The sequence below is a fragment of the Ornithorhynchus anatinus genome, chromosome X1, assembly GCF_004115215.2.
Source record: "Ornithorhynchus anatinus isolate Pmale09 chromosome X1, mOrnAna1.pri.v4, whole genome shotgun sequence".
Classification (NCBI taxonomy): Eukaryota; Metazoa; Chordata; class Mammalia; order Monotremata; family Ornithorhynchidae; genus Ornithorhynchus; species Ornithorhynchus anatinus.
The window spans coordinates 27098300-27162120 of NC_041749.1; the positions used below are offsets into that span (position 1 = coordinate 27098300).

Consider the following 63821-nt stretch of genomic DNA (forward strand, 5'->3'; position numbering starts at 1 on the left):
CATCCCTGCCGGCAGGAGAAGCTGTGTCAGGAGGAGCGTGGACTGGCTTCCCCCAGCCCAGAGAAGCCCCCCAAGCTCCCTACAGTCCACCCGGAGCCGACAGCCCAGCTGGTGACCTACTGGTGACTCACTATTATTCTACGCCCTAGAAACTGCCCTCTCCAAATCATTAATCTCCTACTAAAACCCAGCCCACTCACTTGGCTACTCTAACGCCAACCTACTCACTGCATCTCGACAACACTGACCCCTCACCCACATCCTCCCTCTGGCCTGGAACTCCCTTCCCCTTCTTATCCGATAGACCACTACTGTCCCGATTTTCGGAGCTTTACTAAAATCATATCTCCTGAAAGAGGCCTTCCTGACTAACTCCTATTTTCCCACACTATTTGCCCTTCCCTCTGCATCACCTATGATCTTGGGTATATAGCCCTTAAATCTTCGCTACTCATCCCACCACCAACCCCACAGCACTTATCTACATATCCTTATATTCTGCCATTTCCCCTCTCCGTAATTTATTTTAACATCTGTCCCCCTGCCTAGGTTATAAACTCCTTGTGGATAGAGATCCAGCATAAGAAATAGCATGGCCTAGTGAAGAGAGCCCGGGCCTCGGAGTCAGAAGGACCTGAGTTCTAATCCCAGTTCTGCCAATTTCTTGCTGTGACCTTGAGCAAATCACTTGACTCTTCTGTGCCTCAGTTTTCTCAACTGTAAAATATGGATTCAATACCTGTTCGCCCTCCTATTTAGACTGTGAGCCCTATGCAGGAGAGGGACTGCATCTGACCTAAGTAACTGGTACCCACCCCAGTGTTTAGAACAGTGTTTGACACATACTAAGTACTTAACAAACTCCCAATTAAAGATCAATTGAGGGTGTATTTCAGATAGGCCATGTTTACTAGTAAATGCTGTCAGCATTTAATGGTCAATTTTTCAAAGAACAAAATTTCTCCATTTCAAATATATTTTTCCCAAAAGTGTGGTGAATCCTCAACAAGCTGCCTTATTAATGACTGTTTATGATTCCATGAACAACAAGGAAGAGACTTTGCTAAATTACTGATGGGCTCTACCTGAGACAGGTGATTGCTGGTCTGTTAGAGTGGAGCACGGAGGGAGGCGTGGCTTTCTCTCCCTGCTCTACCCAGTAACGGGCCTGGACCAATTAAAGACTATGTAGAGCACCAGCTGCAATGCCTAAGGCAGATAAAAAGCAGTTACTTTGACTTGTGAGAGGGGGTATTTAGAAGTAGTAGGGAGTTTCTTGCAGGTGGTGTAGAAGGAAACATTTGCAGCAGAAGAGCAGCATTTGTGAAGCAGAAAGAAGAAGCATTGGCAGAGTGGGCTACTTTGACCAGAGATTGGTATTGGACCCTTGGTTGAGTGAGTGAGTGTATGTATGTGTGTGTCATTCTCTTGCATGTTGGTAAAACTAAGGGAAAGAAAAAAACTTTCCACAGTAACTTTGTTGATCAGAGATGTGGTTTGACTTTTATTATGTGTCACTGAAGCTTCCCTGGTCTGGGAAGGTCCTGGTTGGTATGAATTGGGGGCTTGTGACAAAAAGGCTGTAAAATACTTTTTTCCCCGTGTCACTTTGAGTGTACTTTAATGGACTAGATCCATTTTAACAAAAAAACTCATAGTTAAAAACAAAAGGTTTTGTGGCAATTTGACAGTGCTTGCTGAAGGTCTGAATTCTAGTTGAGCTATAGTAGAAAGTTGATCTTGGGTTATTTACTTGACCAGTTATTCATACTGAAGCCAGATAGAAGAAAGGGTGAAGAATGGGAAAAGAAAGTCTCCTTTTACTAGTCTCTAGGTTGTGAATAATTATTTGGAGTCTAGGGACCACCAGTATTCACCTGTGAATTTTTTTCCCCAGCACTAATACAGTACCCAGTAAATACTTAAATCATAGTACTGCTACTGTTGGAGTGTGGCTTAGTGGAAAGAAGTGGCTTTGATATCAGAGGGCATGGTTTCTACTCCTGGCTCTGCCACTTATTGCTGTGTGACCTTGGTAAGCTGCTTAATTTCTCTGTGCCTGTTACCTCATCTATAAAATGAGGATTTAAATTGTGAGCCCCCTGTGGGACAACCTGATAATCTTGTATCTACCCCAGTGCTTATTACTATTATTATTTTTAAATCACATCTACCAAGTCGTGTATTCTTCCAAATGCTTAGTCAGTGCTCTACACCCAGTAAGTACTCAATACCATTGATTGATGGATTGACTGATTGAGAACTGGTTAAGACTCAACCCACAATGTTGTTTTAAGCAAAATGCTGGGCCTCACTGTTATCAACTTTCATTACCATTGCAAAGGGAACCAAATCAACTGCTTTTAAATAGTTGCAAAATGGTCCCTCCAGACTGCAAATTTCTTGTGGGCAGGGAATGTCAACCAACTCTGCATTGTACTTTCACAAGCACTTAATACAGTACTCTGTACACAGCAATTTTTCAATAAATACCATTGATCCCTAGTGAGATAATGATTTTCCAATACTATCAGAAACAACAGAAAGGTTCAGGCAATCAGTTTAGACTGCTTGCTTAAAGGTTTTTTGTTTTTGTTGTTGTTGTTGTTTTTGTAATCTTACACAACCCTCTTAAATTTCACCTGTAATGACTGAAGCCATTTACTAATTGAATAGTTTTCAAATTGCCTCCTGCCGCATCCCTTATTTCACTGAAATGATGGCTGATGCAGCATGATTTTTTGCTACCGTTGGGGCTTGCAGGAGGGATACGAATTACTAGCTTACTTTCAGGAAGCACTGGTGCCAGAAAATCTAGGGCAGTATTTAAGTCCAGTCACATCAATTATCAATCACTGATATTTATTGGGAGCTTACTGTGTGTAAAGCACTGTACTAAGAGCTTGGGAAAGTTGAACACAACATTGTTGGTAGACACGATCCCTACCCATGAGGAACTTCTAATCAAGTGCATGCACCAAGCTGAATGCTACCCAGATGTGGCCCCTGCCTCAGCAAAACTTAGTCTAGAGTAGGCATTTGCTTCTTCAATGTATTTACTGATTACAGTATTCTATTTTCCAGACTTCCTTCTCCGGAGTACCAGTTTACCCGAACTTGATCGGGGTGTCTGTGACAGATCAACAATCGACAGGTTTTAGATTAAGATTTGCCCTAGGGGGACTGGATACTTAGCTGTGATCCAGAGATAGCAGCAACTATACAAAGGGAAGATTGAAAATTGTTTGCAAAATCATTTGCTTTTGTACAACTGTGCGGACTTCCCTTGTGTGAAAGGACCTTTTTAAAAATGCATTTCATTTGCTTTCTTTTCCTGCAATTTCCCCTGACCTTGAATATAACCAGCTGGGTTAGTAATTGGTACGGTTTCAGATCCATTTGTATGGACTCCGTGTAATAGGAAGGAAAGAAGAAAATCCACACAGTAGCAGGGCGCTTGTATTTGGTGAATTTATATTTTATGCTTTTTGGTCAGATTGATTTTTGTGAGAAGCCCCAGGGTATTAGCAAATATAAAAGTTCTTATAGCACAGGTTATTTGTTTGCATTTACAGGAAGAAGAAATTGAGATTTTTGTCGGGTTTTTTTTCTTCTTCTTCTTCTTCTTCTTCTTCAAACTCCTTCCCTTCCCTAGTTGCCTGTAAGAGAGGGAATGCAGAGGCTGGGGTTGCAATAGGGAAGGAAATGCATAGAAAGCAGGGGCAGAGGGGCAGGGAGACGGAGATGAGACACCATTCTGCAGAGAATTGCTTGCCCTGAGGTTGATTGGCATGCGTGTCAAGCAAGCCAAGTGAGAGCTTCTCCAACTGAGCCGTGGCGGACCAATGGGTTGCTGAGTTCCAGGGAGGCTGGTCAAGATGCCCAGAATGGAATTATTAAAAGCTCCTTATTTCACCCCGGGATGGCCCCTCAGGTTCTTGAAATGGAGTCCAACCTGGGTCAGCACTTCCACTCTGAACCCTATTTTCAGGATTTAAAAAGCAGAGTGAAAAAGCCTTGCCTTGAGCAGTCTTGGGTCTTTGGCTCAGGAAGGAAAACTTGATTTCAGAAAATTAAAAAGGGAAGAATTTGACAGTGGTGAAATTGCAGAACTGCAAAACCAGAAAAGTGGGTTGAAGCATGAAAAGTAGTTTTCATTCTTCACATGGCCTTTTAGCTAACTATCAGTGCCCTTTGGATTCTAGGCATTTGGAAGGGGAAAAAAAATCTAAAAACTTAGATTAAAACTTCTTCTATTTTCTTCCCAGAGGAAGAAGTCCACAGGATACAACAGCTTCTACTTAACCATTCATTCCAACCTCTTCCTCCTCCACAGAAAGACAGATCTATCTATTAACGACCAATCTATCAACCTTATTTTTTGCTTCTCTCTTTCTCTCCTGATCTGCCTTGCACCACACAGGCAGGAAGGACAGAAGCAGCCCCAGAGGGTTCTCAGCACATCCCTTTCCCCCCACCTGACAGCCACACTGTCTCCCCATGAACTGTTGCCAGATCCCCTCTCTCCCACCCAGTATGGTACCCCAATCCCAACCTGCCTTGAAACAGCATGGCAGGAAGAAGTAGCTACATCACGTGCTTTCTGTGAAACTCTGAACCTTGGGAACGCAGAAGCAGTCCCAGTGGCCACACTGATAACTGCTTGGGTTTTGAGCCGTGAGGAGTTAAAATTCTGATCCACTTTATTTTCTGTTTTATCCGTGACTTTCATTTTAGTGTGGTGGTGTTTCATCTTCCACTTTGTGTCTGTCACTAGTCTCCTCTAGTAGTAGTTTTGTAGTTTTAGCTCGTAGTTTTTAGACTGAGCCCCTTGAGTTAACATATTTTTCACCTTTGTATCTTTCCCAGCACAGTGTTTGGCACACACTAAGTGCTTAACAAATTCTATTATTCAGTCGAATTTATTGAGCACTTAGTGTGCACAGCACTGTACTAAGTGCTTGGAATGTACAATTTGGCAAGAGATAGACAATCCCTGCCCAACAACTTGCTCACAGTCTAAAAGGGGGAGACGGACAGCAAAACAAATTCCAACTTTCTCTTCCCTTTCTTTCTTCTTTCCTTCTCTCTCTCTCTCTCTCTCTCTCTCTATCTATCTATCTATCTCTCTCTCTCTCTATCTCTCTCTCTCTCTCTCTCTCTATTTTTTCCACTCTCTTTTGAATTAAAAAGCCAACAGCATAGATTGGGGTGGTGGGGGGCAGGGATGCAAAAGAGAAATGAGTAAATGGGATAATCAGCTTTAACCAAATATGATTTGTACTTGTTTAGAAATATATCCAATCATACAGATTGGCTTTAGTCGATAGTCCTATGCAGTTCTGGACTAAACCAGCAGACCAGCTGAAAGACTTATGCTCACTGGTCTACTTGAAGAGCACTGGAATGGACCTCTACCTGTTGTAGAGTAGGGATTGTCTCTATCTCTTGCAGAATTGTACATTCCAAGTGCTTAGTACAGTGCTCTGCACATAGTAAGTGCTCAGTAAATACTAATGAATGAATGAACCTCAAAGGAGCCAATCTGGTACTTCATGGTCTCCCCAGGTTTTGTGGCGAAAGGCAAGTTTAGACATACTAGCAGTGTAGAGAGTTGTGCCAGCCCAGCTCCTTGCTGAGGTTACAGTTGTGATGTCTGCCAGAGAAGGGAGCAGACACTGCAATCAGTGAAGCAAGGGTTTATTCATTCTCACAACAGCCTCCATTTAAAAAACCCATCTTTCACAGGAGAACCCCAGCAGAAGTGAAATCTATACATTCTGGAAGTAACAGACCTGTGTAATATTAGCATATAATCCTACCTATCTCTGAATCAGAGGACTGATTTGGCCTGCTGGAATAGACCCTGGAATCCTTAGAGGATGTAGGAGTAGAGTGACTTGATTTAGAAAGGAGAGGAAAGTGGAAAAATTTGAAAAACAAAGAAAATGAAAGGAAGACAGGAGGAGGCATCTGGGAAGCACGTGAAAGCACTGTGGCCTAGTGGAAAGAGCATGGGTCTGGAAGTCAGGACTTGTCATTTGCCTGCTGTGTCACCTTGAGAAAGTCACTTAACTTCTCTGTACCTCAGTTACCTCATCCGTAATATGGGGATTCAACACCTGTCTTACCTCCTACTAAGACGGTGAGCCCCATGTGGGACAAAGACTGTGTTCAACCTTTATCTTGTATCTAGTCCAGTGCTTAGTACAGTGCTTGGCACATAGTAAGTGCTTTAACAAATACCACAATTACTAATTATCATTCCTATGTGTCAAATACTGTTCTAAGCACTGGGATAGATACAAATTAATCAGGTCAGACACAGTTCCTGTCCTACATGGGGTTTACAATCTAAGTAAAAAGGAGAATAGGTACTGAATCCACATTTTACAGTTGAAGAAACTGAGGCACAGAGAAGTTGTCTTGACCATCAGAGAAGCAGTGTGGTCTAGCAGAAAGAGCATGGGCCTGAGAGTCAAAGGACCTGGGTTCTAATCTCAGGTCTGTCAATTGCTTGTTGTGTGACCTTGGACAAATTCTCTGTGCCTCAGTTTCCTCAACTGTAAAATGGGAATTAAGTACTCCCTCCTACTTAAACTGTGAGCCCCACGTTGAACAGGGCTTGTTTGACCCAATAATCTTGTATCTACTCCAGGGTTTAGAATACTGCTTGACACATAATAAGCCTTTAATGAATACTACTAAAAAAACAGAGCTAGAATTTCCTCTGACTCCCAGACCCATGCTTTTTCCACTACTCTCCTCAGCATTGATCTTTGTGAGCAATGGTATTTATTGAAGGCTTATTCTGTGCAGAAAACTGTACTAAGCACTTAGAGTACAATATAATAGAGCTGGAAATCATGATTCTTGCACACAAGAAGCTTATAGTCTTAGCTCTCTTTTTTTGTTATCATTCTAACATTTAGTTTCCTTTTTGTGCCCATTATTTATAAATCCACAAGATTGATATTTATCAATCAGTGGCACTTAGTGAGCATTCATTAGCATTATCCAGTTGCCTCAGGTGTTGGAAGACCAGCCCTCTGGTGACAAATGAACTCAGAAGATTCCACCCAACCCTGGACTGGGGGAAACTGTAGACAAGTCTAGTGAAGGTCTAGTGGGAAAGCATCTAGTCATGCTCTGTGTCCGGAAACATGTCCTGGTGTGCATGTACTGGAGAGGCAAAGACCCACAAGAAACTACAGATGAATCAAAGGAAGGGGAAATCAGTTGTAGGGAGGGAGGAAGGAAGAAGGAAACAGGGCAGCCTCCAAAAGCAGAGTAAAAAGAAGCCCAAATGGTGAACAGCCGGGGGGACCAGAGAAAAAAATTCAAGGAAGTTCATTAAGGTGGGTCTTTTTGAGGAGAACTTAGAACCCAGAGTTGCTAAGAAAAAAGCACATTAACTGGGCCCATCAGCACACCTGCAGAGACAAAAGTGGAAAATCAGAGGTAGAGTAAGAAAAAGACAGAAAATGTCAGGAGAAAGGAGAATCAGAGATAAAACAACACAATCAGAAAAGCAAACAGGAAAGGCAGAGAACAGAGACAAAAGGACAAAGGTATAGAAAACCAGGGATAGAGACAGTGATATAATCAGGTAGAGACAAAAAAAAAAGGCAGACTCACAGTGACAGACATGAATGATAGCTGCTCTTCCTATACAGAGACATCAATACTGAGGGTAAGATTATTTTTTATGGTACTTAAGTTCTAGGCACTATAAGCACTATGGTAGATACAAGTTAATCAGATTGGACACAGTTCATGACCCTGTAGGGCTCAGAGTCTTAATTCCCATTTTACAGATAAGTGAGGCCCATAGAAGTTGTCACTTGACTGAAATCACACAGCAGAGAAATGGTGGAGCCAGGATTAGTAGCCAGGTCCTCTGACTCCCAGGCCCATGCTCTATTCCACTGGGGAACACTGCTTCTCATTCTGCCTTTGCATATGGCTGTGAATAAAAAGACCCAAGCACAACCAGCAATACTTTGTGCATATAAAAACTACTCTGCCTCACAAATGGTCTCTTGCAAAATCTACATTGGCTTCTTGGAATACCCACTGATAATTATCTAGGTTTTACAGGACTGCTACATGGCCCAGATCCCCTCTCAGGATCACACCTGGGGAGTTTCCAATACTCTACCAGTCTTGGCTGTGGGAGGGAGACTCAAGCAGAGGCCTACCCATTCCATTCCTAGTCCGGGCAGTGGATTGCACGTATAAGTCAATCTGCTATAAGTCAAAAGTCACCTGTGCTGGGTAGCAGCAGCCTGGGAGAGAGTTAAGGGCAAAGACTTAACTTTACTGCATGGAAGAAGGCAGTGGTAAACCACTTCCATATTTTTACCAAGAAAACTTTCTGAATATACTACCAGCACAATTGCAGGTGGAGGTGGGACATTCTGGGAGAGATGTATCTATGGAGTCAATATGGCTCAAACAACTTGACAGCATAAGACAAGACATGGCCCAGATGTGTTGGCAGACTTGAGAATGGAAGTGCCCAGGGTCCTACTGGAAGAGGGACTGAGGGGGAACACAGGAAGCAATGCCCAGGGTCCTACTGGAAGAGAGACTGAGGGGGAACACAGGAAGCTTATTTTTGTAGCATTTGGTGCCTGGAAGCTATAGTTCTGAGACCTGCATTTCCAAAATTATCTCCAATCAGGGAGTAAGCCAGAGCTTTTAAATTGCTGGGGGGGGAGGGAAGACATGCATTGGCAGTGGCTCTGAAGAGTTTACTTTGTCTTTCTCTATATGGTGGTGCCATAGGGTGAAGAGTGAGTATGGATATTTAGCCTCAAGAGAGCTTGTGTGTCTCTACTCTTCTTGTGTATTATAGAAGTTGAGATGGGTATTACTAGAAGTTTGTTATATGAAGCTTGTGTAATTAAGGAAGCATCAGAGTTTGGATCTGGCCAGGCTTTGTCCTCATCCATGTGTATTTAAACTTCTGAGTCTGAGTTTTGTGGAGGTTTAAGAATATCGGGGGCATGACACTGAACTTTTCCCTGCTTCCTCCATCATTTGCCTTGATAGGCCAGCAGCTTTCAATGAATGCTATTTGGAGAGTACCTGTAGCCAAAATGGATAATCTTGGCCCAAGATACTTCAAAGAGCTCAGTATTCAACAAGGAGCTTTATCTCTTCTATTGGTTTTAACTGATAGTGATGCGTTCATGCCTTTGCATCTTAGCTGTTTCCAACAGTGTTTAGAAGACCTCATTTTGGATGATGGCAAGTGTGTTCAAACAATCACTGTAGCTGCTATTTATATTTATTTGTGATGAGGGTGGAGTCATCTGCTCTCTTCAGCAATGCTTTGGGAGTCTGGGGACATTTAGTTCCTTTAGTGAAGAGTAAAAGTCTTGTGTGTGTGGTCATATCTCTTTTCATCTGGTTTCATCCAAGCCAAGTCCTTCTCTTGACTTACCCAAAATCAAAGAGACAGATACAGAACCAAAGACTGAAACAAGAGCTTGAGAGGAGATGAGAGAAAGAAATGATGAGAGAGGGACACATAGGACAGAAACAAATGCTGAATAGCTGGTTGGCTGAATAATAATGATGGTATTTGTTAAGCGCTTACTATGTGTCAAGCACTGTTCTAAGCATTGGATGAGTAGGCAGCATGGCCTACTGGATAGGGCACGGGGGTCAAAGCTTGAATTGAAGTCCCAGATACACTACCAGTTTATGATATTAAACAATAGTTGAGACAGTGAAATATGGCAGTTAATCTGCTCATTTGGAGGACTTCACCAAATAAGAAGCTTTAATTTAAAATGGTGGTAATCCTTGCAAGAACCCTCCCACCCAACCAGTCTCTATCCCTATACTTTTTTTTAAATTGTATTTAAGCACTTACTATGTGTGAGGCACTGTTCTAAGTGTTGAGATAGATACAAGATCATCAGGTTGGACACAGTCCCTAAATAATAATAATAATGTAATGTTGGTATTTGGTAAGCGCTTACTATGTGCCAAGCACTGTTCTAAGCGCTGGGGGAGATAGAAGGTAATCAGGTTGTTCCAGATGGGGCTCCCAGTCTTAATCCCCATTTTACAGATGAGGTAACTGAGGCACAGAGAAGTTAAGTGGCTTGCCCAAGGTCACACAGCAGGTAAGTGGCAGAGCCAGGATTAAAACCCAGGTTCTTCTGACTCCCAGACCATGCTCTAACCCCTAGACCACAGCCCCACAGCTTTGTCCAGGACAGGAAAGTAGAACTGAAAGGTGGAAAAATTGGGTAGCAGAGGGGATAACTGCAGCAATAAGGCCACTAAGGACAAAATTAAAACTGTAGAGAACAGTAAAAACATTGGGGAGTACGAAGAAAGCCTGGCCAAAGAAAAGCCACCCCTCAGCCTACTGATTTGGAATTTCTCCTCCTCTTGTCATAAAGTATGAACAGGCTGTGTTGGAGATAGAAAGGGATGTGGTCGATTTTTGCCATTTGGCAGGGGTCACCCTTATCTGTTGCTGGTCCAGACATGACTCAAGCTCCATCAATCTGGGTTGACTTTTATTCTTGGCTCCCAGGACAAATTCCTCTCCCTTGTTTTCTCCATTTAGAAAACAGAGATGATAAATGATGCTCAAGTAAGGCTTAGGAAGAGAGAGAGAGTTTCCTGATTTCTAATCCAGCTCAAGAATGCAAGCTGCTTTCTGTATTGTTATAGTTGCTATCATAGCTAACTACCATACTTCTCAACAGGGATTAAAAAAAAATAATTCTGCAATATTCCAATTCAGAGGACCAAAAATAATCATTTCATATCACCTGAGTGAACAATATGAAGCCAAAACTACTAATAGAACCTTAAACTGATTTCAGCCCTTTGGCTCCAGGACATCATTACTGTCGTTATCATTCTCAACCCATTTGTTTAAGCAAACCAGCAGTTTACCAGGGTGCCAGGCCAAAACATCTTCTGAAAGCTGCTGCTTAAAAATAGTGACATTTGTTAAATGCTTACTATGAGCCAAGTACTGTATTAAGTTCTGGGATAGTCTAAAAGAACTGGGTCATACACAGTCCCTGTCCCAAATGAGGCTCGCAGCATATGTAGGAGGAATAATGGGTCTTTTATCTCCATTTTATAGATGACAAAACCGAGGTACAGAGATGTTAAGTGACTTGTCCATGGTCACACAGCAGGCAAGCGATAGAACCGGGATTAGAACCCAGATCTCCTCATTCCCAGTCCAGTTCAATGTTCACAAAGCCATACTTCTTTCATCATCACTCCTTGATGGCCTGTGCCTTGGGGAGGGAAAAGGCTAGGGTTGCTGTGGTGGGGTGAGCTCTTCACTTTGGTCAGCTCCTCTGCCTCTCAAGAGTCAAAGTTGGCCCAGACTTTATTTCTAAGAGGGGACTGGCTTACTCCAGTTCTGTAGGTCAAGATCTCATGGCCCTGGTGACTGAGCCAACCAGATGCACTAAAAGTGACTGATGCGGCAGTGGTAGAAATGGTGGGAACTATGATGTTGCTCAGATATCCACATCTGAAACCTTCTATTGATTCAGAAACCCATTCTCACTCCTCTCTCGTAACTAGGCTTATTATCCTGGATGCACAGCACTCAGAAAATCTATCCATTAATGGGTCACACTTTCTATTATGTGCCACTAATTACCTAGTAGAGCAATAAAAATTAATAAGAAACTACATTTTAATTGTTCCATAATGGCAGGGAATTCCAGAGTACCCCTCTTGTGTAATAAAATGAACATTTAAACTAGTTCACTCGAAGAACCTACCTTTAAGAATGACTGTTTTTGTTCTTGTTCTAAAATGTCCCTGGTTTATTCTTAAACTCTCTGAGCCTGTTTGACTTTCATTGGGGAGTGACATATTCCAATGAAAGTACTTTAGCCCTAAGCAATTTTAAGGTTGAAGGCTTTTCTTGTAATTTACTGAGATCAGACTTAAGTGTAGTTTATCAACTTGAGATGTTTACTTTCCCTAAACGTCTGAGGACTAGATGGTGAAAATGTCATCGAGGGAGGCTTTGAGGGATTCTCATAGTGTACTGGTGGTTTTTACAGACACTCAGGGTACCTTGCAAGGTGCTGACGGCCTTTTGCCTGACCCATCTGGCCCACCCCTAAAGAACTCCACACCGATGGATCCCAGCTTGTGGGTTCACAGCCCAGTCAATTGATCGGTCAATGGAATTTATTGAGTGCTCACTGTGTGCAGAGAACTGTGCTAAGCTTTTTTTTTTTTTTGGAAATTTACTAAGCACTTACTATGTGCCAGACACTGTACTAAAAGCTGGGGGTAGAAACAAGATAATCAGATTAGATAGTCCATGTTTCCACATGGGGCTCACAGTCTTAATCACCATTTTATAGATGAGGTAACTGCGGCATAAAAGTGAGCTTTATGTGGGAAAGGGACTCTATGGGACCTGATTATCTTTTATTTCTACCCCAGGGCTCAGTTCAGTCTGTGAGCCCATTTTTGGGTAGGGATTGACTCTATCTGTTGCCACATTGTATTTTCCAAGCATTTAGTACAGTGCTCTGTACACAGTAAGCACTCAATAAATACAACTGAATGAAAGAATTGAATGTTTAGATGTCTAACAAATACTGTCGTCATCAAAAATTCACCACTTTGCAAAGATAGCAAGGTTTTTATAAAATTATCAGTCCTAGATTGTTTCTAAATGTTCAACTGTCCGGTGGAGGGAAGCACCAGATGACTTCTTCCCCCTTACATGGCCAGGATTCTCTGATTTTATGTCCTCAGATAATCTTTGAGCTATAATACTCTATTTCAAGGCAGAGAGCCACCTTGAAAGACTTTGTCTAAGGAAAAAGACATTTCTGAGACCTGAAGAAACTAGCATAAACAACATTTGGGAAATTGTGATGAAACACATGAATTCTTCACATCTATCTGCCCTACAGTTCTCCATTCTCACAACATCTTTAGTTTTATTTTCGTTTGTCACAGGATGCATTTCACATGCTGCTATTTTCACTTTTTACTATCCTTTTTGTCACAAGAGAAAGAGTTTTAATTCCTCATATAGTCATTGTTCTCCCAACTAAGATTAAAATGCCACAACCCTTCTCTGGCAAGGCATCATACTGTCATGCTGTACTCCATGAAAAAATCAGAACAAGGGGGCCAAGATGAGAGGTAGTCTGACTGAAGACTCTCACCGACTTCTACTGTACTCTCCCAAGCACTTAGAAAGGTGCTCTGCACACAGTAAGCACTCAATAAATGCCAGCGATGATGAGCTGATGCGTGATGTGGGAAATCAACCCACTTTGACAGTAGATCCAGATAGCTCCCTTCACTTATTATTATTGTTTATAATTATTATTAACAATAATAATTATATCTGTTCAGTGCTTACTATGTGTCAAGCACTGCTTCAAACTCTGAGGTAGATATAAGATAATGAGGTCCCACATGGAGCTTACAGTCTGAGGGAGAACAGGAATTGAATGTCCATCTTTCAGATGAGGAAACCAAACCACAGAGAAATTGCCCAAGGTCACACAGCAGGTAAGTGGTAGATCCAGGATTAGAGCCTACATCCTCTAACTCCCAGGCCCATGCTCTGGATATGCTGCTTCTCTATTTTGATACATAATTCTATCTAATTAGGGATAATCTGTCCCAAATTGAGTTAATTGGACCAAAAGCCAGAATTCAGACACTATGGCCTGGCAGGAGGGGGCCCCCTGATGGACATCTGACCTCTGGAAAAAGGCCAAGAATTCTGGGAGTCCTGGAAAATATGATGGTTAGAACTTGAATAACTTGCATCTATCCCAGCACTTAGAATAGTGCCTGGCATGTAATAAGCACTTAACAAATAACATTTTTAAAAAAACCAAGAGCCTTGGTCTTAAGAGCAAAGAGCTTGTCTAACACTGCTCACGTAGCAAAGCGTTCCTGCTGGAACACAGAGTGTAATGAGCTAGCAGGCAAGCACGTGTACAGTAAAGTACATGTCGGGTCTTTGCCTTATATTAGACAGTAACAGAACCGGGACTAGGATCCCCAGCTCCTGACTCCTCAAACAGTGTTCTTTCCCCTACGTTAGCAGTAGAATTGCAAGCCCAGATGATTCAGGAAACTCCTAAGTAATGCCTGTGCGTAAATGCTTTGGGTGGCTCTTGACTAAACTCAAACTCCCTTTGGGCCCAGGGCTGATCAGAACATTCACCCTCTTGGAATGGGATTGAAGAGGGGAAAACATATATGTTTCTCCCCCTCAGCCCTTTGGTCCAAATGGCCAGCCTTTCCACCCCTCAGAAACCAAATGTGGGACCGCCACTCAAGCCCTCCCCGTCACCTTCAGTCTGAAGAAGAAAAAAAGCTTATCAGACTTTAAGACCTTCTTCCCGTTGTGAAATGGTCATTCCACCTCAGCTTCTCCCAGGCCACTATGATGCTTTCTCAGCTGCTTCCTTGTCTGCCTCAGAGAGAGAGGGAAATCCCCATGGAAAATAAATTTAGGACTAGACCCAAGAGGTAGACAGGATGAAGAGACCATTTCCGGTAGAGAGAGAGGTTTATGTCTGGAAATTTGAGGGTCACTCGAGTTGGGAAAACCCTGAATAAGGGAAATCCAGCTGGGACTCTCCAGGGATTAACTCCAGAGATGAGTTGGGCTGGGTGGCCTTTGGCCCTACAGGAGGCTGGGTCTAATTCAAGAGACCCGGCTACCTCATTGCTCCTAGTGGTCCTTTCTACTCCCCTACACTTACCTAATCTGCTCTTCCCTATCCTTTCTGGGAAGTTCTCCCAGGGAGGGGCAGATTTCCATCATAATGCTGAGGTAACTTTGGCCATGGGTGGATTTTCTATGTAAAATTTGCACACCCACAACAGCTTGGGCCTCTGCTACACTAATTATTTGTAGCACACACTGGTCTAGTGAGAACGCAACTGGCAGGGAATGGAGATTGAAGGGATGCTACATAATCCACGTGGACTATAATCAATTTCTTCCCCCCAGCTGTCAGGCCAAAGAAGCAGAGTGGCCTAACAGATCATGGGCCTGGAAGTCTGAAGGAACTAGCTTCTAATCCCAACTCCACTATGTTTCTGCTGTGTGACCTTGGACAAGTCACTTAACTTCTCTGTGCCTCAGTTACCTCATCTGAAAAATGGGGATAAAGACTGTGAGCCCCATGTGGGACATGGACAGTGTCTGACCTAATTATCTTGTATCCGTACCATAGTACACAGAAGGTGCTTAATAAATGCCATAAAAAAAGTCTTCATACCTGGACCAAGGCTCGACCTGTGTTTACAATGGGTGACTCCATCATTAGAGGGAGGTTGTGTTCCTCCAGCTGTCTGAAGAATTATGATCCAAAACCAAGTTGAGCTTAATTCACCTCAGCATGGGACTCTCCCACCACCCCCACCTCTAGACTGTAAGCTTGTTGTTGACAGGGAGTGTGTCTATTGACTCTGCTGCATTCTACTCTCCCAAGCACTTAATACAGCACTCTCCACACAGTAAGTGCTCAATAAATACCATTGATTGATTGAGCACATGATGGATGGATTTCTAAATAGAGTGGAACTAGGTCATCAAGACAGGAAAGAAATAGAAATGGAATGGATATTGCAATGTTGCCTAAGACCTGGACTGGCTTCCTATGCCTTATAAAGGACTAAAAGTGGGGCCTGTAGCTGATGTCACTCTTTCCTTTTTTTTTTAATGGTGTTTGTTAAGCAATTATTATGTGCTAGGCATTATACTAAGCACTGGGTAGATAATAATGTTGGTATTTAAGCACTTACTATGTGCAGAGTACACAGATAGTACACACATAGTACACAGAGCACACAGATACAAGCTAATCATGTTGGACAAATTCCATGACTAACATGGGACTGAGTATTGATCCCCAGTTTACAGATAAGTTAACTGAAGCACAGAGAAGTTAAATGACTTCCCCAAGGTCATACAGCAGACAAAGAGCGGAGTAGGATTAGAACCCAGATTCAAAACCCTTCCCTCTAAACTGTAAGTTTCTTTTGGGCAGAGAATGTTTCTACCAACTCTTTTGTAGGGTACTTTACTAAGCACTTAATACAATGGTAAGAACTCAACCATTATTAATTGGGTCTTAAGGCATTTATTCTGACCTGAACTATGAGGAAGTTATTCTCCAGGGCTCAAGTTAGATCCCTTGAAAGGTGCCTTCACTCTTTTGGTCCACATAAATTGTTTCTCCAGGACACTAAAGGACTCCCTCATGGCCTGAAACAGAGACCGAAGCTGTGGGGAATAGATTAGTAGGATTTGGCTGGTTGAGTCTGTAGGGATCAGCAGACCAAATCAAACAGACTATCTTGGTGTGCCACAGGGCCTTTCTACTGATTTGCCAAGAGTCACCTGTACTGTCAGGCTGAGAAGGTGGACATGTAATTCCTTGGAAGTAAACTGGCTTACAGGTCCCTCTAAATTGTAAGCTCATTGTGGGTAGGGAATGTGACTGCTTACTGTTATACTATACTCTCCCAAGTGCTTAGTACAGTGCTCTCCACACAATTGGTGTTCAATAAATACGACTGAATGAATGAAGTGGCTGGTAAAATGATTGAGTTCAGAAAAGGGACAGGAATGAGGAAAGGGGGACAAAAAAAGTCTGTCTACAAAGAAAAATGAAAGCATCAAAATGTCAACCAAAGCTCGCAGTAGGAAGGAATAATAGGAATTCCAATGAGGATGTGGAAAGAACTGCCTCCAACATCCTGGATCCTAAGGAACTTCCCACTCCAGCTGGAGACTTGGCAGGGAGAAGGGTTGTTTTACGACCTTGGATTGGAGTTGGTGCGTCAATAGAACCGGGACTAGGATCCCGGATCCTGGTTCCCCGAACAGTGCTCTTTCCCCTTAGGTCATCGGTAGAACTGCAAGCCCAGATGATTCAGGAAACTCCAAAGTAATGCCTGTGCATAAATGCTATGGGTGGCTCTTGACTAAACTCAAACTCCCTTTGGGTCCGGGGCTGATCAGAACATTCACCCTCCTGGAACAGGATTGAAGAGGGAAAGGCATGTGCTTCTCCCCCTCAGCCCTTTGGTGTGTATCACATTTTTGTCTGTTATTCATTGAAACCTATCTGCATTTTTCAAAACCCCTTAACTCCTGCCCAGCAGAGGGAACCTGCTGATGAGACAGGCCACCTCACAGTCTGGATTCTGGACCCACTTGTCATTCAGGACACCAGAGACAAAATGGATAAAGTATCTGGAACACAAGGCAATCTGTGTGCATGCTGGAAATAGGTCTAAACACCCCCTCCAGAGAGAAAGTGAGGGAGAATCTGACAATCCAGTGTTTGACTTCCTCCAGCTCTGGATCCAAAGGCCAGTTTACTGTGGGACCCCCAACGTGCCAGTCTGTGGTATCCACTCATTACAGTGATCAGTGATTTCAATTAATTATCTCATATTTATTTCCACTTACTGTGTGCAAAGCACTGTACTAAGCACTTGGGAGAGTACTATATAACAGATATGTTATATAGATACATTCCTTGCCCACAACAAGTTTACAGTCTGGAGTGGCTTGATTTGGAAGCCACTGAGGGGAAAGTACCAGTTTTATCCAAAGGGCTTACTGTGTGCCTGATGCAGCACAGGGGAGAATTTAACTCACGGGAAAAAATTTGTTTGTTTTCCCGGCTGTCTAAAAAATCCCTCTGGGATCCAATCAGTCAAAATGGCAACTTGAACATTCTCTCAAACGTTTTGTTTAATTTCCAATAATAACCTGAATAAAGAAGCAGCTGATATCTTGTGATCATTCTCAGGAAGAGGAGAGAGAGAGAGTGTGTGTGTGTGTATTTAGCAGTCTTGTGACTGGGGATGCTACTTGCATGTGGAAAGCTCGATAATCACTCCTGTATTTGTCTGGGGCTGGATATGAAACACTTTGAATGTTTCAAAGTAGTGCAGAGGGTCAAAGGAGGGAAGCCGAGAGGAAGTTAATTGAAAGGGCAGTGCTGGGTAAGAGGGTGAGGTGGGCAGAGTCATAAGCCAGGATAAACTTGACCAAGGCCCTGTTCATTTCTTTGCCTTTAGCATAGCCCCAATACCACATCCCTCCTCCCCCTGGCTTTAGTGCCTCTCTGATCAGCTGGACAGAGAAGTGTTGAACACAGAGTGAGAAAGGGGTGGAAAGCATCTGGGCTGGCACACACCCATCGTATATGGATGCCCACCCTCCCTTCTACACACTGTTGGCCACCTGAGTGGAGGAAGCATAGGGAGGCATTGTCTGCTTCTGACTAAAGCAATAGTCCCCTTTCCCCCATACAAAACAGCAGAGTAGTAGTCCAGTGCTCTCTTATAGCCCAGGCATTGTAGCAAATGTGGGGGTGGGGAGGTAGAGGGGTGGGCTTCCACTCCTGTTTACATCCAATCCCAAAGCAGAAATAGGTGAAGCTTGGCCCTGGCTCCATCAGAACCCAATTAGGGGAACCAGGGTGGGACAGGGTTAGACTGTGCACTACCATTTTAATCCCCACTGTTTTCCCTCAAAACTTCAGTTATTAACACTGTGGCTACATGGAAAATCTGTGCCTCTGGAGGGTAGAGGCCTCAGTAACAAGGTCTCAACAGTGATGGATGGAAAATGAATGCTAGGAAAGGGAGGGAGGGTGGGAACTGATGTTAGTGTGAGGAGAGACTATCCCACCACACCTTCCCGTTTGGTAGGACATTACTGGGCTAAATGTGTCTCCCCCTCCTTTTTCTTCTCCTTCTCCTCTTCCTCTCCTGTGTTCTTCTTGGGAAGCAGCGTGGCCTAGTGAAAAGAGCAGGGGCCTGGGAGCCAAAGACCTGGGTTCTAATCCCAGCTTCCCCAATGACCCACTGTGTGACCTTAGGCAAGTCACTTAACTTCTCTGTGCCTCACTTCCCTCCACTGCAAAATGGAGATTCATTGCCCGTTCTCCCTCCAACTTAGAATGTGAGCTCCAAGTAGGACCTGATTATCTTGTACCCCAGCCCTCAGTACAGTGGTCGGTACATAATGAAGGGCTTAACAACTACAGCAGTTAGTGTTATTCCTGTTGCATCAATTTCAGGTGTGAACTCTTATTTTGGCCTTATTGCTAGTCGTGGATCTGGGTGGGGACTGGTAGAGTTTGGGTTTTTGGAACTCCTGTTTCTGACGGCTGGAAACTGGCCTGTCACGGTGTCCCGTCCTGCCTTAATTACTTGAGTTTGGCATTTGCGTTCCGGTAACCATCCATCGGGTTGTTGTCCAGTGTTTCCCCGTTGCGTTTCTGCCCTCTTGTGGCACAACGGATCGGTTCGCAGCACCATCTGTCCCGAAATGACAGAGAAGGGGGCCAAAAGACAAGAGGATCGGACCCCAGTGGAAAGCCCTCACTCACTGGGACAAAAACCCCATGCCTTCCAAATACACTGGGTCAGTAAAACACCTAAGACTGGCTTCTGTTGGCCATGAGGGTCTGAAGGGGTAAGAATTTGTGGATTTCACAAAATGAGGATTTTGGCGATTCCTTCGCTGAGAACAGACAGGAGGGAGGGAAGGATAGTAAGCGAGGACGGAGGACGTCTGGTAAAAACAGGAGATCCGACAGGACGTCCGTCACCATAGTGATTCCCTCAGCCCGGACAGCAGGCCATTAGGCCTTCAGGTAACATGGCTTTGGTTTTTATTCTCTGGACTTCCTGGAGTCCAGCCTGCCGTCCTTCAGGTCAGTCTTTTGTGGGACACAAAATAGGCAGGCCCCAGATTCGCTACTATTGTTGGTAGCCATGGGAACAACGGACTGGCCTAGAGAAGAGAGAAACCTCTCCTGTTCTCTAATGAAAATCCCAGCCCCTCGGAGGCTCTCTGCGTGTCTGTCAACAGCATCCCCTAGGCAGCCCGTCCTCATGGCCCGGCCTTGAGCCAGGACTCTGGTGCTACGAGGCCTGGTCCTGACCCCCAGTGCTTTTCGTGCCACCTCAGAGAACCTCCCTTTTGGGGCTTAATCTCCTCAGAGGTCAGAACGATGATCTCCATTTTACCTCTCTCAGCAGGAGCCTGGATGTGTAGGGGAGAGCAATTATAGAAATACCCAGCATGAGAGCGTTCAGCACCTACATTTCGAAGGGGAAAAGTTGCAGAGGTTAATTATTTACCTGAAGGCACTTAACAAATCTGTTCTTCTTGACCTCCGTGTGGGGCTGGATTGGCTCATAAAGCATTACAGGAAGTCCCTCTCCCAGCATTAGTGCTGAAGAGCAGGGATGGGGCCGGGGCCAGGCAGACAAAGAGCTTCTAACTCTGTTTGCAGACTTTAGGCTCCTGCTCGAGTGGCTAATGGCAACCCCACTCTCTGACTTGTCCCTTGTAGATGAATCCCAGATCAGCCTGAGAGGCAATCAGTCAATCAGTGGTATTTGTTGAGCACTTACTATGTGCAGAGCACTGTACTAAGCGCTTGGGCGAGTACAGTACAAGAGAATTAGCATTCACGTTCCCTGCCCATACTGCGCTTACAAGTGCAGCATGTCCTGGTGGAAAGAGCACCAGGCTGGAAATCAGGAGACCTGGGTTCTAATTCCAGCTCTGCCAATTGCTTACCATGTTACTTTGGGTAAGTCATTTAACTTCTCTGGGCCTCAGTTTCCTCATCTGTAAATGGGGATTAAATACCTGTTATCATTAATGACATTTGCTAAGTGCTTACTATGTACCAGGTACTATACTAAGCTCCGCAGTAGATATAGCTAATCAGGATGAACACAGTCCATGTCCCATGAGGGACTCACAGTCTTAATCCCCATTTTACAGATGAGGTAATTGAGGCACAGAGTTAAATAGCCCAAGGTCGCAAAACAGACATGTGGTGGAGCTGGGTTTAGAATCCAGGTCCTCTGACACCCTGGCCTGTGCTCTTTCCACAAGACCATCCCGCTTCTCCCGTCCTCTTAGACTGTGAGCTCTACGTAGGACAGGAACCGTATGTGATCTGATCGTCAGGATTTAGCAGAGTACTCGGGCATGTACTGAGCACTAAGCAAATATCACAGTTGTTATTATTAGCCCTCCGGGATTTTCCCAGTATCCCTTCCCCCATCCCAGGGTACTTTCCACCAGATTGCTCTGCCTAGTGGTATTCAGACAATCAGGATCATTCTGTCTCAACTTGCCCTGTAGGTTGGCGCCTGTAGTTCACACATTCGGAAGGGACCCACCTTCCCAGATAGCTTGGAGGCCAAGCCTCGAGGCTGCAGGGAGAGAAAGAAGGGTGGCCGGGAGGCCGAGGGGAATGCCAAGGTGGCTCGAAGGCCCCTCCAGCATGGAGACCAGAACCATAAGAGATGAGAAGAGAAATATCATCTCCCTTAGAGGAGGAATCTGGAGGCAGTGATGCCATCAGCAACCCAGTAAAGAGATGTCAACTTCAGCCGCCCAAACTGAGGCATAAAACTAATGACATTTAGTTAATGCTGTTTAAATGGGACATTTCTTCCTCTTTTTTTTCCAGACACCACTCGCGATAGTCATAAATATTTTATTAAACTTCCTCTTTTACTGCTGTTTTCCTATCTCCCCTTGAAATACAGCACTGTCAGGTTACCAAGGTTACAGCCGAAATTTAAATAACAGTGCTCTAGCATCCCAGCAGAGGACTGCACTGGCCCCAGGCTGAGGGGAAGAGGTCTCGGCGAAATGTTTGGAGCTTTAGGACAGAACTCCAAGAGGGAGAGAGGAAGGCACGAGCAGGCTGTGGATTTACCCGACCCACTCAAATCCTTCTTGCAATATTTCCTTCCAAAGAACAGTCTCTATTTCTAGGGCCAGATCCCAGAGCTGCTCTCATAAGCAGCCAAATCCATCTGAATACCCAAATCATGAACGGGGTGGAAGAGAACACATTGTCTCTCTCCCTTTCTCTCTCTCTCTCTCTCTCTCTCTCTCTGACACCTGACAGGGTAAAATTAGGACAGGGTCTCACCAAGGTTTCTAATGTGGGAGGAGTTGAAGTGAAAGAGAATTCATTCCAAATAGATCAGAGACCATTTTATTATGAATTATCACTACTGTTGAGCCATTTTCTGGCCTCCTTCCCTCCATACAAGGGGAGAACAGGCTGTCTTTAGTCTGTGTGGTGATGACAGCAGGCAGACTTAAGAGCAGGCAGCTAAGAGCAAGCACTCCTGTCTAAGCACCAGGCTGGAATACGGTGCCTCTCCCTGCCGTGGGAGCTCAGGCAAGGGCACGAAGCAGGTTGGAGACGTGCCCAGGAATAGAGTGGCAGGAACAAGCTGCTGGCATTTCTACCAGGGGCATGGCCTCTGCCACTGGGCCCTTCTGGGATTGCTCCTCAGTGTAACTTGGGAAAGAGGGGACTGGTTGAAGCAGAAGCAGCTGCTCCCCAGGGAGTGACTTTTGGCTCAATCCGGGCACAACATGTCAGTCAAAGAAAGTGAAGAAAAGTGACTTTTCCCTCCATAGCCCTTGGAGTCTACCCTGTGACTTTGGGCAAGTCGCTTAACTTCTCGGTACCTGTTACCTCACTTGTAAAGTAGGGATTAATACTGTGGGCCCCATATGGGACATGGACTGTATCCGATCTGATTTAGCTTGTATCTATCCCAGAATTTAGTGCAGTCCCTGGCACATAATAAGTGCTTAACAGATACTATTTAAAAAGATGGGAGAGTCAAATTTCTAATAGTGGCTTATTGGTCAATCGGCATTATTTATTGAGCACTTACTGTGTGCACTTAGAAGAATATAATAATAGAGTCGGTAGACATGATCCCTGCTCTCAAGAAGCCTATAATCTAGTGGTGGAGACAGACCCTATTTAAATTATGGGAAGGGGAAAGCAATAAAGTTTACACATTTGTACAAAGTACATCGGGGACAGGGCAAGCTTCCCATCTAAATGTCATTAGTTATACTCAATCCTTTTTATTCATAAAGTACTTTTATTTCCAAAGCCGTTTCACATTTCAGGGTGATCTTATTTGTCCTTCCGTGTGAGAGGGAAGCCCTATCCTAGAGTCCTAATCAGAGTTTCTGGGGACTCAAGAGGGGCTCCCTAAGCAGCAGGAATGGTCTGTTAATGGGGGCACCAGGAACCTTCACCCAGGGGAGCTGGGGAGAGAGCTCAGCGAGTAAAATCCTCTCTCTTCAATATTCCCGGGGCACAAGCAAGAAGCTGGAGAAAGTGAGCCCTGGGAATACCAGCAAATAACTGGGGAGCAGAGAAATGCTAGAAAAACAGCTCGTGAGACCCTAGTTGGCAGAAAGCACCTCTGTTTAGAGATGGAAACATTGTCGTCTCCCCCCGACCCCCAGCAGATGCACAATCTTGTTAGTTCGTGGCTCCCATTAACCAAACCTGCCGTGCTTCCTGCTGAAGGACCGACAGCTTCAGCTGAGAAGGCATCGGGACTTCTGAACCTGAAATGTGTTGAGCAGGTTCCTGGGAGCCAGAATGTAGTGTCTCCATGAGAGAGGGGTAAAGGTAACTCAGCTTACACACCTCACCAAGCGGGACACAGGGAGATCCAGGACAATGGCCTGGATTAGCTGCCTGGCATCACCGTGGTCTAGGATCATCTCATCAGCATTCACCACGTGCCCCTGCCACAGCAGGAAGGAGAAACTGCAGAGGCTTAGGAAAGCAGAAAGCGAGAGAGGGAAGAGTCAGAATCGTTAATCAGAGCTCTGAAGCCCAACAGACGCCCCTTGTCCTGCCTCAATGATAATTATAATAATACTAATCGTGCTCTGCACACTGTAAGCATTCAATAAACAGCAGTGATTGAATAATGCTTGTGCTATTATAAACTCTTACTATATGCCAAGCACTGAGGTAGATACAAAGGAATCAGATCAGACAAGGGGGTTATCGCTTCGTCCCCCGTGAGGTTCAAAGGGTGAGCCAGGGATTCCAAAGAGCTAGCTCTACGTGATCTTTCCAGGTCCCTCCCGCCCATCACTCCCCTTCTCCCTCCCCCAGCTACCCAGTACCTTCTTTGCTTTCGGAGACTGCCTGGCTTTGGCTGGCTCACCTGCAGGGAGGGACAAGTCCAAATCCTCCGCTCTGTCTCTGCATTTGGATGAGCTGATCCTGCCACCTTCTGGTCTTTAGACATGCACCACCTCTTAAAGACCTGGAAGACAGCCAACTCCCCTTTCCACTTACCCCAGGCCCCTATGCCTCCCTGTCTCCTGCCTACCCTGAAAACCCACTTCTTCCTGAAGATGTGTCAACAGCTGCATAGCCTTGCCTCTCTTTCCAATCTCTCTATTCCATGCAGACAAGCCAAGGATGATCATAGCCTGGGGGCCAGGAGTGTTTGGAGCATCTTCTCTCTCTGACCAGTCAATATATGACTCCCCAGATACTCTACTCCCCCATGGTTCTCCAACATCTTTCCCAACATCCTTCCTTCCAACATCCTTGAAATTTCCCAATATCCTTCTGGACAGACCTCTTATCTCCAAAAGGATGAGCACTTATTACAGTGCCTGGCACATAGTAAGTGCTTAACAAATACTATACAAAACATATATATATATATATATGTAATTTGACATGGACCTTATCCTCAAGGTGCTTTGGATCTCATGGGGAAGTGGGTAAATAGGAAACTAGGCAAAAAGTGGGTCAGTGCGAGAAGCATAAGGCTTAAAAAACTTGGAATACCTATAAGTAGAATAACTATAGAGGCTTTAGAGCTGCTACACAGAGGTCGCTGAAGAGAATGAAATTTTGGGGATCTGATGAATTCATCTGAGAAGGTTTCATGGAAGAGATCAGTTTTTATTCACACTAGCTTTGATGGAGGATAATGGCTCAGTTTGGCAAAGAGAACCGGGGAGAGTGTTCCGGGCTTGGAGGCAGGAAATCAGGAAGGTAAAGCAAAGGACACAAGCAGGGGAAGGTAAAAAGAGAGTGATCAAGACATAATTTTGCTCCTGGCCTGCCACCTGAAAAGAGGACAGTGGGACTGATTAGAAGTCCACCGAGTGAACTGGAAAGCTGGGCTGGGGTCATGCTACAGTCCGCACGAGATATGCTGCTTCTTCCTTTTCCCCTTTCTCCACTTTCTCTCCCTTTATTACAACTGCCATGCCATGCGTCATTCTTTGCAGGTTTCCAACTCTGCAAACTGTATTCAGGGCAGCCTGCCCAGAAACCTGCAGGAAGCAGAGGGGGTGGTCAAAGGAGCAAGAGAAGTGGCGGGGGTGGCAAGGAAAAAAGGAAGAAGGAGAGGAAAAATTCCCAGCCAACAGTGGGAGGGAGGAAGGGAGGGAGAAAGAGAGAGTGTGCTTATGTTTCCTATATGGCCTCTTTCTGAATCTCCTTTTCCCTTTAATGCTGTCTTTCCTCTTTGTTTTTCCTTCTCTGCTTCTTCCTTTATAGCACTTTTCCCTCTCTCCCCACTTTGTCTCTCTTCCTATTTCTCTTTTTCTTCCCCACTTCCTCTAAATTTCTTTCTCTCCATGTCCCTTGGTCTCCTTCTCTGTTTTTCTCTCGCTCTGCCCTCTAGGCCTTGGCCCTTGTCCACATGGCACAGTGAGAAATGGGTACCCTTACAGTTTGGGGTGTAGGAAAAAACAGTTGCCTAAATCTGAGCTGGAGATCTGGGTCTGGCACTTTCTTGAATCCTTAGGTCCTTCCTTGAACTCACACCTCCTCCTCAGCCTCCTCCCTCGCTTTCTCATCTGTTAAGATCTCCTGACATGCTCTCCTGTATGGAAAGCCAAACTTCCTTTTGGGTTGAATAAGCTTTAGGGGCATGACGGGCAGTCTGGACTGCCTTAGTCTTTTATTACTCTCCAGAATGTCTCCCAAGGAGTCAGTACTAATTAGTGCCCAGATGGCCACGTTATTGCCAGGAGATTTTATATATGTACTGTGTCCAGCCTAGCCACCTGAACAGCAGGAGTGGCCTAGTGGAAAGACCAGGGGCCTGAGAGTCAAAGGAGCTGGGTTCTAAACCCAGCTCAGGCACTTGCCTCTTCTACAACCTTGGACGAGTCACTTAATTCTCTGTGCCTCAGTTTCTTCATCTGTAAAATGGGGATTAGACTGTAAATGCCAGGTGGGACAAGGGCTATGACTAACTTGATTACCTTGAACCTAGTTCAGTGCTTAGTACAGTGCTCGATAGGTAGTACGTGCTTAACAAATACCATTATCATTATCACAATTTCAGGAAGAGGCCTATGAGCTAGGTCCTCTGTGTTTCCCCGAAGCCTCAGTGTCTCTGCTCAGTTTGATTTGTGAAGATGGAGGAAGGTGGCAGTGTGTTTACTGCTCGCCAGTAAATCCACTATTGGCCCAGAGACTGTGCCCTTTAGCAGTAGGTCACAGCTGAAGCAGGAGTGTTCGCCGTGTTTTAGGGGCATGGCTTCTGGAAGAGACAGAAATCCTGTTCTACCTCCTAAATACACAGCCTTTGAGGAATACCCCTGAAGGCTAAAGGACTAAGAATCGAACACTAGAAATCACTCAGGCAAGGAAATGACTAATCATGGCACCGAAATTATGATGAGAATTAACTCTGGGAAAACCACTGTCCTTGATCAGAGAAAACTTTGATAAGGACACAAAAGCCTCTGAGACTGCAAAACTAAGCACAATACTGGGGTTAAATTTAGATTGCCATGAGAGGATCAGATAAATGTAAGGAAGAACTTGTTGATTTAGAAAAGTAACGAAACCCTGGTATAATAAAAACCTAGGAAGTTGTGGAATCCCCAGAAATGGAGATATTTCAAAATAGGAATGACAGAATTACTATGGGATGGTTTAGGAACTCCCTTGCCTGGGCTAGGTAATGTCTAGTTTCCAACTTCGGAAAGGCTACTGGTAGTGTTTTCTGTTTCTGCTTTTGGTGTGTATTGGGAAATCAGCTGTATGCTGAGAAAGTAAGTTTGCAAATGTCTTTCAAGCCAGAGTTTGAGAGAGTTGATGTGGCTCTGAGTTTGGAAACCCCATGGTCTCAGATGTTGTCACATTTCGCCTGACCTACAGAGATGTGTGGTCAGAGAAGTGGGAGAAGAGGATCCTTGCTTCAGTCACCATCCTCGAAGTTGTCCCTCAAAAGGGGAGAATTTAAACTAAAGAGCATGCCTCCCCTTCTCAAAGACCAATGAAACCCCAAGACGACGGACCCACAGATGTCCAGAGGTGTCAGGGAAAATATAAATTTAGAGAAGCAGTGTGACCTAGGGGAAAGAGCATGGGCCTGGGAGTCAGAGGACTTGAGTTCTAATCCCAGCTCGTCCTGATACCTGCTGTACGACTTCAGGCCAGTCACAACTTCTCAGAGAAGCAGCGTGGCTCAGTGGAGAGACCCCGGGCTTGGGAGTCAGCGGTCATGGGTTTGAATCCCAGCTCTGCCACTTGTCAGCTGTGTGACTGTGGGCAAGACACAACTTCTCTGTGCCTCAGTTACCTCTCTGTCAAATGGGGATTAACTGTGAGCCTCACGTGGGACTCCCTGATGACCCTGTATCTACCCCAGCGCTTAGAACAGTACTCTGCACATAGTAAGCACTTAACAAATACCAACATTATTATTATTATTATTCTCTGTACCTCAGTTCCCTCAACTGCAAAATGGGGATTCAATACCTTTTCTCTCTCCTACCTAGACTGCGAGCCCCATGTGGGACCTGATTATCTTGTATCTATCCTAGTGCTTAGTACAGTGCTTGGCACTTATTAAGTGCTTAACAAATACTATTAGCATTATTATTAATAATACTTCTAATAATAATGAGAATTACTGGGTACTCGACCAACAGATAAATATATAGACTCACTCTATTTTAACTATCTGCTGTAATGGCACTAATATTGATGAAAAATATTCCCATATGTTCCAAAGTTTTTAAATGACAGAAAGAGGAAAGCCCTTACGGTTTGATAAAGGAATAGAAACCTATGCATTTCTAGGACAGTCCAAATCAGAGACACTGAGGAGAAGCATTTTCTACAAACAGCTGTTCAAGGAGTTATGTGAAATGGGCTAGTGCTTTTAATTCCGACCCAGTGCACACATTCTGATGCCACAAAACCATCACAGCTGGGGTGCATCATGGCAGCTTGAGCAGCAAGGATGAAATGTGCCTTTGGAAGTAGGGAAAAGTCTATTATTACATAGAAGGAGGGTTTGCAAGTCAGTGTGGAGGCTGATCTCCTGTGGTCATGGCCAAGTTTAGAAGGTGGCACCGACAGATCAAAAGCACTAAGTTTTGCGGGGGGGGAGGGAGGTTGGGTGGAATTTTTTTTTAATGGTATTTAAGTGCTTACTATATACCAGGCACTGTTCTAAGCACTGGGGTAGATACAAAGTAATCAGGTTGGACATAGTCCCTGTCCCACATGGGACTCACAGTCTTGATACCCATTTTACAGATGAGGTAACTGAGGCACAGAGTAGTTAAGTGACTTGCCCAAGATCACACAGCAGACAAGCAGCAGAGACAGGACAAGAATCCAGGTCCTTCTGATGCCCAGGTCCATACTCTATCCACTAGCACATGACGCTTCTCACGTAATAATAAATAATAACACAGATAATATCTCTTGGCCCATCCTGGGGCCAGTCCCTCCTCAGGTACTCTAGATTTGTAACAATATGTCATTAACATGAAACATTTTGAGGAGTGTGTGGCCTAGTGGAAAGAGAACGGTCTTGGGAGTCAGAGGACCTGGATTCTAACCCCAGGCTCTGCCACTTGTCTGCTGTTTGACCTTGGACAAGTCATTTGATGTCTCTGTGCTTCAGTTACTCTAACTGTAAAATGGGGATAAAGACTGTGAGCCTCCCACTTGTCCACTATGTGACTTTGGGCAAGTCACTTAACTTCTCTGTGCCTCAGTTACCTCATCTGTAAAATGGGGACTAAGACTGTGAGCCCCATGTGGGGCAACCTGATTACCTTATATCTACACCAGTGCTTAGAACAGTGCTTGGCACATAGTAAGGACTTAACAAATACCATTATTATTATTATCATGTGGGTCGTGGACTGTATCAAGCCTGAGTATCTTCTATCTACCCCTCTGCTTAGTACAATGTCTGGCACATAGTAAGCACCTTAATAAATACCATAAAAAATGAACAGAGTACTCTATGATGCAAAACACTGTGGAAAGAGCATGGGCTGGGATTAAGGGGATCCAGGTTTGAGTCCCAGCTCTGGCACTAGCCAACTGTGTGATCTTGGGCAAGCCGCTTAAGCTCTCTGAGACTCAGTTTCCTCATCTGTAAAATGGGGATAAGACATATTGTGAGTCTAATATGGGGGCAGGACTGAGTCCAATCTCAAAACCTTGAATTTACCCCAGAGCCCCAAATAGTGCCTAATAAATGTTGTTGTTGTTGTTATTATTGTTCTTATTATATTTAGAGCGTAGCACAGTCCTTACCCATTAGGGAGTTACAATTGGTAGGGAGATAAGTAGGACAAACTGAGGTTGAAAATTACTAGATACATAAATTATACAAAACATGCATTCATATTTAGGCATGGGACACAAGGCAGACAAGAACAAAGTAAAGAATATTGATTTTGTTTATTTTACCCACTGCATATACCCTGGAAGGACATGAAGAGGTTAAAAAAAAGTGTATTTGATTGTAAATTTTATTTTGCAGGTTGCTCTTGCTCTGGGTTCTCACTGCTTTAAGTCCAAATGCCCCATGTAGAAGTGTGTTCACCTTAAGTGTTAAAATATCATTATTATTCTATCATATGAATTACTAAATCATAATGTTTTATGTCCGAAATTGATTATTCCTCAACTGAAAACGAGTAAGGATCAGATTCATTCTGAGAAAGATTGTTGTGGGAAGGGAAGATATCTATCCATTCTATTACATCCTCCCAAGCACTTAGTACAGTGCTGTGCACAATGAAAGGGCTCAATAAATATGATTGAGAAATAAAAAATATAATAGATCTTGGATTTCTATAACACCTTTAGCCCAAAGATCTCACAGATCTGTTATTTCTCCTCCCTTGTCGGACTGCACTAGACATGCATTCCTGTCCTCTGGTTCCTCCACACAGGCGCTTTGAATGGAGGGGAAGCTGTCGTGGAGATGGTCATATCATATTAAACCTAAAGACACTGTCGTCTGGGGAATTCACCATTTCTTAACTCATCCCACAACAGAACAGCCAGCCATTAAATGAGAGCAGGTCCTTGGCAAATCAAAGGGATATAGAGAAGAGGGAAAATATCCTGCCGATTCATGCCCTTTTTTGGTGCCTGAGAGTGGAAGATGATTGGGGAAGCCCCAGGAAGCAACACATAGGAGAGATTCTCTGGCTATCAAACCACAGGGGGCTTGCCCTCCCTTCAGAAACAGGTATGGGGGTTGTGGGATCAGGGGCAGCAGTCAAAGGCAGAGAAGAGATTGGGATCCAGGCTTCTGATGCCCTATTTCCTAAACCCTGGATTCCCATATCTCCCCAGATCGCTCCTCAACCCATCCGGCAGACACTGGCAGGAGGGATGTCTGGAATCCTTCATGGCCACAAAGCCAATTCTAGAACTAACTGGGGGCTAACGAGCAGAGCAGGGGCCACTTTGGAATTCAGTCCACACACCCCGTACTCATCCCGAAAACGGACTCTGAGATTTAAATTAATGGCTGAACACACATTGTCATATGTCACTGTACTAAGCAGTTGGGATAGTACAATATAACGGAGTTATATACCTCCTCACTGGAGGACGTGTGCCTTCAATAAGGCTTTAAAGGTGGGGAGAGTGATTGGCTGTTGGATGTGAAGAGAAAGGGCAGTCCAAACCAGAGGCATGGCATGGGCAAGAGGTCGTCGGTGAGATAAACGAGATGGAGGCACAGTGGGCAGGCCGGCATTAGGGGAGTGTAGCGTGTGGACTGGACTCCAGTAGGAAAGCAGCTAGGTAAGGTAGATAAAAAAGGGGCAAGGTGATTGAGTGCTTTAAAGCTGACTGGAAGGAGCTTCTGTTTGATGCAGATGTGGATGAGCAACTATTGGAGGTTCTCAAGGACTGAGGAAACATGAACTGACCCTTTTTGTAGAAAAATAATCGGGGCAGTAGAGTGACCTATTGACTGGAGTGGGGAAAGGCAGGAGGCAGGGAGATCAGCAAAGAGGCTGATGCAATCAGGGCATTACTACTATTACTAATCTTCTGCTTCTGAAGGATTAGAAAGCAATATTTCTACTTCATTCCACAAAGCACCAAGTAACTTTGTCTGTAACCTCTTCGGAGGATAAAGAATCATCTTTGGTGTGAGTGTCATCCGAGAGGAAAGATGAGTCTGTGTGACAGGGAGGGACACCCCAAAGAGAAGAATTTATGTGCTGAGAAAAGAGAAGGGGTCCTGGGCGTTCCAGACGAAGGCCACCGGCACCAAGTTTTGTCCAAGACTGGGCTGTTTGTGTTCAGTGCGCTAATGATGTTGAGAAAGACAGAATGAGTCAAACTACTGGAGACTGACTCCTGACGTGGGAGAAGTGGGGGACGATGAGCTATGAGGGTGAGGTGGTGAGGGAGTCCTCTTCCTGTTCACAATTTCATTTTGAACCTATTTAAACTAGAAGAAACCATCCCAGACTAGGTTGGAAGCCCCTTATCCTGCCACTCATCCCAGCTGGCCGAGGTTCTGGGTCTTCTGGATTCTCCTGGATTCTGCGAGGACAGAGGTACCCCAGCTCAAGAACTGAGCCCCACGGGTCTGTCAGAGTTGCAATCACAACCCGTGGAATTCAGTTCTCAAAGCTGAGCGTACTGAATCTCCAAGTTGAAGCCAGGCAGAGAATCACGTAGATGGCCAGCCTTCTCTCCTCATAGCCTGGACCCCTTCCAGAATCTGTAAGACCCAAGAAAGATGCTTCCCACAGGACAGCAGTGGCTGTTGTGACCCATATGGCTTACCACCTCCTCCCCATTGTCTCAGAGACATTTGGAATTTATTGAGGATGCAGACGTGATCCTTTTTCCTTACCCTTACTGTCCTGACACAGAAATTATCAAGGCACGTTCGCAGGTTCACCTAAGTCCAGGAAAGTGCAGGATCGGCTGGACACATTTCCTGGGGTGAGGACATCATTATCAGGCTGTGCCAGAATCGGGATGGTGATCCAAACAGTTTTGCTGCCATCCTGATGTTCTCCTGAGGTGACACAGGCCACTAGGAGAAAGAAGAAAGTTGTAGGGGGGTGGAGGGACCTGGAGAAAATATCAGCTTCAGCCTTCTCAATTGAGTCACCTGGGTCCAAGAATTTATGTAAGCATTAGCAAATTATATACCCGATTCTTTTAACCAACATACAGCGTACCTCATAACCAATGATTCCCCACCCCACCCACCTACTTGTCAGTAAGAACTGAAAAACACCAAGTTTCTTAAACTTTCAAGGTTTTCCTTTCCAAAGTTTCTCTCTAACCAAGGCTCGGGAAAGACTGTCCTGCCAAACCTGAATTACCAAATGACCAGAGGTGGGTGAGAAAGTGAGCAGGAAGGAGTGAAACAATAATGCCACAATATGACACCTTTGATCCAAGGATCCCAAAGCATTTTGGTAGCGGACCCATAGTGACTGCTTTTTGTTTTTTTTTTTTTATGGTATTTGTTAAGTGCTTACTGTGTGCCAGGTACTGTGCTGAATGCGGGGATGGAGACAAGATAATCAGGTTGGACACAGTTCCTGTCCCATGTGAGACTCTCAATCTTAATCCCCATTTTACAGATGAGGTAACTGAGGCACAGAGAATTAAAAGATTTGCCCCAGGTCACATAGACAAGTGGCAGAGCAGGATTACCATCCAGGTCCTCTAACTCCCAAGCTCATGCTCTAATTTCCTATCTGAGAAGCAATTTTAGCTCCTCTAGGAATCTCCAAAGTTACGTATTGGACTCCTATCTTGTCAAAGCCCCACCCCTACACCATACATTTCCCAAGAGCTTAGTTCATTGCTCTGCACACAGTAAGGGCTCAGTAAATATGACTGAATGAATACATGCCCAAACATGCCCCCGCCCCACCCTCCAACCCCTGATCCATGCTTTCTCCCACTTTCAACCTCTTCTGGCTCCTTTCCAATCTCCCTGTCTTCCATTTCCTCCTCCATAGTTCCTCCAAAGCAACAGACCTGCTGTCCCACCCTAGCCCTTTTGCAGTCAGGAGCCAGAATGGTATAGGTAGAGTGAGCAGGTGGCAGAGGAAAGAGAGGGTTGGAGAGAGCTTCAGATCGTCCCACATGACTCGTATTTTTTTTTAATGGTGTTTAAGTGCTTACTATATGTCAAGCACTGTTCTAAGCACTGGGGTAGGTACAAGTTAATCAGATCAAAGTCCCTGTCCCACATGGGGCTTATAGCCTAAAGTAGGAAAGAGAATAGCTATTGAATCTCCATTTTACAGATGAGGAAACTGAGGCACAGAGAGGTGGCTTGCCCAAGGCAACTGGCAGAGCAGGGTCCTCTGATTCCAAGATCCATGCTCTTTCCACTAGATTCCTCAGCATTGATCTTTTTGACCAATCAGTGGTATTTACTGAGGGCTTATTCTGTGTAGAGCACTGTACTAAGTGTTTGGGAGAGTACAATACATGGTACACATTAGGCACTTAATAAATATTATGACTGAGAGTTGAGGTTTCTTTATTTCTTGATTTGGCCAAATCTCTATTGTATCTGATTGTTGTTAATAATGTTATCCTCAAATATAAAAAGAGATCATATAGATATTTAATTGCTAAACACTGCTATTAACTTCTACTTTGTGAAAATATTTCCTTTCTCTATATTTACTGATTTTTCCCCCTGAAGTGTGAAGACAAAATCATTTACTTAGGGCATGATCTGGTAAAAAATTCCAAGTTGATTTTGTTTTTTTAAACCACAGTTTCTTTGACAAGCCGACGGGTTTCTCAAAACATAACTACTGCCCCGATGCCAGGAAACTTTTAAAATTCTGGTGCCTGGGTGTATATTTGAAAAGCAAAAGCTTTTCCCAGCAAAATGACACTTTTATGGGTGGTTTCACCAGCCTCGTCCAACTCAGTAGAGGAAATAGTCCCAAATTGCTTCAATGTCCTTGTTTCTTTACAACCTTGAGAATCTGAAGAGGATTCTTCCACTGGACCCCTGTAATCCAGGACCCATTCACTGGGTGGGTCCCTCAAATTCAGTTCTGGGTCCCCTTCTATTCTCCATCTACACTCACTGCCATGGAGAATTCAATTGCTCCCATGGCTTCAGCTACCACTTCTAGGCAGATGACACCCAAATCTACGTCTCCGGCCCTGATCTCTCTCCCTCTCTCCAGTCTCTCATATCCTCCTGCCTTCAAGATATTCTTGGATGTCCTCCCGTCACCTCAAATTTAACATATCCAAAACAGAGCTCTTTATCTTCCCACCCAAACCCTGTCCACTCCCTGAATTTGCCATCACTGTAGGTGGCTCCAACATCCTTTCTGTCTCACAAGTCCATTATTTTGACATTTTCCTTGACTCTTCTCTCTCATTCAACCCATATTAGTCAATCCACCACCAAATCTTCTGGGTCCCATCCACGACATTGCTAAAATCCACCCTTTCCTCTCTATCCATACTGCTACCATACTCATCCTATCCCACCTGGATTACTGCATCAGGCTATTCGCTGACCTCCCAGCCTCCTGTCTCTCCCCACTCCAGTCCATACTTCACTCTGCCACCCAGATCATTTTTCTACAGAAATGCTCAGGACACATCATCCTGCTCCGCAAAAAAACTCCAATGGTTTCCTACCCAGCTCCGTATCAAACGAAAACTCCTCACCATTGACTTTAAAGCACTCCAACACCTTGCCCCCTCCTACTCACCCCTCAACTCTCCTTCTACAACCCAGCCCTAAACACTTTAGTCCTCTGTGCTAACTTTCTCACTCTTCCTCAATCTCACCTGTCTCACCGCTGACCCCTGTCCCACATCCTGCCTCTGACTTGGAAAGCCCTCCTTCCTCTAATCCGATAGTCTCCCCCGCTTCAAAGTGTTATTGAAGGCACATCTCCTCCAAGAGACCTTCCCAAACTAATCCCCCCTTTTCCTCATCTCCAACTCCCTTCTGCGTTGCCCTGACTTGCTCTCTTTGCTCCTCCTCTTATGTACATATCTGTAATTTTTATTTATTTATTTCGATGTCTGTCTCCCCCACCCTGGAGACTGTAAACTCGTTGTGGGCAGGGGATGTCACAGTTTATTGTTGTATTGTACTTTCCCAAGTGCTTAGTACAGTGCTCTACACACAGTAGTGCTTAATAAAGACGAGTGAGTTAACGAATCCATCGTACACATATGTACATCCTTGGTACATACTGTCCTCGACCCATCTGCTATATTGTTAGTCTTCTATCTTTGTAAAAGTCACATGTGCCCTCTCCAGGATAGTTGGGTGGGTGTTAAGCGTGGCCTAGTAGAAAGAGCACGGGCCTGGGAGTCAGAGGTCCTGGATTCTAATCCCCGCTCCACCACTTACCTTCTGCGTGACCTCGGTTAAGTTATTTAACTTCTCTGTGCCTCAGTTCTATCTTCGGCAAAATGGGGAGTAAGACTGTGAGCTCCAGCCCTCCCACCTGCTAACTGGCTCTAGGGTTCATAAAAGTCAATCCCATCATCAGGTGGAAGCCAATGTGCATTCTGAAAATGGCCAACCCCTCAGTTGATGAAGGAAAACCCCCCATCCCCAAACACACCTGCTTCCAGAATCCAGGAGAGTCTAATGGAGTCTGGCTAGATCAGAAGAGCAAGGAACACTTGGCTTCTTGGAGGTTGCTCATGGAGCTGGGCCAAGTCAGTCCAATCATGTGGTATTTCGGCATGGGAATGATGTTTTTTTCCAGGCCGAGCAGACTTCCTGGTCCTAAAGGACAGTGAGGCACAACATTTACTGCCATGGTTGGATGCATCATCCTCACCAGTAAAAATTTTCTAAGCCATCACTGTGTGACAGGAGATTAGATCCTCCCTCTTTCCCTACCTTCTTACCCACATCTGCCCGGTGACTCTAAGAACAGAGCGCTCACTAGTGCCTTTGCAATTGTACATTCCTTTGCAAGACCTGCAGAAGGAGGAACTGAATCCCCTTTCAACAGATTCAAACACTGAGACTCCACCCATCTCCATTCTAACCACTTCTTCATCTTCCACTAGGCCCATTTAGTAATTTACAGTTTAGATTTTATTACACTGGAAATGACTGTCCCTACCAGATGAGTACCCTGTAGGCACTCTTGAGAGCAAGTGTAATTGTTTTGCATAGGCAGCTAAGATAAAAGGCAAGTTTTTTTTTTCCTGGGGAACATAAGTAGCACCGATTGCCAGGAGACTATTCTTCCATCCATCTCCTCTGAATTGTAATATGATGGTGTTTCAATGGTAAATGGGCCCACCATTCCCAAAGCCATCAAACTAATGAGTCATGTAAATTCTCAGCTTTTATCCTCGTCACCCCAGATTTCTATCATCTTTTTTTTATGCCACTGTCATTACTGCAGTGCTTAGGAAATCATTTCTGCTCTGTCTGTGACTCCTTGGAGCTGGATTGTCATTTTCAGTTCCTGTTAACTAACCAGAATTGCTCTTCTGTAAAATCAACATGCAGCCAGAATGAGTTTATCATGGGAGATAATTAATTAGCATCGATGGGACCCTGGAAATAAATATGTGGTTCCATCCTATTAGCAATAGCATATTTTTTTTGGTCTTTTGTTGTGATTTAAACACATTTGCTCCACAGCAGGGAGAGTGAAGGGAGAGAAAGAAAGAGGAATTGATGGGAAATACTTGGTGTGTTTAGTAAGTAGGTTCAGAATGGCAAAAGTGGAATTTTAAAAACAGAATCAAAAACTCATTCTAGAGGACCGAGAAGGAGCATGGCCTACTGCAAGAGCATGGCCTGGGAGCCAGAAGACCCAGGTTCTAATCCCTGCTCTGACAATTGCTCACTATGTGACCTTGGACGAGTCACTTAAATTACCCGTGCCTCAGTTACCTCATCTGTAAAATGGGAATTAAATCCTCCTCTCTCCATTTTAGGCTGTGAGTCCCATTTGGGACAGAGAAGGTGACTACCGTGGTGAACTTGTATCTACCCCAGAGCTTTAAACAGCATTTGACGCATAGTGAGCTCTTAAATACTATTTTGAAAAAAATTGGTGTGTCAGGAACAGAAGTTCAAAAATATTTCAAATTGTCGGAGTACTTACACTTGACAACTATTACATAAAGTGCAGTGAAGCTGAGTGATTCTATTACCTTTCCTTATACACCCCCTCTTAGTCCCCAAGATAAGCAAGATATCAGCAGTGAGGAATTGAGCCGTGGGATGTTCTCAGAGGGAAGCTGAGTTAGCAGTCTGGACAAGTCATGTTTTCCCAGAAGAGGACATTTCTTGGACTGAGGGCATTTTGCCCTTGAGCTGCCCAAGGAAAGGATATGGCAGCATTTAGGATCTTGCACAGTGACCTACAGATTGGAAGAGATTTAGCTATGATTTTTGTCTCCACCTCGATCACCCGATGACCTTTAGAAAACGCTCTGAACTCTTATGATCAGGTTTCTCAACTTGGACTTGGAGCAAGTGCTTAGTACAGCGCTCTGCACACAGAAGGCACTTAATAAATACCATTGATTGATTGGAGGTGAATATATATCTGGTGACAAGCATTTATACAGTTCTCAAACATCCTAGAGAAAGAGAATTTTAGCCATACTGTTGATTTTGGTATGGAGGGGGGTTTTTCGTACTTGTTTTTAAACCACTGATGAATAACTGATATTCCATCATCATCATCACCATCAAAAGTTTTCACTGACAGTCTACTGGGGGCAGAGCACTGTTCTAGACTCTTATTTTATAGTGGAAGTAAAAGATAGCATTCCTGCCCTTGAGGAGTTTACAAGTCTAATGAGAGAGATAACGATGTGTAAATTGTCAAATACACATTAGGAAAACGAGTAAGAGTATTCTTTAATACAGTATTACAAAGTAATAGAGTAAGAGAATAGATGTAATAAATATACCAAAAATCATGGCATAGATGGAAGGAGGTACCTACCTGACGGTCTTTTGTTTTGCAATGAATCACTACCGTCTCTCTAGAGATGCTCCCTCCCTGCCTCCTCCCTCAACCCCATGTTCTGTCACAAACAGTCATAATTAATCCTAAAAAGGGAATAATCACATTGCAAAGCTGCCTGTAAATCAATCAACATGTAACAATTAGCCCAATATGATGATCTTTGGCGAAAGAGTCAGCTCTACAGGGATCGGGCACAATGTCTGTCCCACATGGGACGATCAGTCTAGCATCCCTATTTTAAAGAAGACAAAAACTGAGACTCCGAGAGGTTAGGCGACTTGCCTAAGATCACATATTAGGCTGAGCTGGGATTCAAACCCGGATCTCCTCCTAATCCAGTACTTTTTCCATTAGGCCGTGCTGAACACGGGCGAGCAATTAAATTTAAAAAGAGCAAATAAGTAAAAGAAACGTACATGAAGATTACTAAGGTGGCTGATGAGACAGTTTACAAATTTTAGTTTTTCGTAGTTCTACTGAAAACACACTCTCCTCTTGAAATATCCACCGCAGTGGTTCCTCTTCTTGCTGCTGTCTAGTAACTTGAATGGCAAAAATGAAGCGCAAGTAAAAAAGCCTATTTCACCTCCAGGGGTAACATCTCTACTATTTCTGATCTGTTTTGGGTCACTTGCCTGTACAAGGAGCTCCCCATGATTCAATCATTCAGTCAGAATGAGTCCCTACAGTGTGCAAAACACTGTACTAAGTCCTGGAGAATACCATGTACAATATATTAGACCAGGTTCCCAGCACCACACAGGGGCTCACAATCATCGCCAAGAGCTTCTGCACACGGAAAGAGTCTGGGCCTGAGAGTCAGAGGACCTGGGTTCTAAACCCGGTTCTGCCACTAATCTCCTGTGTGACCTTGGGCAAATCACTTCACTCCCTGGGCCTCAATTACCTCATCTGTAGATAGGGATTAAATCCTACTCACTCCTACTTAGACTGTGAGCCTGGGACTGTGTCCAATCTGATTAGCTTGCGTCAACAGTGCATAGGACAGTCTGGCACATAGTAAGCACTTATAATAATAATAATAATGTTGGTATTTGTTAAGCGCTATGTGCAGAGCACTGTTCTAAGCAATGGGGTAGATACAGGGTAATCAGGTTGTCCCACGTGAGGCTCATAGTTAATCCCCATTTTACAGATGAGGTAACTGAGGCACAGAGAAGTTAAGTGACTTGCCCACAGTCACATAGCTGACAAGTGGCAGAGCGGGGATTCGAACCCAAGACCTCTGACTCCCAAGCCCGGGCTCTTTCCACTGAGCCACGCTGCTCCCGGTATCAACCATTGAGTCATGCTGCTCCCGCTTATAATCACAATAATAAAGAGAAGGTAAAATTTTTAGGAGGGCTTTGAATATGAGGAGAGTTGTGGTCTTGCAGATTTAAGGAGGAAGGGATGAGCTTATTTATATCCTCCTGGGCATTTATCAATCAATCAACCAATCATATTTATGGAGCACTTACTCTGAGCAGAGGACTGTACCGAGTGCTTGGGAGAGTACAGTATAGCAGAGTTGGCAGTCACGTCCCCTAACCACAACAAGTAAGACCAATTTATTAATTGTGAGTGGTGCAAACATTATTATGAGGTCTTTGTATCACTTTATTCCCCAGCATCCAGCAGAGTTTACTGTACCAAGTGAGACTTCAGTTAATTCTGCTGCTACTAATATACTATACTTATGACTGAGTTGCAAATCCAGAGTGTTACATGTGCAAGAAGCCAGAGCTTAGAGAGTCAAGAACGAGGTCTTGTTGGAGGGTCAACTTGGGCAGAGTGGTTCTTGGAGAAGCAGCATGGTCTAGGGAATAGACCGTGGGCCTAGGAGTCAGGAGGACCTGTGTTCTAATTCTGCCTCTGCCACCTGTCTGCTGCGGAACCTTGGACTAGTCATTTAACTTCTCTGTGTCTCAGTTACCTCATCTGTAAAATGGGATTAAGACTGTGAGCTCCATGGGGAACAGCGACTGCGTCCAACCTGATTAGCTTGTATCTACCCCAGTGCTTAGTACAGTGCCTGGCACATATTAAGTGCTTAGCAAGTGCCATCAAAAAAAAAAAATGACTGAGCTGGGGAAGACAGCAAAATGGTAGGTTGTAAATTGAATCATTCATTCAATGTATTTATTGAGCTCTTACTTTGTGCAGATCACTGTACTAAGCGCTTGGAAAGTACAATTCAGCAATAAATAGAGACAATGCCTGCCCTCGACAGGCTCACCTTGAACGCTCCTTGAATCCAAGAACTTCTAGTGAACCTTTCGAACTAAAACCATCCCCGTTCAGTCAGTCAGTCATATTTATTGAGTGCTTACTGTCTGCAGAGCACAGTACTAAACACTTGGGAAAGTACACTATAACAGACACATCCCTGTTCTGTGCAGTTTGCTTTTTTAAGTAAAAATGACTGACCCCGATTGGTGAAGGGGATTCTCAGAGGCAAATGACTCTGTAATGAAGCACCTGAAATATCCCTAGAGCTGGCAATTGGCCCACTCAGCAACCCACTGCAGGAATTGCACAAGAACTCGCAGTGTAAGGAGACCTCCAGAAGTAAATCACCTGTTCTGCTCACAGAGGAAATTTTCAACCAATGATTTGGAAACTTGACACATAGAGATCAAAGGAAACCATCCTTTGGAACTTATTGTCAGCACATCTTACCTGTTTCCTTCAAGTTTGGAAAGAAACCTTTAATTCTTTACCCCCAAGGATTTGCAGTGATGACCCAAGAGAGCTTCACGGGATCAGCTTTTCAGTCCTACTTTGGAGCAGCATCTTCAAGGGGAGCATTAGCCTTTTCGTAAACTAGATTTTGCTTTTCACTTTGAAAGTCCGGAATCATCTTGCTCTCAGTCCCTGAGCCGGTCTGTGTGACTTTTCCTCCCCCGAGAAGCAGGCGACCTCAGTTGTCCTTTCCAGTTAATGGGACTAATGTGTTTAGTCTCCCCGGGCCCCTCCCAAAGCCTGAAGCTGCCTCAATAGTTTATTGTCACAAGCTTTTCCTGTTGCTCGGGAATCTAAAGGGGAACTTCCCAAACTGAGAAATCCAGCCTCCCTCATGACCTGCTGCTTATTATAATAGAATCTCCAATGCACCACAACTGTAACTCTTAAGATAATTCCTGGGTGAGAACAGGGCATCTCTTGAATAGCAAGTAGTTATCTCCATACTTGAGAAGCTTTCCTTCAATAATGTATCTTCACATGCAAAACTTAGGAAGAGGGAAAGTGTCCCAGCCCAGACTTTAAAAGGCTATTTTCATTCATTCAGTCATATTTATTAAGTGCTTACTGTGTGCAGAGCATTATGCTAAACACTTGGGAAAGTACAATACAACAATAAACAGTGGCATTCCCTGCCCACAGTGCTCTGCACATAAATGCTCAATAAATACTATTGATTGATATTCAAGCAGCGTGGCTCAGTGGAAAGAGCATGGGCTTTGGAGTCAGAGGTCATGGGTTCAAATCCTGACTCGGCCATTTGTCAGCTGTGTGACTTTGGGCAAGTCACTTAACTTCTCGGTGCCTCAGTTACCTCATCTGTAAAATGGGGATTAAGACTGTGAGCCCCACGTGGGACAACCTGATTCCCTTGTGTCTACCCCAGAGCTTAGAACAGTGCTCGGCACATAGTAAGCACTTAACAAATACCAACATTATTATTATTATTATTACATCGTGCCCCGTGGAAAGAGTCCGGGCTTGAAAGTCAGAGATCGTGGGTTCTAATCCCGGATCCACCACTTGTCAGCTGTGTGACTGTGGGTAAGTCACTTAACTTCTCTGTGCCTCAGTTACCTCACCTGGAAAATGGGGATTGAGACTGTGAGCCCCACATGGGACAACCTGATTACCTTGTATCAAACCCAATGCTTAGAAAGTGCTTCGCACATAGTAAGCGCTTAACAAATACCATCATCATTATTATTATTATTATTATTCCTCTAGCAGGGATAGATCACAGCCTAAGTAGGAGGGAGAACAGGTACTGAATCCCCATTTTATAGACGAAATTAAAGACCCAGAGAAGTTGTGATAGGTCACACAGCAGGTAGGTGGCTGAACTCAGATTAGAACCCAAGATCTCTGACTCTCAGGCTCGGGCTTTTTCCACCGGGCCATACTGCTTTCCTGCACAGGTCCTGTCTCTAGCACTGAAAAAATTGAGTCTTTAGGAATTTTGACTCTGATTGAGGAAGAGAGGAGGAATGCCTTAGCTAGTAGTTAAATGAAAAGACTGAATCAGATCTGCAAACAAGAATTCTTTGCCCTCCTTCTCTGCCATCATAGCATTACCACATTTGCTGCCGGGGCTTGCTGACTGTCCCTCGGTCTCTCCCCACAAAATCCTAGCCATGGACCTCCCATCTTATTGAGTTGTTACACCTGAGTTGTTCCTTTTGAGTTACCCTTGAGTTGTCGCATTCAACAAACTTCCTTTGTTTGGATTCCCTCTTCACTAGTACCATTCAAAAATGATCTATCCAGCCATTTTTGCATTTAAATCCTGGGTAAAGGCAGCATTGCCTAGTGGAAAGAGCAATGGCCAGGGAGTCAGAGGACTGGTTCTAATCCCACCTCCCCCACTTATCGGTTCTGTGACCTTGGACAAGTCACTTAACCTCTCTGAGCCTCAGTTCCCCATTGTAAAATGGGGATTAAAGTATGAGCCCCATGTGAGACATGGACTGTGTCCAACCTGATTAGTTTGTATCTACCCCGGCACTTAGACCCGTGTTCGGCACATAGTAAGCACTGAACAAATAACATAAAATGAATTCTCTTTTCCTCTTCAGTGGTATTATTTCTTGAGTGTTTACTATGTGTAGAGCACTGTACTAAGTGCTTGGAAGTGTAGAGTACAACAGGATTGATAGGCATGTTCCCTGACCACAGCGAGCTTACAAAAGCAGCCTAATGAAAAAGGAATGATTTTTGTTCCTGCCTTCAAATTAAGCCATTTTATTATAGCCTTATTATAATGGGACAACCAGAAGATAATAGTGAAATATCAAAATTCAGTCAATAGTATCAGGACATTTGGCCTCTAATATTGTCCAATTTGATGAGAGAACCCCGCTCTAGAGACTAGTACATTTGGCAGGATAAAGCAGATGAACTGTTGGAGAATGAGCAAAGGTTTGGATGGAGAAAATAAAGTGAGCTCAACACACCCAGACAAAGGTTCCAGTATGTCAACCTCATTAATCAGTCTCAGAGTTGGAAGAATCCTCCAGAGATTTAAGGCAGGAGCTGAATTCCTTTCTATGAAAAATAATAACTAGCATTTTAATGTCCAAAGGCCCTAGACTAAATACCAAGGTTAGAAAACTGTAGGGAAAAAAAAATGAACATTTTTTTAACTGAGCGTCCCCTTCACAAAGCATACTGTTAAATATTTTTAAAGTGAAAAGCATGCATTGTTTTCAGTTTCTTTCTATCCAGTGTAAGTTTTTGTCTTCCTAAATAGGCACATAAGATAGAGCTGCTATTAGTAGGGTTCTTAGCAAATTGCTTTATCAACCGTAATTGCTCCACAGTTAAAAAAGCTTTTTTCCTCACAAATGGTTATTTCTTTTTCCTCAAAAAGCTAAACATCATTTTTAATTTTGGATAAACCACATCTCAATTAAACCCATTAAAAAATGATCAACTCATTGACTTATTTACAATTAGAATTCCTAGCAAAGTCTCACCCACTTCCATTCAACCGAAATCCAGTGTGATTTAAACACATATCATTGTATCTTCAGTGTGCAGTTTACTCTACACAAAGCCATTATATAAGAGTTCACTGCCTCTAAGAAGATAAGTAGGTAGTAAATAAGCTTGGAATTTTTTTTTCCAACTCTTACTCACGGTGAGCTCCTAAAAATTCTTTCTATTTATCTTTTCCAATTCCATGGCTTTTCAGTTTTCCTCTTCTTCAGACAACTTCTGTGACACGATTGCATCTTGCCGGGTAGCTCCTCATCTGAAGGGTCCCGCTGTCGGACAGAGAAAGAGTGAGCTGTCACACGGTGTCCAGGAGCACCCCCATGCCCATCTTCTGGAGAGCCACACGCTTTCTAAGTGAGAAAAGGAAGAGATTCAAACCCCATTTGCATACGGTTTTATTCCATCTCTACACCCGGCACGCTGATGGCTCTGGAAAGTCCCTTCTCAATTCCCTCCTCAGTCTAGAACTGGGGAAGCAAAAAGTCTCTCCCCTTCTGTTAACCTTTCAGTGAGGGAGAAAACTACGGTCTTGACTCCAACTATATCCCCCACCCAAGAGCCTAGTGGTCTGGGCTCTTCTCCCTGCAAACTGGAGGGCTCAAGACCATTCATTTGGCCTGTATTGTGTGGAAAACTCCTACTTTTTCTTTTTTGTTTCTGCACGGGAGGAAGCTCTGGTCAGGCGCTCGATACTCTGGCTTCCTGTCTGTACTCTCCGTGGTCTAATCTGGGGAAATCCTGAGAGCATTATCAGCTGCCTGATAAGCCTCTAAGCTTTTCAAGTATGCTCTGGTTAAGGTTCAGCCAAAACCTCAATTGAACGTTAGTCAAAAAAAAAAAAAAATGCATGTGTTTTAAAAAGTTATGGGCATCAACCAGAAAGCTTTTGTTAACATCTTATGACATGTACAGCCAGCACTGGAAGCCTAAATTTGTCAACCACTCCAGAGTCTGGCGGCTCCAAATCGGCACTGCTCCAGCTAGCAAAATTCTGTCAAAAAGTAATTTTAAGCATCCATCACCAGGGAGCAGAGTAACCTGCCATTGAGCTCTCCCACAGAGACATGATTCTTTCTTCCTGGCAGGACTTCCCGAGGACTTGGGATCTAAGCCTGGCTCTGCCAATTGTTTGCCGTGTGGCTTCAGGCAAGTCACTGAACGTCTCTGGGCCTCAGTTGCCTCAACTGCAAAAGGGGGATTAAATACCTTTTCTCCCTCCTATTTAAACTTTGAGGCCCATTTGGACAGGTACTGTGTCCAACCTGATTAACTTGTGTCTATCCCAGAGCTTAGAACAGTGCTTGAACACATACTAAGGCAAATAGATTCAGATTCCTGCCTGACCTTAATGTGACCTATGTGTTACTCTTTCGGCCATCCTTGTAAATGTGGTACCTGGAATAGAGAGAAAGGGCGGTAAGAGATTCTATACTCCAACAGTTTCTAGGATATGCATTCTAGAAACAGGATCTGGAAAAGTGGGAAATGTTTCTGGGTCTATATACCCCAGAATCATTTGGAACCAAAGAATTGATGGCAGAGACAGTAACTAAACCATAGTCTGAACCAGGGATCTGCCTTGTTGCAGTACTGGATAGACTTTACGTAACTTGAACATATTGAATTGGCTGCTATCTACATTTTATCCAGCTTGCACAAACTAGATTAGGAATTCCTTGAGAGTAAGGATCTTGCTTTTTCTTGTCCCGGTCTCTTATTCCATAGCCCATAAAATAAGATTGGGCCCAGTGCTATGCACGTTATGAAATTGGTAGTGTTAGTGCCTATCTAGTGTGTGTGTGTGGACATAAACTAGTGCAGTCTTTACAACAATGTCACCTTTTTTAATAAGCTCTCATCCATGTACCTCAATGTGGTTGAGAGATGATATCTTGCATCCTGTGCCCATGAAAATAAATAGTAGAAAGATTTTTCTGGCTCCTTCCCATTCAGGATGAGCACTGTATTCTCCCAGGAGGACTGCTGTCTGTCTCTGCAAGAAACTAGAATGGGAATGTCCAGGTTAGAAAGGGCTTTGATTTCAGACTAGAAGGAGAAAAACATAACCTACAGTCAACAGAAGACAAGCTTGAATGGTTTTTGCTGTAGTGATAAGGGTTTGCCTGAGCTGTCCACACTCTTTCGCCATGTCCCCTGTGTCCAGCTGAACTCACTGTGAAATAGCCGGTAAGGAGAGTGGTTTGGGACAGAAGACCTCGTGAGCTGTAAATGACTTTTTGCTGTCAACCATTTTTCAGAAGTCACTTTTAATTATGGCACTCAGGGTGGTTTTAGGATTTATAGGAGAGTCACTTCACTTTTTTGCCAACACCAGTGTAAAAATTCAACCCAAACTATAGTACAGAGGAAATAAAACCAAGAAAGGAAGCCAAGGAAAAAATTCGGATGAAATAAGACAAAAATCCTTATATGAATTTTTTTTATTCATAGTTGTGCCTTACTTTAAGAAGAACACTGGGCTTTCCCCTTCACCACAGCCACAAACCTCTTCCCTCCTTCCCTCCCTGAACCCTTAAAAATGCAACCAGCCTTGTCAAAGAGTCAATCATCTCTTCTCTCTCACAAAGCCTAGGAACTTCACCTGTCTGTCCACTGAAGAAATATCCCAGTCTCTCCAAATGAACTGTCAATTGTACAACTCTTGTATTTTTACAAGAATTTTGAGCTCTATCATGTTGTTTTCTCATTGGTCTCTAAAATATACCCATTTACAGCTGGGGTGCCCTTGTGTTTTACATTGTAAATATCAGTCATTCAAGAATCTTGAGTAAGTTGGCTAAAATATGAACATTTTTGGCCTGTTGACAAAAGTGAATCGAAATGGTGATCTCGCTCTCGTCACCAGCTCCAAAGAGCCCAGGTGTGTCTGCCATGAGAGGACTGCAAGAACAGTTTCTCGGGAGCTATTCAGGCCTTCTGTTTCCTGTTCCAGGAACTAGGAAATTGTATCATAAGTGATAAAGCATAATAGCAAAATGATGACATGTATTTCCACACCACTTTCCAGTCGAAGTGCTCTTTAACCCAAATCTCCACACCAGTCTCAGACCAGGAAGGGGTGAGGTGAGAAGATCCCACAGACAGGGATGTCACTAGGGAATTTGAGGACCGGGGGCAACTAACCCGATTTGGTTGTCACCAGTCCAGGCCAGAGAGGCTTAAAAAGCAGATATTCCACCCTTAAATCTTCCTCCTCCCAGCTAACACTCTGCCAACATCCTGGTCCCTTATAGCAGGACTCCAGAAAGTCCCAGACATCAGGAGTCCCATCCTTCATGGGTTTCAGGACTAGGGAGAGCTGCTACTTGACAAGATGGCCGAAGGAGAGAGGTAATTGGCTGAGGCACTTGGGAAATGGGTGTGGAGCACCTCATGCCCTGCTCTCCAAGATAAGCAGGGCCCTCTAAAGTGTAGAACCTGAGGATAGTCCTTAATCTGACGGCCATGAGCCTTTGGTTAAATAATAATGGTATTTATTAAGTACTTACTATGTGCCAAGCGCTGTTCTAAGCTCTGGGGTAGAGTTAAGGTAATCAGGTTGTACCATGTGGGGCTCACAGTCTTAATCCCCCATTTACAGATGAGGGAACTGAGAGGCACAGAGAAGTTAAGTGACTTGCCCAAAGTCACACAGCTGACAAGTGACGGAGCCAGGATTAGAACCCACGATCTCTCAGAGCTACCCAGCAGCTGAATCCCTCAAGGAATCAATCAGTGGTATTTCCTGAGCTCTTATGGAATGCAGAGCATTGTACTAAGTACTTGGCAGAATAAGTATTATAACTGAGAGTTGGTAGACATGTTCCCTGCCCTCAAGGAGCTTACCCACAGCAAGTCAGTCAGACATCCAGGATTTCAACTCAAGTTCCATGTTCCTCAGTCCAGTATGTTACCAATCAATCACTGGTATTTATTGATCACCTACCATGTGCGGAGCTCTGTTCTAAGCACGTGGGAGAGTACAGTGCAACAGGGTAGGTAGGCATGTTTCCTGCCCACTCTACAGACTATTCTGTGTCTATATGCACACCTTAGGGTTCTGCCTCACAGGTCACCTTATCCATTGAAATTTTCAGCCAGCATCAGCCAATAAAAATCACCCTCCGGGCACTCTATTTTAAATTATTCAGTCAGTCAGTCATATTTATTGAGCATTTACTGTGTGCAGAGCAGTATATTAAGCGCTTGGAAAAGTACAATTGAGCAATAAAGAGAGATCTAACCAGGTTGGCTTTATCTCAAACATCCCCTTTATTGTTTTAACCAAGCTCAGTGCTTTCATGGTCAACTTATCAATCGTTTGATCAATTTATTGAGTGCTTACTATGTGCACAGCACTGTACTGAGTGTTTGCGAGAATACAGTACAACAGAGTTGTTAGACACATTACCTGCCCACAAGGAGCTTATCGTCTATGGGGGGAGACAGTCATTAAAGTAAATGGATTATGGATATGGACGTAAATGCTGTGGTGCTGCTGATGGGGTTAATATCAAGTGCTTAAATAGACAGATCCAAGTGCTTAGGTGACACAGAAGGGAGAGGAAGTCGGGGAAAAGAGGGCTTAATCCCTGAGGAAACCCTATTGCAGGAGATGTGACCTTAATAAGCCTTTGAAGGGGGGGAAAGTGGTGGTCTGGCCTATATGGAGGGGGATGGAGTTCCAGGCGAGAGAGAGGATGCGGGAAGGGGGTCAGTAATGACATAAATGAGATCAAGGCACAGTAAGCAAGGCGGGGCTAGAGGAGAGAAGTGTGTAGACTAGGCTGTAGTAGGAGATCAGTGAGGTGAGGTAGGAGGGGGTAAAATGGTCATGCTACATTTCCCCCACATTACTGAGTTTTGAATTGACTTGGAAGGATTTCCTTCTACAGCGTTCAGATTAGCCCATGTGAATTATTACCTTTGCATATGCATGCCTTGAACACAATATACTAACCAAAAGACCTGTGCTCTGCATAGATGAAAAAAAATAGTGTATACTTGAAGGAAGAGACAACCAAGAGAGCCAGCGGAGTCAAAAGAGAGTGAGAAAGAGTGAGAGATAAAGGGAACACAAGAAAAAATCCAGTCAGAGACAGTGAGAATCTAACAAGAGCCAGACTAGCATATACGCTCTAAACATATATTCTCAGACACACGCACTCACAAACATACGCACACATGTATGCACAAAGAGAGAAACTGTTTTTTCATTTATCTTCTTTCATTACTGCTCCTGTTTCCTACTCTTGCTCTCTGATATGAGGATATCTGAATAAGTGGATGATTTCAATGAGTGTGTGTGTGTGTTTGTCTGACCATGTTTGGGATCTATGTCCTGAGGGTCTCTGGTTTTTTCGGGTGCTTTGTGTACTGGCATGAGGGACTGCAGCTGCAGAGACTTCGTGGTGATGGGTGGCCGGGGTAAAATGATTTGCCAACTTCAGTCCTCCAGCATTTACCCCGTCCCTCTCCTATAAAGGAGGCAAGCCAGGGGCAGCAGTGACAAATGGCAACGAAGAGTGAGAGGATAATCAGACTGATGTTACACAGATTTGCTACAGTCTTGCTCTTCTGGGGGCAATCCTGTAGTAGCCAGAGTTGGGTTAGGTGAGAATGGCGGGAGTAGATAAGGAATTTACTATGTGAATATCCCATGGCCCCGTCTTCCGGGCCAATCAACCGTAAGGCCATCTCCACCCCAAAAAAATCACTCAACTGAGTCCAGACTCTGAAACTCAGCAACCCTCCCAGTATTTTATCTCTAGCTCTAACAAGCTGTCCTTTGAGCCATATTGCACATCATTTGGCAAGACCGGATCACCAGCAATATTGGTCTCAACCACCATCAGCTCACTAGGATAGAGGCAATGCTTTTTCATTCATTCATTCATTCAATCGTATTTACTGAACGTTTACTATGTGCAGAGCATTGTACTAAGCACTTGGAATGTACAATTCGGAAATGGAGACAATCCCTGCCCGATAACGGGCTCACAGTCTAAACGGAGGAGCCAGACAGCAAAGCAAAATGGAACCAAACAAGTGTTTGTGAAACAGCTTCATTGACTGGAACATGTAACAGAAATGGATCACAGCAGGGTACCCAAGCAGCTGCTGAATGGTGAACTGAAATAGGGCATGCACAAGCAGGGAGAGAAGGATGAAGTTTTTAAAGCCATAGTGGAGCACAGTGTATAACTGCAGACTGCTGCAACCCCTGAGCTTCTCATGGGTTCTCCTGGTCTAACTACATCCATCCTCCTACCAAAACCATACAGGGGCATGACCCTCCCAATCCCAAGACAGAATATCTGGGGCTTCAGTGGAGTTTGGGGTCCCAACCAGAATATTCTATATCTATTCAGAGAGGGCATCACCATGTTTAGCTTGGAAATCCTGCCAGACTAAATGCCATTACTATATGTTGTGGTTTAAAAACTACTGTATGGCTTCTGCTAAACCTATTTATCATCAAACTTAAAAACTCTTCCTAAATTCAAGGGATCCATACAGTCTTTCATTCTAAGGGAAAGACAGAAGGAAATAAGCATCTGATAACTGAGGGACCCAAAAAAAGACAAAAGCTAAATCGTGAATTGTTCTTACCCACTTACATCAGCCAGGATGGTTATCTTGTTGCCATCTCTTCTGGAAAGTTTTGACTTAAGGTTCTTTCGACAGGAAGTGTCACCGGCTAAGATCTTACCTTGATCCGTGGCTGGGAGTTCTCCGAAGTTATGTTACAAGCAGCAAGATAACCTTACCTTCGGGCTGGAAATATTGTCAGCAGAACAATGAACAGTGTCCTGCTAGGCTTCACCAGCACTCAGCACACCATCCCAACACCAGCAACATTAGTACCCCAAAAAGGTGGTTTCTGAAGTCAGTTGATTGTTGCTCGTTAACATCTCAAAACAAAACATTTTAAATCAAATCACTATCTCGTATGGAATATCTTTCAACTAGAAGAAAAAATATATATACTGCCAGCTCTCAACCAGACCCTTAATTCTGATGCTACGGAACATGCATTTTTTGTGTCCGTGTGTATGTGCATGTTAGCTTTTATTTCTATACGGTAGAAAATGGGTTAACCCCAACAGCAGGATGTAGAGCCAGGAGTGCTACAAATGTTGTTGGAGAGATCGATCAAACAGTGGTATTTAACCAATGCTTGCTGAACGAGCTCTTGGGAGAAGACAATCAAACAAGTTAGTAGACATGTTTCCAGCCTGTAAGGAGCTTACAGTCTAGAGGAGACAGACATTAAAATAAATTATGGCTATGTTCACAAATGTTGTGGGACTGAGGGTGAAATGAATATCAAGTGCTTAAAGGACACAGATCCAAGTCTACAGAAAAAGCCAAAGGGAGAGGGAGCAGAGAAAATGAGGGCTAAGTTGAGGAAGACCTCTTGGAGGTGTGATTTTAATAAGCCTTTGAAGGAGGAGCAAGTGGTGGTCTGTCTTATATGGAAAAATAAGGAGTTCCAGAACTGAGGGAGGTCACGGGCAAGGGGTCAGCGGCAAGATAGATGAGATTGAGGTACAGTGAGTAGGATGGTGTTAGAGGAGCAAACTGAGAGGCCTGAGTTGTAGTAGGAAATGAGTGAGGGCGTGAGCTGATTGAGTGCTTCAAAGCCTGTGGCAAGGAGTTTCTGTTTGATGAGGAGGTGGATGGGCAATGACTGGAGGTTCTCGAGAAGTGGGGAGACGAGAAGTGAACAGTTTTTTACTGGGCAGCAGAATGAAGTGAAAACTGGAGTGGGGAGAATCAGAAGGCAGGGAGATCATTTATTCATTTAATCATATTTATTGAGCACTTACTACAGGCTCAATAAACCCTTGGCCTACAACAACAAACGATACATTTCCTGCCCATATCGAGCTCACAGTCTAGAGAGGGAGAGAGACACTAATATCCACAAATAAATAAAGATAAATTGCAGCTAAATAAATAAATTACAGATACCATTACCCATTAGCTAGGAGGCTAATGGAATAGTGAAGGCAGAAAGTAAGTGCTTGAATCAGCATAGTAGCAGTAAAGATGGAGATGAAAAGGTGGATTTGGGTGAAGTTGTGAAGGTAGGACAGGCAGGATTTGCCTTTTGAATATGTGGGTTGAATGAGAGAGATGAGTCGAGGATAAAGCCAAGGTTATAGGCTTTTGAAACGGGAAGGATAGTGGTGATGTCAACGGTAAAGGAAAAGGCAGGGATAGGACAGGCTATTACGGGTAGGAAATTGAAGTCAGTTGGATGTTAATTTGATCCCTAGGGCCCTGGAATAAGTTGGCCAATAAATGACAATATTCAAGGATACCAGACGGTGAGCACAAAGCATCTCGTGATGACATCATGGGCACCTTTTTGTCCAAACCTAAAGTATCTCTTCAGGGAGATTGCTGCTCTCCCCACGTACTCCAGAGGAATAGCCTTCCCTCCTTGGGTCCGTGTAAGCACAAGGGCTAGGCTGTAAACTTGTCCTCTAGACTGTAGGCTCGTCGTAGGCAGGAAATGTGTCCGTTTATTTTTATACTATACTCTCCCAAGTGCTTAGTACATTACTCTGCACTCAGTAAATACGAATGAATGAATTTCAACTGTCAGCTCATTGTAGGCAGGGAACGTGTCTACCAACTCTGTTGTGGAGTATCCTCCCAAACAGTACAGTGCTCTGCGCGCAGTAAGCACTCGCTAAATAGGATTGATTAATTGATCCAGTGACGTGACTGAAATGGACAGAAAACTAAAAAACTGGATCGTCAGGTATTAAACCAGATGATTGCCCACCCTAGCCTGGAGCAGGAAGTGCGAAAAGCAGCGTGGGTTCCGACACCAGTTGACTGTGGATCTAGGCCACCGTTCCCTCCTCTGACAAACAGAACTCGAGACCTGCTCCACCCACTTATTTCACAGGACGGCTGTGAGGGCTGATGAGGCATCCCACGTGAGCCTGACCAATACCTATTAGAGTCATTATTCTGGACTTTTTCAGGAGGCTTTTTGGAGTTGGAATTTCTTTTCACTTTTTCACTTTAAGAATTGTGGTCCACCTTTTCCTTATATCACTCTCCAGGAGTTTTTTTCCAGCTGGATTCCACAGGGAGTGTTCCAAGTTTTGTTTTTATGAGATGTGACGTGATTCTGTAGCCTCTAATTGATGTCCACATCTGGGGAATCCTCTGAGCAGCCCCTGGGGCCCAGGCAGCCTCGCCATGAAGAGCCCCCAGCCGAAGCACGTGTGAAGCCAATGAGTCAGAACCAGATTTTGATCTGAAAATGATTGCTTTGCACTTGTATAAGGCTTCTAAATTAGGGCTCTAAGTCCTTTCAGTGTCATGGGTGCTGAGTTCCTTCCTCTCACTCCCTTAGCCCATGTTAAAAACTGTATTTTTAGTTTTTAATCCTAAAGCTAAAATCCCTTTAAAACTGAAGTTTCTAGGACCAGAGGAGGAGCTGTCCATCAGAGCGCTCAGGCCATATCCAAGCTTCCATGATCAAGGAACGATGTTCTCAGAATTGGATTGGGAATTCAAGACGCACCTTTCTGAAGAGCCCAAAACACTTCACACATTGTCAGGCCCTTGAATGTCTTATTACCCATCCCAAGGAGTAGGTAGGGGCAGATTTGAACATCCAGATTTTGAGGAGCAAGCTGCTTCCAGAGAGGTTAAATGGATGGTATCCGTGTCTACAGCTAGCCAGAGACGGCACACAACCTAAAACTCAGGACCTGGAACGGCTGATTCAACAGTCTTTCCAGTATGCTGTCCGTTGCGTTCAGGAACGATGCTGCTGGTGGTGAGATTTTATCAGTGTGGAAATCTGGCTGATGAGAGGACGACACTGCCTCCCTGATGCAGGGACATATAAAGATGGCCCCTTGCCGCACCGTGGCTTTTACTACCCACAGGGCCGGTCACTGTTTGTGCTTGTCTCTCTACAAGACAGCATGGTACAGTAGAAGCAGCGTGGTACAGTGGAAAGAGCCCGGGCTTGGGAGTCAGAGTTCATGGGTTTGAATCCCGACTCCGCCGCTTGCCAGCTGTGTGACTTTGGGCAAGTCACTTAACTTCTCTGTGCCTCAGTTACCTCATCTGTAAAATGGAGATTAAAACTGTGAGCCCCAAGTGGGACAACCTGATCATCTTGTTTCCCCCAGCACTTAGAACAGTGCTTTGCACATAGTAAGCACTTAACAAATACCACCATTTTTTATTTTATAAGACCCAACCTTCCGCATCTCTATCAAGTCACTGAGGATTGTCTACACTGTTTCCCCCCAGAAAGGTGCCAGCCTCCATGAAAAAGATGTGGGATTCTTGGGGACCATATTCGTTATTGATCCTGCCTAAAAAAAGACAAAAGCAGTTTTGAGAGGGACAAACAGTTCATTGCATATAAACTGTATTGTAGTTAACCCAGTGATATATAGAGTATCTTTTCACCCCAACGTTTTTCAAATGTCAGTGAAAGTATTTCTTACTGCCACAAAAATATTAGCTGCTTGATGGTGGTGTTAGGGGTAATAATGAGAGAAGTTAGAAGTAGCAGCATTTATTAAATGTCCACTGGGTGCAATGTTCTCTAGTAAGAGGCTAGAAAATACAAAACAAAGTGATATGTTCCAATCTATCAATTGTATTTAATCGATCATATTTATTGAGCACTATTTTGTGTGAAGCACTCCCTAAGCATTTGGGAGAGAACAAGAAAACGGAGTTGGAAGACATGTTTCCTGCCCACAAGGGGCGGGCGGTCTAGAAAAGGCGGACTGACATTAAAATAAATTACGTATATTTACATAAGTGCTGCGGGGCCAAGGGTGGGGTGAATATCAAGTGCCGAAAAGGGTTCAGATTCAAGTGCACAGGTGACGTAGAGAGGAAAGGGAGTAGGGGAAATGAGTGCTTAGTTGGGAAAGACCTCTTGGAGGAGATGTGCTTTGAGGAGTGTCTTGAAGGCGGGGGGAGAGTGATGGTCAGTTGGCTATGAAGGGAGAGGAGCTCTCAGGCCAGAGGTAGGCTTTGGGTGAGGGAACGGGGGTAAGAGAGATGAGAGTGAGTTCAAATGAGTATGTTGGTGTTAGAGGAGTCAAGTGTGTGGGCTGGGGTTGAGGTCGGTAATCAGCAAGGTAAGACAGGAGGGAGCAAGGTGATTGAGTGCTTTAAAGCCAGTGGTAAGAATGGTAAGTTCCCTAGCCACAAGGAGCTTACTCTCTAACAGGGAAGACAGAAAAAGATTGCACATACCATTTGATTTTAGGAAGTGCCTCCTTGATGCTTGAGAAATGTAAGGGTCAGGAATAGAAGTTTGAAGAAGAGTGAGAAGGGAAGAGATGAAGTAGGAAGGAAATGCCAAAGAGACATGGGCTCAGAATGAAAAGGAGTCCCCTCAGCAGAGGAAAAGTTGAGGCTGAGCAGTTGAGTAGAGAAGTGGATCGGGGAGGCCAGAGCAGATTGCAGAGCAGAGCGTCCAGAGAAGCAGCAAAACCAGCTAAAGTAGATGAGGATGAAGATGTTGCCCCCCAGAAACCCAGTGAGCGTTCCTTGTGAACCAAGGAAGAAGAATACGAATGATGATATTAAGCACTATGTGCTAAGCACTACACTATATGCTGGGGTAGATACAAGAGGTTTGTCTGTCAAGTCAAAGACAGTGCCGGTCCCATGCAGGGCTCACCATCTTAGTAGAAGGAAGAACAGGCATTTAATTTCCTTTTACAGATGAGGAAACTGAGGCACAGAGAAGTTAAGTGACTTGCCCATGGGCACACAGTAGGCAAGTGGCCGAGCCGGGATTAAAACCCAGGTCCTCCGACCCCCGGGCCCATGCTCTTTCCATTAGGCCACGCTGCTTCTCGAGGAATCCCTACCACCTTAAAAAAAGATCCAAGGACTATCTGCCCTGGATGCTTTAGGCTCCCACCTGCTCAGAAGCAGGAGGCTGAACCGGGTGACCACTCAAGGTCCACTCCAGCTCTGTGATTCGGTAATGATGATGATGATGATGGAATCCTGAGGCCCACTGGAAAGAAGCTGGCTTAAGATGATGCAAAGTTGAACCCGGCAGGGATGAGGAGATCACCCAAAGTGTGAGCGGGGGAGACGTCAACTCGAGAGACCTCGGTAAGCACAGAGCTGCCCCCGGATCTTGGCAGCAAGGGGGACTATTCAGCTAATTCATAAATAACTTACAATAAGTAGCCTACAAATTGCAGGCTTCCCAGCCCCACCCAGCCTCATCACAATGCCAAGAGGCCCAGAATCGACCAAGGGGGAGTTCACATCCTGACAGCCTCATGGCCATTTTCAGGAAGCAGTGGTTAGCGGGCCAAGCAGAGGATAGGGTCTGGTTTTCAGTGTCTCACTTTGGGCTCGGCCCAAGTTGTCGTCTCCCCCACCGGCCTCCAGGGTTGCTCGCGTGGGCTGCCTGCACAGAGCAGAGAGCTCGTGATGCTGGAGCACGAGCAGCTCGGCCCCCTGTGAATGAAGGTCAGGGCCTCTCAGCTCTCCCGCTCAGTTCTGCTGTTGACACACAGCGAATTCCAGAATGTTGCCTACTATTCTAGGGGATTCTTTTGTCTTAACTGTGCCTGCTTCACAGAGAGAGGGTGGGGTGTGTGCTTGTGTGTGTGAATGTGTGTATAGAATTGAGGGTAGTTTTAGATAATCATTCCTGTCTGTTAATGCCCATCACACCTAGGGTCGTCAACTCCTTATTTCATCAAGCCTGGGGTCATTTCCCAAAAGAGCAAAAATGGGGGTTGAGGGGCTGACAGAAAGACCACCAGCCATTGAGTCAGAGACAGTGGCTGGGTCTCAGGAGAAGCAGTTTTCACACCTGACTCCACAGCCCGCCTCTCCGTGGGAAGAGGCGGAGGCGGTATAAAGGTCAAGGGCCTCTGAGTCAGAAGCAGTCACCAGTGCCCCAGAGAGCGAAAACTAGTCTCGGGACCCACACGTAAGAGGCTTTCCTTTTGACAAATTTGGGTTCGGAAGCCGAATCAAAAGGCTGTTTCAAACAGGATTGGCAAGGAAACTGGAATGATAGGGATAGAGGTCAGACAACAGCCTTCGTGTGACCTATGAGCTGGACAGGCTCAACGGTAGGTATTGAGCACTTACCGTACAAAGAGCGCTATTCAGCCCTTGAGAGGGTACGATAGACTTAGTGGACACGATGCCTGCCTTCAAGGAATTGATAATCTAGTTGGGAAGCGGAAACTAAAATGAAATACAAAAAGGAGGAAGAAGGAAAAAGGGGTATGTATATGACTTAGGGTGTAGGTAATAAGGTATGCGAGATATGTATGAAAATGCCCTAGGAGCCTGTGAATACTTAAGCGCTTCGTTGGCCCACGAGTGTTGAATCGTCGGTAGGGTAGGGAAGCAACATGGCCTAGTGGAGAGAGCATGGGCCCGGGGATCAGACCTGGGTTCTAATTCCGCCTCTGCCACTTGTCAGCTGTGTGACTATGGGCAAGTCACTTCATTTCTCTGTGCCTCAGTTCCCTCATCTGTAAAATGGGGATTAAGACTGTGAGCCTCATGTGGGGCAGGGACTGTGTCCCACCTGATTTGCTTGTATCTATCCCAGAACTTAGAAGGATGCTTGACAAACTGTAAGCACACAATTAATACGATTGAATGAAATATCATCAATATTATAAGAGAGCTTAGCAATTAAATCTGAGAAGGTCTCCTCGAGGCATCCCGATTCCATAAGGGCTTTATAAATGGGGAGAGTTATCTGTAGAATTTGAAAAGGAGGAAGTTCCAGAGTGAAGACATGAGGAAGAAGGCAATGGAGAGAGAGATGAAGACAGTCCAGTGAGTAGGTTAACTTGAGAGGGGAAAAAGAGTGAGAGCCGGAGTGTAGTGGAAGCAGAGAGAGTGGATAAGTATAAGGGAGAGAGCTTATTTAGTGACTCAGAGCCAATGGGGAGGAGTTTCTGCTTGATGTTTTTCAAGAGTGGAGAGATGCATGCAGATAATTGTGAGGTAAGACCAATTCAATATGGTAATTTCATACAAACACTGGAGTCTTACCCAGATCAGAATTTTCTATTGAATTCAAGAGGCCTTGATCTAATTTTAAGCATTGAGCCAGATTTGTAATCACAAAGCAAGCAACATTCTCCTCAGTTTTTGGTTCCTATTTTAGTTCCTCCAGCCATTAAAAAGCTACAAGCATGAGATGGAGTAAGAGGCTGAGGGTTCCAGGTACCAAAGGTCTCGCTATGGTGAGCCCTCATCCTCAATTCTCAACCTCCTTACCACCACGTAAACGATGTCAACAGTCATACTGGAAAGAAAGCAGTGTGGCCTGTGGAAAGATCTCGAGCCTGGGAGTCAGAAGACCTGGGTTCTAATCCCAGCTCTGCCACTTGCCTGCCGTGTGACCTTGGACAAGTCACTTAAGTTCTCAGTGCCTCAGTTTCCTCATCTATAAAATCGAAATTAAATACCTGTCCCCACTCCTATTTAGATTCTGAAGCCAGATGAGGGACAGGGACTGTGTCCGATGTGATTATATAGTATTTACCTCAGATGTTGGTACATATGGAGCTTGGCACGGCATTATTGTGGTTGTTTTGGTGGGGTGGGTCCATTTGGGGGATCTGATCCCACAACCTGCAGCCCCTGGCAGGACCTATTCGTGTTCCTCTCTTGCCGGGATGATGATGGGGATCTGTCAGCTGCCAGCAGGGCAGCAAAGAGGAGGGAGTAGGTAGAAGAAGCTACCCAGTCCCTTCCTTCTTCTTCCTCTTCAATCAGTCATCATCAGTGGGATTTATTGAGTACTTACTATGTGTAGAGTATGAAGCACTTTGGAGAGTACAGTATAACAGATGGCAGATACATTCCCTGTCCACAGCGAGCTTACAGTCTCGTGATGGCAAACATCTGTTACCACTCTTCCCTCTGCCACACTAGGGAGCTTCTGGCCCAGTTAGAAAGATGTATTTCCAGCCTCACTGGAAACTTCAGTCAATCAGTCAAACAATGGTATTTACTGAGTGCTGACTATGTGTTGAGCACTGTAATACGCTTGAAGGAATAGACTGGGGGAAGCCAGTTAGGCTGGGGCAACAGCTTCTATTAACTTTGCTGCCTGCATGATGGCAGGTAGTAACCAGCAACTGTAGTTGGTGGACAGCCCACCAGTTATTCTCTGAGTTTCCCCTCTGGACCTCTCCAATCTCCCTCTATCTTCCTTTCTTCCTCTTTCCCTCGGTTCCCTGCTGTCTTTCTCTCCCTCTCCCTCCCTCAGCCTTTTTCCACCCCCGTTCACCCCCATCCCACCTTGGGGTGAATGAAAATCTTGTGGCCTTACCCAAGAGAGAGCTGGGTCGCGTTCTTCATCTGGTCATTCATTTCCCCGGGCATCCAGACATTCGGGAAGAAGACCGGATGCCCAACGCCCTAAAGGTCTAAGGATGCCTCCATTCCCTCCTTATGATGTTAATAACAACTGTGATATTTGTGAACCACCGTACTAAGCGTTGAGGTAGATCCAAGATCATCAGGGGGCACCCAATCCCTGTCCCACACAGGGTTCACAGTCTAAGGGCCTTATGCACCGTAGCCTGGACTCTGGCCGTTTCCGAGACTTAGGGGTGTGGTGGTGGAAGGGTGGCCGAAACAGGAAGGAGATAAAGCATAAACAGATGTAGGGGAACGAGCCTCTCAGTAATAACCGGGGCAGGGTGTGGGCATGGAAAACCACAGGCCACTGGGTCCATGTTTGGCAACGAAGATAAACAGGGCAGGCCTCACCAAGCAAACTGAGCTCTGGGGTGGCAATTCTAACAGCATCGTGGCCAGTTCTCTCCCCTTGACCCCACGCACGACCACAGAGGGTACCAAGTGTTAGCTTGCCGGGAGACCGGTCAGCCACAGTCTCTCCGTCATCCTCCAGAATCAGAGAGAAGCAGTGAATGTTTATGAAATCAACGAGCCCCCTCTGCTGGCATAGACACTTGGGACTGCGGGAGGAAAAGTGAGTTGGGGATTGATGATTCAGTGCAAATTTCTCGTGTTTTCTCCCTCTCTGCTTATAGAAGGAAAAAAAAAGGATTTGCGCTGCATTCTATTTCATATAGCCAGTGGCTAGGCGGCTTCCCAAATCTAATGAGAGAAGACTCACCCTCCCCACATTCTGATACTAATGTGGCCCATCTTTTAATTCGAGAAGCAGACACTCCTTCCCTTCCTGGGAGAGCTGAATCTCGTTCCTCTGAGGCTCCATCTTTGCTGTTTTCCCCTCCTACTCTTGCTCTGCCCCTGGGAATTGTCTCTTCCAGCTTTCACCTCACTCCCCTCATTCCAAGTTCTAGCTAACCTGCTTTATCTCTCTCTCTCTCTGTCTCTCTCTCTAGGTAAACTGCAGAGAACAGCAGAGTTGTGTCTTTGTTAGGTGGCAGAGGGGGTTATGGCTGAAGTCACAAACACCAGAGGGGACTCGGTTCCCTGGACCCTCAGTCGTGCAAAGCTTCAACTAAGTATTAGACTCATTCACTGCCCCACTTACCCTACAGGCTTCTGTGCTCCGGTGGTTTCCCCGCCCCCTCTCCCCAGAGAGGAGTGCTAGAACACCAGCCGCAACCCGGGCTGTGCATGGCATACCAAGGATAAAGAAGCTCACACCTCCGCAGTCGGGCCGGAGGAGGAGGCAGGGATGGGGCATGCCATTTCCATGGAAACCTTCCTCCCACTTTGCCGGCACAGATGAAGGCAGGTTGCTGGGAGGTGAGTGGAGAAGATAGAGCATTCCAGTCTGTTTTAGCGCATGCCCCAAGGAGACGAGCTGTTCAGGTCTCTAGAAAGGAAAAGAGGCCATTTTGGGAAGAGGCTGAAATCCCTCTAAGAAAAATGGTTAAGATAATGGAAAGGATAGGAACGTAAAAAGGGACGATCTTTGCCTTGGCAGCGCTAACCTCTACCTACCAGAAGGCTCCTTAGATGGTTGTTTTCACTCTGCCACTGTGCCTCTCCTCTCAGGGTCGCATCTAGAGAGTTTCCAGTACTTTACCAGTCTCGACTATGGGAGGGAGAGTCAAACAGAGGTATATCCATTCCATTCCTAGCATGGAGAGTGGCTAGCGAGTAGAAGACAATCTGCTGGAAGTCAAAGCTCCCCTGTGCCGAGCAGCAGCGGCACGGGAGAGAGTCGAGGGCGGAGACTGAGGTTTGATGCGCAAAGGCAATGTTAAACCGCTTCTGTATTTTTACCAAGAAAAATACACTGCCAGAACAACTGCGAATGGAGGTGGGGAGTTCTGGGAGAGATGTGCCCATGGTGTCGCTGTGGGTCGGACACGACTCGACGGCATAAGACAATGACATCAATTGTGCCTCCGCAATCTGCCCACACCTCATAAGTCCCCAAAGTCTTTCCAACTTTAGTTCAACCTTTCAAACTATTTGATAGAACTTATTACTTGGAGTCTGTGTCTTTTCCGCAGATGGCACTACTTCTTTTTTAATAATGATAATTGAGGTGTTTGTTAATATGCCAAGCCTGGGGTAGATACGAGATCCTCAGGTTTCGCGAATGGGGCTCGCACTCCTAGAAGGAGAACAGGTATTAAATCCCCATTTTGTAGATGAGGGACCTGAGGCATAGAAAAGTTAAGTGACCTGCCCAAGATCACATGGCAGGTATGTGGTAGAGGCTGGATTGGAATCCAGGTCCCCTGACTCCCAGGCCCTGGCTCTTTCCACTCGGCTCTACTGCTTCGGGAAGGAGGTTTCTCTACATGGCTGCAGCCTTGTGCGATAATTAATCAATCATTTAATTAGTGGTATTTATTGAGCATCTACTATGTGCGTGCTGACCCGAGTCAAAGTGATTCTGCAGTGACAGAGGATAGCTGAAGCAGAGTTTGGAACCTGCAGGGGTCCCGAGGCTCTGGAACCTTGGGGGCAGTGGTTTTTGGAGCCAGAGTGGGCAATTAGGCCAGAGGCAGTAAAATGAGAAGGCAACGAACTCTTTGATAAAATTTCTCACTGTGCAGCTAGAGTAGACCCTGTGCACAGTTTTTAATCTCTCTCTTGCATCTTTTCTGGGCTTTTCCCAATTTCTTCCTCCTCTTCCCGGTTTTTCCAATTTCCCCCTTCTCTTCTTTGTCCTGTTCAAATCCGTGCTTCCTGTTCTCCCACCTGTGGTCTCTACCTGCCATTCCTATAATCTCCCTGGCCTGCACTCTTTCCAGCCCCTGTCTTCTGTGGCCCCCGTCTTCTCCCACCCAACCTTACAGGTGCTCTTGCCCAAGCCCCAGTCTCCCCGAATCCACTGACCCAACCTCCTGTCCATCTCCTTCATGTTCTGCTTCCTGACCCCGTATCTCCCAGTTGTCATGGCCAAGTTCCACTGGACCCATTATCATTCTCACCTTTTGACAGCAAGCTCGTTGTGAGCAGCAAATGTATCTCTGTTTCTGTTGGATTTTCCTTAAAGCTTAGTAAAATGTATTCTACTCATGGGTAGTCAATAAATTCTACTACTATTATAAATGCAGTCGAAACAGTAGTCTACTCCCTGTCCTTTCACGAAAGCCCACCTCCCCACAGAAGCAGGTGTGCAGTATTAGGAATGTAGGTTTTGAAGCTTCCCTGTGGAGCGGATAAGTAAACTGTCTAAGGCGTTAGGTAGTATTTTTGCACTAAAATCCAGCTGCTGATATTACCTCTAAAGTACTAAACGGTGTCTAGCCCCTTTCCTTATATTGCACTCTGGTTCTGTGGTATTTAAGCTACAGTTGCTCAAATACAGGTTGTTCAAACACGAAGCCAAATGGAAACCTGGGGAGGAAGATATCAATGCCACAATATATACACAGTAGCCCAAGTAGCCCGGCTTCACACAGCTGTGGGCACTAAATGAAGGGAAAGATCTACCACACTGTGAGCTTCTTGAGGTCAGGAGTCATATTCACTAACTCTACTGTACTCTCCTACGATCTTTTTGTGTTCTGCACAGAATGGGGACTCAATAAGTACTATCGATTGAGTGATTTTCCCCAAGGAAAATATCTATTTGGCCTCCCAATGGAACTAATAATAATTAGTACTTGATCAGCATTTAATATATGCAAAACACTGTGCTAATGTTGATACAAGATACTCAGGTCAGACACAGTCCCTGTCCCACATGGTATTCTCAATCTCAGTAGGAGAGAACAGCTATTGAATCCCCTTTTTACAAATAGGAAACTGAGGCACAGAGAAGTGATTTTCCCAAGGTCACACAGAAGGCAAGTGGCAAAGCTGGGATTAGAACCCAAGTCCACTGACTCTCCTGCTCCAGGCTCTTTCCAGTAGGTCACTACTTATGAACTCTCAATAAGAGAGTTAATAACTATGGGTTATATTCAAGGAAAATCTGTCCCTCTTCTCACAGTAACCATCCCAGAAGCAGATTCAGAGACTCCAAGAAAGCCCTGGGACCCTTGTGTAAACTTGTAGAGAAGCGCTGGACAAAATGAGGTATTTGAGCAGTTTTTCACATGCAAAGAATCCATCATACGACTTAGAGGATGGAGGATGGCACACGAGTATACTTTTTCCTGGTTCTCTTCGTTTGAGAGAGGGAGATGGGGTGTCAGAGTTGCCAATCACCCCCTAAACTGCTTCACAAATCCAGCTCTAGCACATACTGTGGAGGGGTGCTGTGAGTCTTTCCAGTGCCCCCAGCGAGGGGGCTGCTTTTATCTCCTTCCCTGTGGGGTGGGGAGTTGGGTGACCCTCTTCCCCGTCTGGCACTATTCTGCTTGTTCCCAGGTGCTGAGGAAAATAGGGGTGAGGAAAAGAAGGGAGAGGATGGGAGCAGCTCCAGCTTTCCCTGTCAGCCCAGCGAGGATGGTGGGAATTCCACGGGTCCCCAGGACAGGAGGAGCCATGTTCTGCT

General features: G+C 44.8%; 1 long non-coding RNA gene and 1 other non-coding gene across 2 annotated transcripts; both read right to left on the reverse strand.

Annotated features, from left to right (window-relative positions):
• Positions 1-22680: 22680 nt before the first annotated feature.
• Positions 22681-44228, reverse strand: LOC120638016. Its single transcript, XR_005659467.1, has 5 exons — positions 44039-44228; positions 35768-35934; positions 32032-32217; positions 24073-24174; positions 22681-23672 (listed from the first exon to the last, which is right to left on the reverse strand). It is a non-coding gene; the product is annotated as an uncharacterized LOC120638016 (long non-coding RNA).
• Positions 31704-31832, reverse strand: MIR146A (microRNA mir-146a). The gene has a single exon (NR_034887.1). It is a non-coding gene; the product is annotated as a microRNA mir-146a (primary transcript).
• Positions 44229-63821: the final 19593 nt, after the last annotated feature.